This window comes from Beta vulgaris, chromosome 1 (assembly GCF_026745355.1).
Source record: "Beta vulgaris subsp. vulgaris cultivar EL10 chromosome 1, EL10.2, whole genome shotgun sequence".
Taxonomy (NCBI): domain Eukaryota; kingdom Viridiplantae; phylum Streptophyta; class Magnoliopsida; order Caryophyllales; family Amaranthaceae; genus Beta; species Beta vulgaris.
In genome coordinates, this window is record NC_079202.1 from 26,063,599 (window position 1) to 26,135,687 (window position 72,089).

Below are 72,089 nucleotides of genomic sequence, written 5' to 3' on the forward strand. Positions count from 1 at the left end.
TTTGGGTGTTGCTTTTTGTCGGACGAGACAATTGATACATTTGTTTGGCTCTTTGAGGTTTTCAAGAAATGTATGGTTGGAGTTTGTCCTATGTCAATATTTACAGACCAGGATCAGGCCATGAGCAATGCTTTGTCTCAGGTAATTTTGTTTAAATTTTTGAGTCCTTTTATCGTATATGTTAAAGTGGTCACATAATGCACTAAACTGGTAACTTATAAAGGTATAATGAGTACTTAATAGAAAACTGACATTTATGACTTAATTATTATGTAATGTTTAGGGATTATGTTATGTTGGTCACTACATGATATAAAATGGTTACTTAATGGATTTATCTGGGTACGGATATCTTAAATGTGTTTATAACAGAATTGTGGTATGTAGGTGTTTCCTAACACGAGGACGAGGCTATGCCAGTGGCATCTTTATCAGGATGCAGTTAGTCACTTTGGGACTTTCAAGAGTGATGACACATTTTCCGATGCTTTTAAGAAATGTCTTCGTGGTTGTTATGATAGCGTTGAGTTTGAGGCAAGTTGGGATTATATGATGAAGAAGTATGGCCTAGAAGGAGACAAGTGGTTTGCTCGTTTGTATCAGTTGAAGGATAAGTGGTCCACAACATTGAGTAAGGACTTCTTCTCAGCTGGAATTTTGTCTTCCCAACGTAGTGAAAGTACTAATAATGCTATAGGCTTTCAAGCTTCCAAGACAACAAGCTTGTATGATTATTTTGGTATGTTTCAAAACACTATTTCACGATGGAGATAAACTGAAACCAATGATGAATTTGTTGATTCTAAATCTGTCCCTAAGTCTTATTTTCCTATGACGGGTATGTTGAGACATGCTATAGTCAAATTTACACAGCTACAATGTTTAAGGATTTTGAGCAAGAATTTGGGTATTCTTTGGGTACTATTTGTGAGTTGTTGACTATGGACGACACAATATTTGTTTATAAAGTGTGGCCTGAGAAGCATCCACAACGGACACACCAAGTCACTTTTGATTGTGTCAACAGGTTTGTTAGTTGTTCTTGTAGGAATTATGAGGAGGTGGGGATGTTATGTTATCATTGCCTAAGGATACTTCACATGCACTCGGTTAGTGAGATACCTTCATCTTATATTTTAAGGCGGTGGACAAAGTTTGCCAAAACAAAAGTTTGGGACCGTTTGAAGCAACAACAGGTGAACATGTCATCACTAAAGAAAGATTGCATTCGTTAGCGATTTCAAATGTCTAGGGTGTATAACAATCTCATCATAAGAAGTCATGATAATGAAGAGGCAAGGAAGATAATGGAGAAGGGTTATATGCGTGATCTTGCTGATGTGCTGACTGTTTTTGCTAATATTAACTTAGGTGATTCAGAATCAGGTGTTGGAGAATCAACTGCATCAAATTCCTCTACCATTACTGTTTTTGATCCTCCTTGGGTTAAAAGGAAAGGAAGAAGTGTGAGGTCGAAAAGTGGAATTGAGAAGAGCAAGAAGGGCAGAGGTCGTGGGAAATGTGTTTCAAATGTTGCAAAGGAGTTTGGTTCTTACACTCCACCTGTAAGATTATTTTGACTTTCTTACAGTGAGATAGAAGGGTGACTAATAAGCTTTAAGTGGTCACTAATAAGGTTAAATTACTGACCAGTAGGATTATAATGCAGGTTAGTTAATAATAAGTTTTTATAATGACTCATTTAAGTTTTCTTCATTACAATTGAATAATATTTTTCTTTTTTCTTCATCACTTATGATTTTTAAAGAGTTGCACAGTTGGTAACTAAATAGAATAAACTGCTGACTATATGACTATAATAGGTCACTAATTAAGATAAACTACTGAATAATAGGCTTGTATTGGTGACAAAAAAGAATATTGGTTTTAGGCTTATGACTAATATCTTAATTAAGAATACCCACAATAATACAATACTGCTTTCTAGTGTATTATACTTAAATGTTATGTTTTCCAAATATTTAAAATTAGTTATGCATACTAATAGGATTAGACTGGTCACAATTAAGAATAAAGTGGTAACTGATAGGATTAGACTGAATACAATTAAGAATATTGGTTTTGCTACATCACCTTGGTAAATTTGGCTTATCTTCTTAGACTCCATGTCATAGACCCCCATGCCATGCCCCAAACGAGCAATTTCAACATCAGCATTATATATGCAATTTCGTTTCCAATTTGTCGATGATGAAGTAGGTATAGATATATTACAACCAAGTCCCAAAAATATTAAATTAAAGTTACCCAAATCTTTAACTTCCATCCACTTTTTAGACTCGTAGTTTTGCCTGAATACCTTAAAACACTCGCTATAATAATTGTGAATATACACAGACCCAATTTGAAATAATTGTCGATGATGAAGTATGTTATGTTTTCCAAATATTTAAAATTACTTATGCATACTAATAGGATTAGACTGGTCACAATTAAGAATAAACTGGTAACTGATAGGATTAGACTGAATACAATTAAGAATATTGGTTTTGTTTTAATTATTTACCCACAATAGAATACTGATGAGATAAACTTGAGATGTTAGTATGCTATATGAACCGTTAAGCCAAAAAAACAAACATTTCAAAACACTTCTCCATACATGGTTACTAATTAGCATAATATGGTGACTAAAAGGTTTATAGTGGTCACAAAATAGAACTTTGCCTATTGCCCTTAGTTTTCATATTTACATTTCAAAATATAACCTAACATACCCTATGAAAGTTGTTAACATATCAACATTTGTGCAAAAAACCATATGATCAGAATTCATAATATAGCTTTATAGGAGGCATTCTTTGTTTTTCTAGGAGAGATTATTCTTATAGGAGAGTCTTTTGGTAGTACTTCAGTGGTTGCCTCTTGTTTTTGTGCTTCTTGGTGTCTCTTTGATCGTCTCGTAAAGACTTGTTGAGGAACAAGTTTGCTTTGATCTTCTTGTTGTTTTGGTTTTTTGGGTTGCTTTTTTTGGTTCATTTCGGGTATACCCAAGTCAAATGATGGCATATCTAGAACTGTTTGCCTTGTTGTTGTTAGGAGCTTCTCAATGTCATCAATTTGTTGAAGAACTTTAGGGTTCTCTAACAGTTGAGTCAATGTGGGTGATCCATCCTGTGGAACATCCTCGTTCCTTTGTTTAAGCTCCTCCAACCTTCGCATGTGCATGCTATAGCAAACCTCTAGGTTGCGTCCCAATTTCAGACGAGCTTGATCAATAGGCTGTCAAAATTACAAGGATCGTCATTGCAAATAATTAAAATAGTAAAATATTAATACAAGTAATCTAGTAGAACTAATGTATAATAACAAAAATATTGTGACAGTACCTTGTAACTAGCCTAGTGACAAATGTAATGAAACTGGTAACGAAAATAATTAAAATGGTAACAACAACATGTACTGCATTTTCCTTCTTGTCATAATAAGAAAATCTTTGTCATAACAAGTTTGCAATAAAGTTTATTCTCCCTCTAAAACAGATTTCCTGATTCCCACTGTCTTTCTAAACTTAAGAATTTTATAACTCGGTTGCATGGGGATATTACCCTAGTAACAAATGTAATTAAACTGCTAAATAAAGTAATTAAAATGGTAACAAAAAAATGTACTGCATTTTAAGAGCAAATTACATCGTTTGTAGTTTTTTCAATTTCTTCATCAGTCATCGTGCCTTTGGGAAGCTTGATTATTATTACCCTCTCTGCAGAATTTGTAATCACCATTGGTTGTGGCTTTGACCCCGTCATTGTAGGATTTTGATCATGATGCAATGGAGGACCTTCATTCATTTTTTCATGATGAGTTTCAAACCTGTTTCCATTGAGTAAGATTGGGAACAGTAGATTATATACCTAATGTTAAGTTATTCTATGATGACATAAAAAAACTCTATACCACACATAAAACAACATAAAAAACATAATAGTATCATACCTATTTTTATTAAGGCATATTGGGAACACTATTGTTTCCCACTCAACCATACCAAATCTTCCTCCTTTGCTGTTCTTTGCTGCAACCTCTTCTAGCACACGCTCACGGACTATTTCATATGTCCAATGCTGAATTAGTGGAAGTGATGTTGGGGTTTGCATTCCCTTCCAAAGTAAACGATGGAAGTAAATAAGTTGTAGTATGATGATGCACCCACCTACATACTTTGATCCTTTTTTGTTGCAACTTGTTACAGCTCTATCCAATCTCTCCAACACATAGCTGCACCAATTCATTCTTGGGATTTGCACGGGATCCAAAAGTGCTTTTGTTATATCCATGTCTATGTTGTTGTGTGGTGTAGGCGTGAGAAATGTCGAGAGGGCATACATAGCATAATAGCTTTGGAATCTTCGACCTCCATTTGGTAGTTTCAAAATCTCTTCAACCAGTTTGGATACTTTTATTTGTGCATTGCCTGTACATCCTAATTCTTCATGCCAATGTTTTTGTGCCCAAAGATCTGGATTGTCTCTTTTGGCAAGAGAGTTTTGGACAATAGGATCACCTTCTTTTGGCCGTTGAAAGATGTCATAAACATCATCTTCAGTTATATTGCATCCCCTAGTGGCATCAACTATAAACCAGTGGCTGCTCCCGTTATACTGTTGGACCAGCCAGTCCACCATCCCTTGATAATACGCATTCATGTTTAGCATAAGCAATCCTCCAAATCCCATAAATTCCACATGCACTCTTTGATCTGTAGTGAGTTGCTCATTCAATTTGAACAGTCCACTAGGGGAACAATATGTCGAAATCAAAACTTTCTTAGCCCTGTAAACGAATTTGGAACAACAACAAACATCACAACCATATTGATCATCAGACATTAAACTGGTCACTAATTGAGATAAACTGGTGACAAAATGAACAATATTGAGCACAAAACGAGTTAATGTAGTGATAACCCTGTTTTTGTTTTGAAACTGATTTTTTCTAAAAAGTTAATGTTTTAGTGTTGAATAATGGACATAAAAACATAATTTAAACATAAAAGTTAAATGAGCCATAAGTGGTGACTAATAGAATTAAACTAGTTACTAAATGATATAAAATATCAACCAATATCGTATTATAAAACATTAATTAAATATTTTTGCAAAGGAACAATAAATATGAATTACATAATTTTAAAATGAATGAAATGTAAACCTGGTTTTACGGGTTTTTTTTTTAGAATCATCTTGGTCAATCTTTTTCAGATGTTGTTTTCCTTTGTTCTTTGCTTTTGTACGAGGTGATTGTTGTGAAGCGTCCATCTCATTCTCCGGAGAAGTCTTCATTCCCCTTGTTATGGGTTTCCTTCCAGGTGATTGTAGTGAATCCTTTTTAGTACTCTTTTTTTACCAATTTCATTCTTTTTCCTTGAGGCATCTCTTTTTGAACTTTTTCTTCCTTTATAGGAGGTTGTTTATGTCTTTTTCCTCCCTTTTCTTAATGTTCTTGTGTTGGATTTTCCTCATTTGGCCCCTTGTTTGACTCACCTTCAGCTTGTTCCTTTTCAATTATGGGAGGAGATGTTCTTTCCTCACTTTTTTTTGGTATTTTAGGTGGTTGACGCCTTTTATCCTTTGCTGCAGCTTTTCTATCATTAGCTGCCTTTTTCTTCATCTCAGCTAAAGTTTGTGCCACAGTTTTGTATGGTTTTGCTTTTTTGTGTCTTGATTGTGTGTATCTATAAAAAGTGGTCATAACTTTCATTAGTCACTAAATGACATCAACTGGCTACAAATACAAGTTTAATGGTAACTAAATGAAACAACGTATAATTTACAATCATTTGTCCATTTTTGCATTTATGTGTCCACCAATACAACAAGCACATAATGCATTTATAATAAACAAGTTTACATTTATAATAAACAAGTTTACTGCTAACATCTTAACTAATAAACCAAATTTCATATAATTACTATGAAAATTATGAGCAATCTTATTTATCAAATCACACCCACCCCCTCAAAGAATAAATATAAAAAAACCCACAAAAGAAATTTGAGAAAGATCAGAAATTTATATACTATAAAATAGTGTAAGAGTGCAGCGAAGATCCAATAAAACAACAGAATTACAGAACTAATTCCAATTAGCATAATAAGGAAATTGTGGCAGGGCAGTGGGAGGGGGTGGGGAGTGCAGGCAGTGGGAGGGGGAGGGAGTGCAGGTGGGTGAGTGAGGGTGTGTAAGGGAGGGGGGAGACAGTTAGGGATGGCAGGTGGGTATAATTTGGCGGGTTTCGCACCGCATCCGCCCCAGTTAGGGCGGGTATGGATATGACTTTGGTGGGTAGTGGGTGGGTATGGATACGAAAAGTCAAATCCGCCATGGGTGGTGGGTAGGTGGTGGATATGAGGTCACATCCGCCCCAAATCCACCCGCCCTTCCCCATATCCGCCCGCCCCGCCCCATATCCATCCGCCCCGTATAATATTTACTAATTTACCCTTTATAAAATAAAGAATTATGTTCATAAATCTAAAAAATTGTAAAAAATAATTAAGAAATATGAATACTAAGAATGTGTACTTTTTTTTGTTTGAAATGGGTGTTTCTAATAATTAATTTATATAATAGGTTATATATAGAAAATAAATCAGGTGGGCCGGTGGAAAATCCACCTAGGTGATGGGCGGGTATAAGTGGGTAATGGATATCCACTTGGGTGGTGGAGCGGATGTGGGTATAACCTTATACCCACGTGGGCGGAGGTGGATATGGAAACTTGTACCCGCCATGGTTGGCGGGTAGGTGGTGGGTATGGAAAATTTAGGTGGAGGTGGGTGTGGATTTAGGGGTATCCGCATCCGCCCCGCCCATTTGCCATCCCTAGAGGCAGTGAGTGCATGTAGTGGGAGGGAGTGCAGGCGGGTGAGTGAGGGTCTGTGAGGGAGGGGGAGGCAGTGAGTGCAGGGAGTGGGAGGCAGTGGGCGAGAGGGGGTAGTGGGTGAGGGCAATGGCAATGGGGCAGGGGGGAGGAGGATTGTGTAGTGGGGGGGGGGGGCTGTGGCAGGGTAGTGCAGTGGGAGGGTGTGTAATGGGGGGAATGTGGCAGGGCAGTGGTAGGGGGTGGGGAGTGCAGGTGGGTGATGATTTATACTCTGAAATATCTATTAGATTTAGATATAGAGATGGTTATAGATTAAGATATAGAGATGGTTATAGATTTAGGATATAGTTGACCTGGGTATAATACACTAGAAGCCATGTATCATGCATCTTTGAACTCTTACCATCTTCTGTCAAATTTGTAGAGGCATCTGGGTAAGGTACATCTCCCCTTCCTCCTCTTACTTGTGTGTATTTACTGTAAGAGTATCCATTAATCCCCTGTTTGACTTAGTTTCTTCACTAGTTTCTGTTTTTAATATTTACTGCTACTAAATATTTTGTCAACATATTTTCAATGCTTCTACTACTAATTTATTTTCCCTAAGGTGTACAAATGAGATCCTTCTTATCTATTAGATTTAAATGTAGAGATGGTTATAGATTAAGATGTAAAGATGGTTATAGATTTAGGATTGATGTTGGGCTAAGTGATTGTGAAGTCCTTCTTATCTTAAAATAAATGGTAACTAAATGACATAAACTGGCTACAAATACAAGTTTAATGGCAACTAAATGAAACAATGTATAATTTACAATCATTTGTCCATTTTTGCATTTATGTGTCCACCAATACAACAAGCACATAATGCATTTATAATGAATGTCTATCAACAATCATAGTGAGATTCACATCAAAAAATCATAATCATCAGATCACTGGAAAGAATATCCCCAACTCTAAACCTAAATTCCACAATGAAAAACAAACATTTACTATGCAAAATCTGAAATCAAAATGCAAAATGTGAATGCATGAGTTCATATAATCAAGCAAAATCATCAGATCAATGGAAAGAATATCCACAACTCTAAACCTAAATTTAATAATGAGAAACAAACATTTAATATGTAAAATCTGAAATCAAAATGCAAAATGTGAATGCATGAGTTCTTAGAATCAAGCAAAATCGTACAAAAATTAATATCAAGCACAATCGCAGTTTATTAATTGAAATTTACACTGAAATTTAGTAAAATACCTTCATCTGTTGGCAGCTTTGGCGATTTCTTCTTTCGTCTTGCCATATTTCGCTATTATATACCAGATAAGTGTATGAAAACACCTAAAAATATCGCAGTTCAAAAGAATTTATTCAATTAGTAGAAAAAGAAATCAGGAATTGAAGAAAGTGAAAGTATTGGGTCAGACCGTCTGACCAATACTTACTGTCAGACGGGTTGAGCCCAAACATCTTCCTGAATTCCTCTTCACCTTCGGGAGTTTGACAGACCAAAACCAGTAATCTCCTCGCCTCATATACATCGCCAAATACTCTTTCCATTTCCAAATCTCTCATTCACTCTTACTAAAAATCTGGATCACAAAATAGCAAACCAAAACCATGTCTTCCACAACCACCAACACATCTGATTCTGAAGTCATCGCCCAAAAAATCATCTTCTTCAACGTCCTCAAAGATGGTCATGTTCATGTCTTATTGCCTCCTACCACAAAAGTCCCTCCTTCCTGCAACTCTTAGAAAATGATTTAGCCATAATCTTGAAAAGACGGCTGCCCTCATTACAAGAGTCGAAGAAGTTTGCAGGGAGTTCGATCTGAATGTTATAATCGGCAAGGGTAAATTTTGTGAAAGAGATGTGTGCAGCGAAGCAGAGGTGAGGGGAGGAGAGAGAAAATGATGTTAATTTCAGTCTTCATTCTTTTCCTATTTTCCATTTTCAGTTGGACTTTGTTTTGTTTCAGTTGGACTTTGTTTTGTTTCAGTTGGACTTTGTTTCGTAATATATATACCAACTGAAACAAATAATGGACCAACTGAAACAAATAATGGGCCAACTGAAAGAAATAATGGGCCAACTGAAAGAAATAATGGACTAACTGAAAAAAAATGAAGACTACCTGAAAAAAAATGAAGACTACCTGAAAAAAAATGAAGACTACCTGAAAAAAAATGAAGACTACCTGAAACTCAAGTGAAGTGGTCCGACGGGCTGTTTGTGTCGGACGAGTCCGACACAATACGAACTCTTGAAGAAAATATGACTATAAAATACATACCTAAGTTGATGGAATGATCTTTTGTATGCAAATTGATGGTTTTCCACCGAAATTTAGTAGAATCACGTGTTTTCGATTGTTTTTTCGGTTGAAAATTGGAAGAATTTCGAGAGAGAAATGAGGTTGAAGAAGAAACTGTCAGGTGAAAAAACTGTCAGGTAGAGGTTTTAATTTTTTTGGGTTTCAGTTTTTTGGGATTGGGTTTGCGGGTTTTGGGGGCGTTGGGTTTTACTTTTTTGGGATTTGGTTTTGTGAGGTGGGTATTTCTATTATGGGCCTATTGGGCTCCGCCTAATTTTATTATAAGAATTAGACAGTCTCTTACAAGACGAGCGGTACACATAAAAGGTACTCTTTTACATTCATTTTAAATTTCATAAAAAGTGTGGCAAAGAAATTGTAGTTTTTTTTTTTTTGAAACATCAGAAAGATTATTTGAAACTTCTAATTTTCCTCTTATTCGCTTATCTACAAAAAAAAAACATAAAAAAATAGCAGGAACTGTTCTTCAAACCCTCTTCTGGTTCTCTACACTCTCCTGCTTCCTGCTTCCTGCTTCCTGCTTCCTCTCAGCTGTTAGCTTCGGTCGCCAGCGGTAACTTAATCCGCCATTTTTATCCTTTCCGAAGGAGAGAGAGAGGGTGGAGTAGAAGGAGTCAATGGCCGATACATCGACGCGAATTTATCCAGGTCTAACGCCGGAAGATGAGAGGCTGAAGATCAGAGACATATCTTTAGCTGCAGAATCGCAAAGCAAAGAGGGCGATACTTTCTTTCTCATTACTCAAAGGTTCGTCCTTCCTCCACCTTCAATTCGTTTTTCTCGTTATTTTCTTTAATATATGACATCTTTTGCTTTTTCATTTTTCTAAAAAAATGAATATTGTTTCATGAAATAGTTATGTTGTATGATAAATGACAAATGTTGTACATGAAGGTTCCAAATGTTGTATAGAAGATGACAAATGTTGTAGTTAGTACAGGAATTTACAAATGTTATATGATAAGTTAATGTGGATTGTTCTTTGATTGGAACATAATTTGTTCATCCTCGGGTTGAAGTAGGCAACATTCTTTGGCTTATAGCTTTGCTTAATAGGTAGTTCCTGCAGAAGGAGGAGCGTGGCTGGTAAAACTTCATGTGAGAGTGTTGTTTATCTAAGGGTAGGAATTAGTAGATCAGATATGATTGCAGTTTACAATTAGAGTAGATTTCAGATTGGAGTAAAGTAGATAATCTTCCCATGTTATTCAGAACTGTATTTCTATTGGGATAAATCAAATTTGCAGTTTTTTTTTCTGGTCGGATGTGCTATAGCAGGTGAAATAACTCGATGTTTGTCATACGGTGGTGAGGAACCGAGGATGAATTATCATAGATGCCTTTCTGTTTCATTAATACTTTATTGTCTGCAAAGGCTCAGCTAGTGCTGCGTGATGATTCTGCTGATGGGAAATCAAGTGAAAAGATGATGTATAACTGACAAGTACGAGAGAGTCTTTTGCTTTCCTTCCTCTCTTTACATTGCTGGCATTACGGAGTAGCGGGAAGTTGTTAAAAGGGAAGGAAGCCTAACACAAGTAAGATTTATAAAACAAACGATGACCTACTTTTCAGGGTGTCTTCTGTGTCTATGCAGGGAAATGTGCTTTCGGTTCCTTCTGACCTCTTGTGGAGTTTCTTATATTGTCAAATTGTTTGGATGGCTGGAACAGAATTTGTGTTTAGGCAGTTCAGTTTCCCTTGTGCTTTCTTACAATCTAGGAATCCTGTTTATTTGCTCTTAGTGTTCAAGATATTCATTGTGGCAAATGAGCTTAAGAGTTTGATGAGTGATTGGCATTGTTGTAAACGGCGTCATACAATTTGCCATGTAGTGCACACTACCAAATTCAGGATCATAATTTCACTACCCTTACGTGAATACGATTTGATTTTGGTTCGTATTAGTAGTATGATTTAAAAACTAGTTGGTAAGTTGGGGTTTTGTGATTATCAATTTATGTTAATCCGTAAAACAAGAAAGTTGTGTAAATTAATTAGACAAAAAAGAGACTAATTAAACTAGTAATTTTTAAATATTAACCCATAAAGAGGAAGAAGTTGTTGTTTAATAGACTAAGTATTAAAGAAAGAGGGTTGCCATGTAGTGCACACATTCCAAACATCTGAAAAGTAAATAGAGTCTCTTGACTTTTTCTTCAAATGGAAAAGCTCTGTAACAATTATGTCCCCCTCAAAAAATTACGGGGAAGTAACAACAAATTATTTTTAATAAGGAGAGAGAAAGTGCTTCTAGCTTATGCGAATCCCCTTAACCCCCACCTCGATACCCCTCTAGCTTCTTTAGTAGGCATCCAATGCCGCATCTGTCTACACCACACTCAATGAACCGGGTAACAAACTAACAATGGACTCCATCTTTCGGTCTGAAATTAATTGGAAAGCAAATACCTCATGGTAATTTCATTAGTGTCTCATCAATTGTCTTTCCAATCTCAAATTTAGGGTCTGTCACCTAATTCCTAGATATGAAACTTCTTTCACCCAAACACAGTTTCCCTTCAACCATGGACATAAACTTGTCGTGTTAGCGTTTAGTTCGCTAATTTGGTCGTTCTAGCTCGTGAACCACGTTGATTTGGAATGTAAACAAAATCGTGAATTGGAACGAGCAAATGAAATCAAAATTCGCGGGTTTGGTAGCGAATTATGTGACATTGGTTGCAAAGGCAATAAGAATTATATGTAAGTGTGCATCGTGTAATGCACTGAGATCTTCTAGGCAGATTAGGGAAAAAGATTATGGAGTTAAATGGAATTTGATTGATGATATTATGGACAATAGTAAAAATAAAGATAGTAATTACAAGTTTTCGACCGACTTGTTCTCTCCCATTGAACTCTTAAAAGCTTACCCAATTTCTTATGAATATTCAACATGGTTTCTTTCTCCCTAATCTATTCTATTTATACAGTTTCTTCCCTTCTAATCCTTCAGCTTATTCCTCAAGCTAACCCATAACAAAATAATGTGTATTACCAAAAGTGCCCCTCCCCCCTAGGCCAATCTATTACAAACTCGACCACCCAAACTTCCAGCTTGTCCTCAAGGTGGATAGAAATTAGCACTTGATTCTCAACAACAATGGTTTGTGTTAGAAGAGATTTGCTGAACCATCAGTGGCTTATCCATAGAAGAAAATTGTAGAAATTTGTCTTGAATGAGAATTGAGTGCTGGGTGAAGTGAATAATTGTCGGATGGGGATTATAATCTGTTGGGTGAAAAGAGTAGGAAAAATTTGGTGGGAAAGGTTAGATGTGGCTATTGAAGGTTTGCATGGGTGGGATTCTAAGTTGGAGGTTAGAGAAATGTGGGTCAAATAAAAAGATAAAGGGATTGGGTTTAGATTGGGAAGTGTGTGGATTAGATGAATCAGGAGTGTTATGTGCCAATAAGTGGATGGGTTGAATGACATTTGAGTTTGGTTGTTGTGTCGGTTAAGGTTCAGATTCATTGGGTTTCAAAATTGATGGGTATTTAGGACTAGAATGAATGAGCCCATTAAACTATCTGCCCACATGCAATGAAGAGCAGAAAGGTTTAGAATAAAAGGGCCCACTTCCATGACTTACATCATTTATTGGAGTGTCGGGGGTTTGAGGCACATGCCTGTCCTTCTGATGATAAAGTATCTGATGGGCACCTCTTTTCTTATATCATTACTTAGCATATTTACTAATCTTTGGATGACTTTATATGTAATAGGCGTCAATAAATAATAATCTATGAGACTTAGCTATCAAGAGGGAGTATGATCTTGGAGAGGAGTGTGTGTTTCTACTCATGAGGGTCTTTCTTACAGATGCTTGCTTTGGGATCAGGAAGCTTGCATGTCATTATTAGCTACTTTGGTGGGGGCTTTCTTAGACTTTTCTTTGGAGATTCAGTACAATTGTGGAAAATTAAACCTGCAAATCTTGCTTTTTTCGCATTTTTTTGTCTCGAACATTTCAAACTTTTTAGAGAGTCCATTGAGAGATTTTGTGCTTGTTTGGGCTGTGTAGGATCATTTTAGAATACAATTTGTAGAAACAGTATTCAGAATATTGCTACACCGGTTTGACAATATTGATAGCAACTTAGACTCATTATTGTCTTTACTCAGTCTAGACAATTTGAAGGTTCTCGTCAAATATCTAAGCTTCATCCGACTATGGTTCGCTTTAGGAGGGGTTTTGGATTACGTTTCAGCTTCGCACGCTTAAGAAGCGTATTGAATTATAAAATTGAGCTAGGTCTCACTCGCCTATCACAAAAGTTTATTTGATATGCTCACTTGCAAAACCGAATGGCATGGATGATATCCTGAATTTTTATCAATCACCATATCTAAATGAAAGCATCACATAATAGGCTTTTGTTGTCTTAGAATTTTTTCTTCAAGTATAAAAACAATGCCAAACCTAATCGCAAAAGATGGGTTTGACTGCCTGAACTAAATCATTTTTGGCCTCCTTCCAACCATTATGAATTGGTTCCTTGAGGAGTTGCCTAAAATCTGAAAATTAAGCATCTAAGAAATTTTAGACTTCTAAGAAAAAAGTATGTAACTTCCTAAGTCCCATACATATTAAGTCACAAGGGTCATCTAAAGATCAAGTACAAGATGAAAATATGATATGTTAAATGAAAATATATCTTTACTCCTTTATCTTAGAAAACCGAGTATTATGATATGGGAATGCCTAAAGTCATACTTCTTGAAAGACAAGCTTTCATAAATAAATTCTCCTTGCCAAAACAAACTCTCACACAATTTTTCGGAAGCTTCAATTCACATTAGATCTATTTGAGGGAGCTTGCTTGGGTGCAAAGAATATATAGGATTGGTTTAGATCAATTTTTCGGGAATGAAGTAAATACTCACCCTCAGTGGAGTATACTGCACTTTCATGATGGTGCTTCAGGCCTTCAGCTACAACTACAGTAATTCCACTTCAGTGTTTTGCAGACACCTGTTCTTTATGTGTGCTTCATAGTGATTTCTTCTCAGAAAGAATAGTTCACCAAAGTAAGTGCATAGCTAAGAAAAGTAAATTCATGTAGCTATTGCCATTAGCCAAAGCTCGTTCTGGCCACTCCTGCTTAAACTTAAAACAAAATGTAACCTAAACCAGAAGTCCAGAACGGCTTAATACAAATACATGAAACAGGTTTAAAGTTGTACCCGAAACAGTAAAAAAGAAGCAAAATATCCTTGTGGAAGATGTCTGAATCATGTGGAGAATGCTCGTATTTTGACCCATACTCCCACATCATTCTCCTGCTCGCTTCGAATATTGGTAATAATACCTACTACATCAAAGCACACAACAAATGTTTTTGCATTGATTTCAATAGGAATTTGGAATGTTTGAATAGAATTTGGTTGTCTTCTTACCTAATCTTTGTGGTTATATGTTTGACTTTGTTATGACAGATGGTGGCAAAATTGGCTTGATTATGTTAATCAAGATCAAATTGGGAATGATGGACCTTCTCTGCAGAGTTTAGACTCTGCAGATGTGTGTGTATTGAGGAGGCCATCAAGTATTGATAATAAAAGTCTGATATATGAACTTGAATCAAGTGATAGCAGTACAACTGAGCTTCATGACACTTTAGTGGAAGGACGTGATTATGTCTTGTTGCCAGAAGAAGTTTGGAATCAGCTTCAGTCTTGGTAAGTTTGTTGATAATCCATAGTAACCACCATTCCTATAGATGTTCTTGTAAGCTGAAAAGCTTCTTGATGTCATACCTGTCCCGTCTGCTGGTGCACTAACATTCTTGCTGTGGACTTGCTTCTTCAGCAGTTGTTTTTTCGACAGGTTATTCAGCAGTTGTTGCTATAGTTGAGTAGGGTGTAGTATCTAAACTAGGCCCCACATGTTTTCTGATGTATCAAATGAGATGAAGTTATTGTCACATCCAAAATTTCATTATGATTTAACTATTGAACAATGGGGCTCGGCTAAAGCTGCATTGGCATGCAGCTCTGTGATATTCTACCGGGTTTCAGCCTGTGTGGTGGGAAATTATAAATGACGGTAATGGTCATGCGATTTTTAGTAATTATGATGTAATTCCCATGCCAATGTGGATAATGACGCTTTTCCACCACTACGTATGCGTTTTTCGTCATAAACTTCCATTACCATTTAATATCATAGTTGTATACAGTTTCTGGAGAAAGATGTTTATAAAAGTGCATGTTGATCCATTGAGTTTTTTTTTTTTCATTGTTAGTGTGCTATTTTCCTGAAGTTTTAGAAGGTGTTTGTTTGGGTGTAAAACCTTTTCCTAGAAAAGAGGTTTTCCCATTTTCCTTTGTTTTCTAAAGGTTGGAATCCCGTTTTCCAATTGGTCGAAAATAATTTTTCCAATGTTGGAAAACCTTCCTTCTCAAAGGAAGGGAATACACATTTTCCTCCCTATTTTCACCTTCCATCCATCCTCCCCCATCTGGTTCCATTCCATTCTTCCTTTTCTCCCTAACATTTCATTCAAGGAACAGTGGATGTATGCTACAGTTGTGTTTTCCCTTGGAAACTGATTTGCCTAAAAAATTTTTTCAAGGAAAAGTATTTTCCATTGAAAATGTTGTCTCTCCAATCAAACAAAGCCTTAGTGTGAATTGCCGAGCATTAAATTTATTCCTTATTTGGAGATAGGATTAGCTTGTGTGGTCTTTATTTTTTGGATTTCCTTACAAATTGCGTTCCCTAGCTTAGCACAGGTTCATTGTTGGTGGATGTGACATCAAGTGGAGCTTTGTCTCTTCAAGGGGAATGTCATTTCGTAGGCGAGGGGTGTAGAAATGTCAGATGCCTATGACGAGTGCTTAAAGGCGTGTGCCTCCTGTACTTTCCTATTGGTTAAGCTTTTGGCTAGGAAACAAATTAGGATATCTCTTACACATGAAGCTCTTTCCATTCGTTGTTCATTTGCTATATTTGGCCAAGGAAAAGCGGTTGCCCATAACTTGTTAAAACAAACTGCCCAACACATTAGTCTCGAAGATGTTTCCCTCCTTCCTTAGAAAACCCTTTAATTGGACCTCCTTAACACTTTTAAAGCTAGCCTGACTATAATCTTGCTTGAGCTCCTTGCTTAAGAAATAAGGTCACATAAGAAACTAAAACGAGTCTAAAACAAAACTCAAATAAGCTTAAAGAAACCGGATGAACTAAGCTAGCTTCTAATTTTGTTGAATTAACTCTTTTCAGAGGATTATGGAATTAGTACTAATTTGAATCATATCATATGAGGCGGTTGCATGAGGTTGCTTTTGGTGAGGAGCTTGGAGCATCACTTAGACAACTTCTACCTTCTAGAGTAAAAGCATAAAGGGGAACAACAAATGAAATCAAAATACTATGAGAGACTATATTTTCTTAGAATTGAATCTTACCTCAGCCTCATGACTCAAATTCGAGCAAAAACCCTTATGTATTGCATGAATTACCTTAACATCATTCCTAAATCCTAAATTATAATTAGCAAATCTAGTTATTAAGTGGAGACTTGTGGTCAACGCCTCGTCGGTTATGATAGAGATTGTTAGCGAGCCAACTCCAATGATGTATGGAGCCTTTGCGATGACCACTTATGAAGAGTTTTAGGTATAATCTTTCTTGCTCTCCTCGATCTTGGTCCCTTTCTCTTTCTTTGTGTCTTCGATCTTTCTCCTTTGTTTTTTTTGGACGTGCTTGGTTGAGAGAGGTTTGGCAATGGGGCGGGTCAACCTGGACCCAGACACAGACCCGTTTATTTTTTACAGATCCGGATCCGTTCGGTCTAGCGGGTCCACGGGTCCTAACTGGGTCCTAAAAGGTTCTTTCTTAGTTTTAAGTTTTCGTCACATTTTTTATATGTAATTAAAAATTTTCACCCTTATATATATAGTGCCTGCATCCATTATCTAAACAAAATTTTAGAAATTAACTCATAAAATCTTAAAATGTTACAACTTACAAGTCTTAGATTGAGTTACAACACTAATGAGTTCACAAAATCACAACCCATAAAACCTTTGAGTTTAGGTAATTTTTTTTTTTTTAATATGTAAATGGGTCGATAGGTCGGCTTTGGGTCTAGCATATGCGGACCCGACCCGACACATGCTATCTGGGACCCAAACCCGACTCGGACCCATTGGGTCTAAAATTTTTGGACCCAGACCCTTATAAATGGTTCGGGTCCAGGTTCCATTGCCATCTCTAGGTTTGGGGGAGAAAGAAAGCTTTGGGGTAAAGTGAGAGGTTTGAGGTGAAAAGAGAGGTCTGATGAGTCCAAAACTCTAATGAGGTGTTTGGTTGAGTGATTATTGAAAGAGAGGTTTAGGCCCAAAAAGTTGCTTTTTTGAAAAAACTACTAGTAGGAGCATTTTGGAAGAGAGGTTTATGAATTTACCGGTGTGATGACATATCCTAGTGTTGAACAAATTTACTATCCTTTACTAAAAGCTTCCATGTATACAATATTCCGATATATGATATTTATCTAACACTTTACACAAACGGCTAATACAACCAGCTTGTCAAACTAGCTAATAAAACCAACTCAAAGCTAACAACTCATCGCTAAAGCCTTTGTCTTCTTCGTCTGCTGTTAATGTCACGTAGGCATGGCTTTACCATTTAATATGATTACATGGGCTCCCTCTTAGTGCAAATTAGCACTCCATGCATCTAGTTTCGGTCCTACTTGCTAAAGCCTAAGAATTCTAAATTTTTTCTTCATGACTCCAGCATAGCATTTATTAAATATCTAGTCTCATCTACTAGTACAATATCATCAGAAAACAATACACACCACCACACCTCATGTTGGATGGACCATGTTAATTCATCTATTACAGTTGCCAAGGGGATGTGACTTAATGCAGATTGCTCAGAATAAGAATACATATTAAGTACATATGATATTTCTTTTCTAGTTTAATATGTCAATTCCATTTCTGGTCCAAAAAAATTCAAACAATATTGGCTCATGCTTGTTTTGTGAAGTAATTCTTTAATAATATAAAGAATATTAAACTGATACCACTTACTAAAAACTTTATCAGGTGAATTTATAGTTGCTTTGAGTTGGTATATACCTGTGATACTTGGACTTGTGAACATAGATATGATTTGGATGCACTGAGTATCCATTTTGGAACGGCAAAGTTAAAAAAAGAAGGTCTTTGGTTAAAAGACGTGCAATTCACCTTCTAGGTATAAAAAGAGATTCCTGAAGTGTTGGAAGGTTTCACCCCTATTTTCTTTAGGAAGTTAGTTTATTGTATACCTTTAGTGTGGGATCTGTTACCCGGACTCGGCAAAATTTGCCATATACCGGTGTCGGTACGACACGACACCGACACCGGTACGAAATACGTGTCGGATCCGGCAAAGGTCACTCGGACACGGCGGCTCTAAACCCTAGATTCTCAAACCCTAGAGTTCGAAGAGGAGAAGAGAAGAAAAGAAGAAGAGGAGAAGAGGAAAAGGCGATAACTCACCTTGACTCGCCGACCGGAGCTTCAAACGCCGCCGGAGCTTCGAACTCGTCGGTAAGTTTGTCTTCAGTCTTCACTTCTCTTCCTTCTCTTCTTCTATCTCTCTTCGTGTTCTGTACTTCCGGCTCTTCATATCTTCATCTTTTCTTTTTCTTTTTCTTTTTCTTTTTGTCACAAGTCCACGTGACTTTCTTTTTTTCTTTTCTTTTCTTTTTTTTTCTTTTTTCTTTTCCTTCTCTCCTTTCCTACTCCTGCCCTACTTTCTTTTCTTAAAACATTATTTCTTCTTCTTAGTCATAGGCTAAGTTGTTCTATTAAATTAATATATTATAAATAGACAATTCTAAAATATAAATTAGCTGATTAATTATTAAATTTTATATTATAAAATATTATTTTCGCGTACCCATACCCGTGTCCAAATTTCGGATAGAGTCCCATGTCCTGATTTTTTGGAAATGCCGTACCCGACACTCGGATCCGTACCCATATCCGACACTCCTAGCCGAGTCCAGGTAACATAGTGGGAAACTATTGGTCCTTATGTGATGGCAAGCGCTGACAGTAACTTGCATGCTTGGCATCATTGTATGTATAATGTATGTGTGTAGATATATGTATACACACACAACGGGCCGGGCCGCGGCAAAAAATTTACCCATTGGTCGGGTCGGGCCGGGCCTAAATTCGGGCCGAATTTTTGTGTCCAAACCCCGCTATTTCGGGCCAAAATATAGCGGGTTTTTCGGGCCAAAAAAGACTAAAAAGTCGTTTTTGGCTTGCCCAAAGCCAAAAAAAATTCGGGCTGGGGCGGGCTTGCCCGCGGGCCAAAAAATTCTGCCCAAGACCCACAAATGGGCCGGGCCAAAATGATCAGCTCTAGACACACATATATGTAATTCATTTATTTTCTTTAGTGTTGCCATCCATCTTTCGTTCCATTTGCCTTCCACTTTACATTTTACATTGGAGAAGAGGGGAAGTAGAGAAGACCCATTTTCTAATGGCTTAGAAATTCTAGTACACAGCCTATTAGAATGGGTCCTTCTCAAGCTTTTTACACGACAATATGGTTGATAATATTGTGTCTGTAATTGAAGTCGAAGAGTATTGATGTCATTCAATGAATCCCTTGTTGTAGGTATGGAGGGGGACCAAAGTTGGCGAGAAAAGTAATTAATTCTGGTCTCAGTCAAATGGAATTAGCTGTAGAAGTGTATCCATTGCACCTTGAGCTAATTCTTACACCAAAAGGTGATCGTTCTACCATAAGAATAAGCAAAAAGGTATCATGTGATATACTTATATTAAGTAGGTTTCATTGACTTCTATTGTTATTAATCCTTGTGTAAGACATGACCTACCTCTGGTCCAAATTGAAGTGAGAAAAAGGTCTGGTGCAATACATTGAATGTTCTGTTCTCAATGGCATTTGCAGGAAACCATCAGGGAGCTTCACAGACGAGTTTGTGAGATTTTTGAACTTGACACTGAGCAAGTAACACTTTTTTTCTTCTTTCTGCTGACAATTTCTGAATTTGATTACCCTCATGCTCCCTATATGATGTAGCTTTAAGAGAATATGTATTATCCCCCTAACTATAAGTTCAAGAGAATTATTGTTTTTTTTTTTTCCAACCTTTCTAGTATACTGATTTTTATGCTGTCTCAGATACGCATTTATGATTTTTATGGGCGGAAGAAACATGCATTGCCGACTGACATGGACAAAACACTTGATGATGCTAACATTCAGATGGATCAGGAAGTGGGTTTCCTTAACCTTCCATTGGATCTTACTACTATACTCTTTCACTGCAGTCTTGAAAATTCTGCATACTGATTGTACATGTATTTGCTAATTAGTATTTTGATTATTCTTCTTAAGGCTGTCATTTCACGGGTAAATACTTATTCCTGTAAATTTGTACCATGTCTAACAGTATTCTTGTTTTGTTGTGGGTAGACACTTATTCTTGAAAAATAACTACTTCCTCCGTTTCATACTACTCGCTACACTTTCCATTGCGGGAAGTTTCACATTACTTGCTACACTTCCTTTTTAGGCAATAGACTCTCTCTATCTCTCTCCTCTAACATGGGTCCCTTTTCTTTTTACTCTCCACCTCTCTCTTCTCCAAAAATTGCCTAGGAGTCCGTGAATTGAGAAGTGTAGCGAGTAATATGAAACGAAGGAAGTATATAAATTGCTTAAAATCCACATGAATATACGGCTGTCGAACATCACATCTTTTTCTTAAAGTAAGGAAGGATCATATTCAAAAGATGCCAAGGGGTGTCACCTCCTATACCAAAGGAGGGCCAAGGACAAAATATCTCATGGCCTCAAGCTATTGTCAAGTAGTATACCTACAAAATCAAGAAGTGTCAAGAGGCAATCACAAACTATAACCTGACTTCAGCTATACATAAGACTCAATATCTGAAACTTGAAATTTTGACAAGGGGTAGCAGTACCTTCAACCTGTTGATTCCTTCTTTCCATGGGTGCCACAAGTTGCAGACCGAACCATATTCCACGTTTCAGAAAGGCAAGCAATTCTAACCCTTTTCCAGGCAACAAGAACATCTTTTGTTGAGCAAGGCTGAACCCAGCTTAACCAAAACAAGGCTAACAGAATGTGCCAAAGAGGAAGAACCCATTGACAGGAGAGTGAAAGATGATAAACCTATTCTTCCTCACTAAGCAGATTCTGCAAAGACTTACAATGAAAAAGTTCCTTTGCTGCATAACATCTGCAGTTAGAATATTTTCTTTGACCACCGCCCAAGTAAAGAAAATAGCTTTGGAAGAAGCTGCCGGCTACCAAATATCTGGGAAGAACATGTCCAAATATCTTTCGAGGATTGTAATTTCCTTTTGTTACTATAATTTTCCATGCACTACAAACTACATTTCTGATGTTCAATAAGTCTGGTTTAAGCTTGGCTGTATCTCTTTATGTTATTGTGCTGTATTCTAGCAGTATTTCTGATTGCAAATATTGTTTGACTATGTTTGAGGAGCATAATTGTCGAAATTTCAGCTTTTCCTGTTTTTAATTAGGAAAATCGGAGTTTAATTTGTATTAATAATATGAGTTGGGCTCCTTACTTGTTACAGATTCTTGTGGAGGTACTCAATAATGTGACGGTTTCTGTAAACAGCAATGACTTTGTGGGGAAACAATCAAATTCTTTTCTTTTGGAGCCTTCAAAGTCAGGCTTATCAATTGCCGGAGGTTTGTCTGCGACAAAAGGTGTATCTAGAAACAACAATTCAGAGCTCCCACAAGGTCAGAATCAGGTATCCCCGCAGAGGGAATCAAACAATGTGCTAGAGACGAGTGGTGTTACCACAAGAAGTGCTACTGCAGGTCTCACTGGGCTGCTAAATCTTGGAAATACTTGCTTCATGAATAGCGCTATACAATGCCTTGTGCATACACCAGAGTTCACTAGATATTTTCGGGATGATTATCGCGGTGAAATAAACTGGCAGAATCCTATGGGCATGGTTGTAAGTTTTTTTTCCCTCATGATAAATCCTTGACTTGTCCTATCTGGTGCACTTTCTTTTCATATGGCATGCATGTAAGGATTGTTTTTTGGTGGATTACTAGCTTTATACCTGGGCCATGCACCGGCTTAGAAATTAAAGAACAGCGGTTTGGTTGTTAAGTTTCCTTATGATGGTAGGTTGTTAATTAGGAAACAGTAATATAGTTAAGTTATTAAATTCAATTGATTTTTCCTAAATGTGTTGGCTACTTGGGCCCGTTAGAATTCTTCATCGTTATTAGAAATCAATAACTTATGTAAATTTTAATTTAAGTTGATAAAGCCAGGTTTTGTTCTCTATCGTTTGAAAAGCTTCCTAATGTAATGTACATTTTTTGCAAATGAAGGGAAAATAAATTATTTTGTAGCATTTTCTGTTTAACATATCCATTTAGGGTGTATTCTCCTCAACTTATTAAATTATGTTTTAGCAAAAATAATTAAGTTTGACGATTTCAGCTTAGGAAAAATAAGATAAGTTGAGCAAAAGGTAAGCTAAGTTGAGCAAAAATAACTGAAGTTTAGCAACCAAAAATAAGTTAAGGTCAGCAAAGATAAAATAAGTTTAGTAGAAAGAAATTGAAGAGAACAAACCCTAGGTTGTATCAATATACGGTATATAGATCTTGTCTTCAAGCATAATTTGAGTTGTCGTCAATGGCGCTAGAATATAAAATAATTGAAATTCAAATTATGTACTATAGTCGGACTGAATACATTTTTCCTACTTGATATCATGCACCACTCTTGCATAACGATAGTAATTCCCTACTCAATGTTGAATAAAATACTTTCCAATCAAGAACAATTTATTTCTAGATTCACATACATTACTTTCAAATTTATTTTTATAATAGGGGATATAACATCGTACAACTAAGTACATATTACATGCTTTCAAAAAAAGCCTCTTTTATACTCCTTCATTTCTCCCCCTTTCCTTTTCGAGATGATTTACTTCTGCCTCTTCCCTTCATGAAATCCACCATTTGACTCCAAGCCCCACCAGTTCGTGGACGAATAATAGAGATTTTTTCCTTTCTCCTCCATACCTTTCAATCTCTTCTCATTAACTTTATTTGTCGATCGTATATTTCCTCCGTTCTTATAACTTATATAATTGCAGTGCTTTGAATTTTACACTATTCATATCATAACTTTTACTTTTTTTTGCTTGTATATGTAAAATGAATTTTATGAAGCAATTTGTTTTTAGATTAGTATCAATTATATTTCAAATATATCTGCTTTTCGAAATTTTTACTAAGCAATGATTAGAGATATTAATGGTCAAAGTCATGTATTGGCAAGCGTGAGAGTAAAAAATGTTGCAATTACAAAAGAACGGAGGAAGTATCATGTTTGCTTTTCCTTTGGGCCTGTTGTCAACTGAAACCCTTTTTGTTGACGATATACTACCTCCATTTCAGAGTACATGTAACATTTGTTTTTCCACTCTAACATGCTTCTTTGAACATCAATATCTCTAATTGCATATAAGTAAATATTATAAAAAGCTGATATTTGAAATCCTCGCATTGAGACGAATTTGACAAGATCCCACTTGACTATGTTTTTTTTACATAATGGTGAGAGAAAGATTGTCAAAGTTGGTTGATGAATAGTTCCCAAATAGGAAATGTTGCATGTATTGTGAAACAGAGGTAGTATGTCTTATTATTCTTGATTCTATTTGCTAGAAAATGGGGAAATACAATACGAATGAGTAAGATTTTTAACAAGGTGCTCTTCTGTATACGCACTTTAGAAGTGACAATATGAGTCTTTTTCATTAATAAATAAACTTAGCTCACATGTTATTGTAGTTTAATTCTTTCCTATACAAGTGTTATGCGGATATGGTTGACAGTCGCGTACTATCTTCTCTTGTTGCTGTTAATTTTGGACCAACCTACAATTTAATGAAGGATGCAGATAAAGATAGAGGAAAAAACAAGATGAAGGAGAGGAGACATGCGAGTTCGATGGTTAATGTAAAGAGCGAAGAATCTACCAATAGCAACTTTTGTGTTTTCCCATCTTTTATCCATGAAGTGCTATTGCTGTGGTTTATGTGGTGGATTGATCAAGTTCCAAGTATGTATTAGGTAGATGTTTGAGTCCAACATCCAAAAAAAGTTAGTTGAGAATTGTGTTCCTATAGATTAGAACTCTTTCTTTTTAGGAAGTTACAAAATAAATTTCATACTCCCTTAATTTACCCACTTCTTTGGACACAAAGTTTCAGGAGAAATAGGTATGTGGGTCAGAATAGAAGAGAAAGTATTAATTTATTGTAAAGAAGGTATGGGGGTCATAGAAGAAGAAACTTTATTGAAAAGATTATGATATAAAATTATTACAACCATTCCAAATACAGAAATAAAAAAAGTAGTTAAAGTAATAAATGACGACCCAAAAAGGAAAGTAGGTAAACTAATAAAAACCAATGGAAGTATATGGGAAGGTTAAGTATCAGAATACCAAAACTTCCTTTACTTAACCAGACAACCTATATAATTGAATAATCAACCTAATTGAATAGCCTCACCATTGCCAAATTGATCTCCATCTACTCTCCATTCTCACCATCACTTCATTACCATTAGTGAACTGTCACTCCCTTCCCTTTCCTACCCTCGCCACGACCCAAACTCACCGCCAAAAGCCGAACCACCAACCCATCTAGATCACAACCTTTCAATTTACCAACATCTAAACCGTAGCCACCATTGCTAACCATGACTTCTGAGAGTAAACAATAGCTACCACCAACATGAATACCCAAGCCATTGGACTATCACGTATTAGCTTTGTAGGGAAAAGGTTTATGGAGGTGGCGTTGGTGTGGGAGGAGATAATATTGTCGGCTTAGTAGTGGCTGAGAAAGGAGACTAGCCGCCTGGAACCATGATTTTAAAACCCCACACGTGAACGCAACTTTAGTGACAGCTGATTATATGGTGGAGGATAATTCTTTGTAAATTACCAAATCTGGTGAAAAGTTGATGGCGATAAGGGCGTAATGACAAGGATTTTGCAATACGAGGAAGAAAGGGGAAGATCATCGGAGGAGAATTGGATCTTTTTTCACGAACCCTAACTTTAAATTCTTAGATGATCTTAACTGCTAGGGCAACACTTTCTTTTTATGCAAGGTACTGTATAGGAGAACGAAGCCAAAGTAGGTGAGGGAGAGGAGAGGGGTGCTGGTGTCTAATGATGGTAGTTTGGTTTGATGTTAGATAGAAGGGGTTGGGCTTGATTGTTGCCCGACATGTGGGTAATTAGCGCTTCCGTAATTAGCTAGAAGTGTGAGCAAGTATTCATCGATTTCAATCAAAGATTTTATAGGTTTTTCATATACCCATGCAACCATACTTAGTTAATTTTATTTAGCCTCCATGGAGGCAACAATAGTGGAATTCCGAGTACGACTTTTTCTTGAATTGTGGCCACAAAGACTTTGGATTGATGGTCTCTCTCCTATGACTTAGTCACTAAGAACATGTTTTTAATGGAGGAAGTAGACAATGTGAAGAAGAGGCTTGGCTTGAAACTTGGTATTGGTATGAGTATATTTTAGTGGTGGATCTAGGATTCCACCGATAAAGTTCAAAATCGTCCAAAAACAAGTTTATGATTTCCCCACAATTTTTGTCCAAACAAATTGTAAACCCTTCATGGTTCAAACTCCACAATCTACATTAAGATACTAGTATCAATTGCAATTATCTATTGATGATGAGCATATTCTTAATATTCAACCTCAAAGGTATGATTGGAATTAATTTTATATATTGCAATTAAGTTTCACCAATAATACAATCCAACTATTTATACAATATGTTAAGAATTGTAAACATAAATCAAGAATCAACAAATTACCCACCCAAATACCTAATTAGTAATTGCAATTGATAGATACTCTTAGATAAATTATCAATGGCATTTGAACATCGAAATACTAAACTAGAATAAGGAGAAAGTTGAAAGCTGAAGCCAAAAAAGAAAAAAAAGATTGCTTGATCTTGGAGTCAAACCCTCGAGGTTTGGGTGGGAAAGTAAAGGTGCTGCGGACCAAAACCTTAACTACACTGCTCTGTTTGTATAAATTCGTACGTGGAGTTTTTTATCCATGTTTTCTTTTGTGCTTTTTATGGCAAACAGTAACAACTTTATGATTTTTATCATCCAGAAATTCACTGCCTTCAATGAACCTAGTTGAACATAGTAAGTCGACCGTTGGTGCATGCGCCTCTATTTTGTGTGTGTGCTGGATTGGGGGAGGGGGGTTTTCAAGCCCTTTTTGAATGTTCGAGTTGCCTCTTTAATTTGATCTATTGAGACATTTGTCCGTAATCCTCTTTTGTTTGTCAAATTTTACCACCAAGACCTTGTGATAATGTTCAGAGTATACTCTTTTTCAATATGTTAATTTTTGCCGTTTTTCCTTTCTGGTCTTGTTTCTTTGTTTCCTTCTATTTCTTAAATGTTAGAATGGTGCAAGGTAGGTTTATTTGCCATATGCTATATGTGTTTCCATGTTTCTTTTGATGAATCTCTAGCTATGAAGTATAACATCTCAGGGAGAGCTGGCTATTGCATTTGGTGAATTACTTAGAAAACTTTGGGCTCCCGGACGAACACCAATTTCTCCTAGGCCTTTTAAAGCTAAGCTTGCTCGCTTTGCTCCTCAGTTCAGTGGATATAACCAGCATGATTCACAGGTATAACAACATAGTCTCAAGATCTGTAATCCCTTAGAATTTTATATTCTTAATAGTGGAAGATTCCAGGAACTCTTGGCATTTCTGTTGGATGGATTACACGAAGACTTAAATCGTGTCAAAGATAAACCTTACATACTTTCTAGGGATGCAGACGGAAGACCTGATGAAGAAGTTGCCGATGAATATTGGGCAAATCATAAAGCTCGGAATGATTCTATCATTGTTGATGTTTGCCAGGTAAGCTTCAGCATTATGCCCAGACATTCTACTAATTGTTCATTTAATTACCTTTACATTAATGTAGTATCGAAGTGTCCATACCATGTCCAAGGGTCAAGGATCTGACGTGGTACTTGAGATAAAATTCAGAGAACATAGGCCATAAGAACTATGACACTATTCTTGATCCCCTTAAAGAGGCCCAATTATGTCTTTCAAGAAAAACAAGTTATAGAATTTAGTACAATAAACAATATGATGAAAATATAATATCTACTATCACCACTGGTTCATTGTATCTAAATGCAGCTTTTCATCAAAATTTCTAGAGTCGTCTGTTTCTGCAAGGAACATCTACTTGAACCCGTGAAATCTTAAGCATCATAGTGGCTTCAGTCTAAAACTCCAAATCTTAACCTTCTATTGGTGAAGTACATATTATGTCTACTTTTGATAATTTATGTCGAGGTATGACTTAGATGGTCTGCAATGTCTTCATAATGTTGAGTCTACTCTTTTGTCATACTATATACTCCCTCCGTTCTCACAAAATTTTCATGTTAGGGTTGGCAACTCGCATCAAAGGATTGAGTTGGGTAGGCGTTAGTGTAGATAGTCCGTAAAAGTAAGAAGAGAGAGGGGGAGGGAACGAGGGAGAGAGAGAGATTAACTACTTAGGGGTTGTTTGGTTAACATTATTTAACATAGGAAGTTAGAAATCCTAGGAATTGGAATTGTTTGGTGTTGTTTGGTTGACAAATTCATGGGAAGTAGTAATTCCTAGGAAGTTCCACTTCCCACAAAACGGAGGCAGTTACTTACCTAGGGGGACCTAGGTAAGTGGGAATTCCCGTGGGAATTTTCATTTCCCTTGAATCACCAAACAACATCTAGCAATTCCTAGGAAATACAATTATACGGGAAGATAATATTCCAAGGAATTTACACTTCCTTCATTCAACCAAACGAGCACTTAAAATAGAAACCTTACCCACCCAACCGATACTCACCCAACCAACTAACTCTAGCTCTACATGAATGACTTAGGTTTTTCTTTTTTCTCTGTCTTATAATCTCTAAGGGAGTTAATGACTGATTACTTTACCCCGCCTTCCCATCTGTGACTGAAATCTAGCGAGGAATGATCGCTTTAGACCTTTCCCATTTGGCTGCCAGTCATTGCCGGAAATAACCCGGCAATGGCTGTTGGTGGGGAAACCTAGGCTAAGTATCTGCTTGTTTATAATGAACTTTTGTTTTCCTTTTCTTCTTTCTTCGGTTTTTGTTAGAAGTTTTAGGAGGCCACCCGGGACGCATTCCAACTTTTCATAAAAAAACATATAATCAATAAGGGATATAATCGACTAGAGCAAGTAAACAAAAGTTTGATGGAGATGCTGCCATTGACCCAAAGCTTGCTATTAATTGTGGAAAATTTTTGTGAAACTCAATCCCTGTCGTTCAGCCATCAATAAATGGACCAAACACGACCTATTAGTTTTCACTTTTTGAGAATTCCCTAATAAGTTGTCTTTTTTTTTTTTTAAAAAAAGCAACTACCCTATTATCGAGTTTATCTTTGAGCAGCACTACCAAATGGCGAAAATCGTTAATAAATTTGATCACTTTCACAGCTTATGTTCTCAAATCCTCCATTTCCTTAAATCGTAGCATCAAATCTAATACAAAGTGTTCAAATTGTGCATTTAGCAACTGGTACTCATGGTTTGAAAATGTGGCTTCAAGTGCTGCCGCAGAACAATGATGGTGTACGAGCAGAATGGATACATTCATCGTGGACTGTGTTGCAGCTGTGACAAATTGGATTTTAGTCTTATTTAGATGTTTTTAAATGATTGAAACGCAATTAATAATCGTGGATAAAGAATCTACACTGACATAACACAAAAAACTGAAATACCACTTATTTATGAAATCCCTAGCAGTCTCTTATATGTCGTATTTAAATGATTGGCCCTTATCCCACACCTAAAATAACAGAAAGAAAGAAAATTCTCACTTGCCTAATAGCTAGCCCTCTGACGTGGCCCTACCAAGCTGTACACTAATTTTATTTGAGATAGGAGACTAATGTCCTCTCATTAAAACATGTACCAAGCAGTGGCGGATTCAGGGGATTGACCCATGTGGATCCAGAACCGTCTGAACTAAATCAAATATAAATTGATAACAATCCAATATATTATGCCCAAACTCCAAATTACACCAATAATTTGTAAGTTAACCAATTATTACATTTTAAAAATATATAAATAAAGATAAGTTATCATTTATCAGTGAAGTGTTAAAATTAACCCGATCAAAACTATAATAAAACTTAAATATTTGGGAACTAGAACTATTCCATAATTACATAAGCAATCATTTTCATTTTTGATATAGTTAGCAATTATGTAGGACTTCTGTAAGCATTGAAAAAACAGAGATGCAAAAGGACAATAAAATTATCTATATCCAAGCTGATATTGATTGTTTATAAACTTCAAGTGGGAGGGAAAAAAATCAGATTTGAAGCTTAGAGTGACAGTAAGACAATAGCTTGAATTTTTTTAAAAAAACAAAGGAAAAACCGACATGAATAATCCCAAATTTAACCCATATTCTCTAAATCAACCCAAGAGAACTCCCAAGTACTTTAGGGGATCTTCTCAAGAGTGATCCAACTCTTTCTTTTCTCGCCTTCACTAATGCATTTTGGGTCCATTTTATGAAAATAAAGAGTTCAAATTAATCACCCAAACTTGAACTTTCTCAAACTTATTCAAAGCTATGAATTCTTTTAGAATTCGAGTGAGAACTAGAATTATTTATGTAATTTGATTTAAAAGGCACAAAATGCTCCATAAAACTTAAAACTAAAGGAAAAGAAAAAAGATATCAGAAGTTGTATAGTAACAAATCAAAACAAAGAATGGAAAGCAAACCATGGAGGAGATGCCACAAACAAAAAGAAAGAGGCAAGGAGGCAAAATGCGTGATTGTGATGAGAATGAAGGTGCATTGAGTAGATGCCTGAATAGTGTTGGAAAAACATAATATGCAGAATAGAGGAGTGCTACAGCCTACAAAGGATGCGAGGATGCAAAACAAGTTGAAGATAGTAGCTTGTTAAACCTTGTGTCGAGCTTCGCACCTCGTGGCATAATGCGTGATTGGAGGAGTTGAGCTTGTGTGGTCTCCTCGGTAATAGCCATCCGCTCTTCTTGTGGCAAAACCATATATTTTACGTTGTTCGAACTTCGAACTATAGAGCCACACTTAGCCATTCCTGGACTTAGGAAACAAAGCATAACAACCTTCTTCAATTGTCCGACATAGTACAAATGGGAGGCAGGAGTGAAACGAGATTTATCATCTGTTTGTTCCTGCTCATAGACTTTCTCTGCAAGGACGATGACTATACCCCCATACTAATCTTTCCAAACTGTTTTTACCAAAGTTGTGAACAATTGGCAACCTACAACTAAACTCCATGCGGCGTCATCGCCCACTAACATTTAAGATCACATATGCGAAGATTGGTTTGCTCCCCATGACAAAACGTCATTCATTGCAAGGTGACGGAGAATAGGATGAAGAGTTGGGAGGGTAATAATTTTGCTCTTACAACGACTATGCCAAATGAGTCCATTATTTTGTGCCAAAAGAGCGTCTCATTGTAGACTTTGGATTTGCTAAAACTCCCATCAACCCCATAATCCCAACCAACAGTATGGCTCGCTTCCAATTAAGACAATCTCTGCTTATTATCATTATGATGGAAAGTGATAAATGGGCCGTCGACATCCTCTCCCTTTTCCAATTTGGAAAAAAATTCAAGTGTGTAATGCTTGAAGTTTAAGCCTACAAATTGATTCACAGTTTTTGCAAGATATAGGAGGCTAGGAGCTATTAAACATAAAAAGTCTTAGATATATGTGTAATGACCCCCGTGGGGAAGGTGATATCACATTGTTTGAGTAGCCTTATTGTGACTTTGAACATCTTCCTTTGCAGGGACAATACAAGTCAACTCTGGTTTGCCCTGTGTGCTCAAAAATTTCAGTCACATTTGATCCATTCATGTACCTTTCTTTGCCCCTCCAGTCGACCGCTACACGCCCTCTCACTGTAACCATCTTCAGCAGTGATGGAAGTTTGCTGCCTAATGTTTGCACTGTGACTATTCCAAAGCAAGGACGGTGCAGGGATTTGATTCAAGCACTAAGTGCTGCTTGTTCCTTACAGCCTAATGAGAAGCTTCTACTTGCAGAGGTTAGAAGTATACTGCTCATTAACTGTGACTCTGGTGCTCTCTTAAAGAACATATGTGATTATTAATCCCTAAATATATCTGCAGATACAGAATCATTTGATTCACCGGTTCTTTGAAGATCCTTTGACATCATTGTGCAGCATAAAAGATGAGGATCACCTTGCTGCATACAGGATTCCCCAGCCAGCGAAGGGAATAATATTTCTCCAGCTAATACACCGTCTTGAAGACAAGTATGTCGCACCTCATCTTTCTTCTGTCCTATCTTTCTTCTGCCTTGTCATTTGTACTATTAAATTATAATTATACTATTACTTACTAGATGCATGGATAGCATTTGCAAAGCTGTACTTTGGGTTTCACTTGAATTTAAATGGGATTTGCAATATAGTAAGAAGTACCAACTTTCTCTAGATAGTTAAGCAAATCAATGGTCAAGAAGTTTCTGTTTAGAGTAAACCAAGAGGTACTGTCCATCCCATCTCTAATTTTTTTGCTCTTTTTAGTATGGTTCTGATTAGATTAAGCAGTTAGATCCCTGGCAATTGCTATCATAGACTCGTTCAGACAGGGGATCAAAAGGCTTTTTACACTGTTTTGATACGATTTAGCAGTTAGATCCTTGGCAATTGCTGTTGTAGACTCACATATTTTCTCTTTTCCTTCTCCCCTCTTTGAATCAAATGGCCATAGTCCAAACCACTCATTCTCATATGAGATAGTCTACATTAGTACTACTTTAATTTCAATTTACTTTTTCCTGTCTTATGCTGCTGTTGTGTTGGTCAGGCAATTTCCTTGATAGGATGCAATATTTTTATGTATTGTCAATTGCAATCAGCTTGGTTGGATTGATTTTTCCAGTCTGGCTTTGTAGTTTCTTTAGGGTTCTAGGGTGGAAAGAACATCTAATATGCGAGAAATGCGAAAAAATTGGAAGGGCTTTATATTGGTTTTTTTAAGAAAATGTTGTCAAATGATTAATGTCTTCTCTCTGCTGTCTTTCTCTTGATTATCCTTGCTTGCCTGCTGTTGCTTTCATCATTTGCTTGCTTGGCTTACTTGGTCCTCCCAAAAATAATTGATTAGGCTTCCATTTGGTGCCACGTGTTGTGGTGCTCTATCAAATCTCGACATTTTTATGTGGTCCTCAATCATGTTCTTTCTGCACTTTTCCCACCTGAGCTGTGGCTCAGTGATGCAGAACAAGTTGTGTTGGAGACACATTTAAGAGCTGCTTGTTGGTAATACTCTATGTGGGCAGTTCAAATGAGTATATCATTGCATTCCAGCCTTGTTAGTACTAGGAATGACTGAGGATCAACTACTGAAAATATAGCAATTAAGTAACAGTCTAGAGCAATTACAGTATTTATATGGTTGTATTCAATAAGGTCAGTGTGATCTCCACCAAATTCAACCTAGATCACGTTCGAGAGGTGAGACTTCTCTCCCAAGGCACTTCTCTCTTACAATAATTATTAATGTATACAAAAAAATTTCACTCTACTACTATTTATATCTCACTCACATGCTGCTGTAACTAACTTCCTCCCCTTTACATATTGTAACTATATATGAGTCATCATTACATAGCATCTTTTTCATTCTTTTTCCAGCTGCATGTGTGTAGTACAGGCATAAATACGACCGAATCAATTCGGTTTACCCTTATTTGAACGGTTTCAACTATTTAGACCGTTTCAAACTGGTGGTTCTAAATAAGCCGAAATTTCGGGGTAATCGACCGTGGCAAGGCAATTTCTCTCGCATTTCCCGTATCAAGACGCTACTTTTAAGAATTTTTTTCCAGAGATTCCCACTTCTCCCCTATGAAGCATGGGTACGCCACTCAGGCGCCGTTTCCCGTACCGGTGACGGGTACGGGACGGATTCGCCTGGGATTCGTACCCAAAACACGATAAAGAGAAGACGCAATCAAACAACAATAATGACTTATGAGATCTATGGTGGTTTTAAGGGGAAATATACTATATAAGTTAATTTTATAATATATAGTGCAACTAACAGTATGATAGACCGTGATGCGGTCCATGATGAATATCTTTGCTCGTTCCCACAAAAACCGCAACCGTCCTTGCGACCAGATAATCTTTCATTCTTTTAGCCCAGCTACTTGGTCCAAGTTATGGAGTAGATAAGAGGCCCATCGACCAGATAATCTTTCATTCTTTTGTTGAAAAATTGTTCATGCTCTATATTAAACATGTCACTTCTGTATGCTTCTGATCAATTTGTTTTTGTTATATCAATACTCAGAGAGACAGCTAATGCTCAGAGCATGAAGGGATGGAAACCCTATGGAACCCCACTAGTTTCACCCATCTCATGTGATAATGTAACTACAAGAGGCGATGTCCAGTCAATGGTTCGGACCATGCTATCTCCATTGTTGAAGCTTAGAGAACTAGCTGATTTGGAAGCAAATGGCATTTCACCGGCAGTTGAACCATCTTCTGACACTCTTATAGAACAAGTAGATTCCTCTGAATCTTTACCGTGGAAAGAAAGCAACAATGCTCAATCTTGTGGATTAGTGAAATTGCCTCTGCAGTTGGTAGATGAAAATAATGTATGTATTGACCTATCTGTAGGAGAAGACAAACCTGTCAAAATTTCCTCATTTTCAAAATCTCTGTTAGTGTTTATCAATTGGTCAAAGGAACTCCTGGAGAAATATGACACATCTTACTTGGAAAATCTGCCTGAAGTTTGCAAGAATGGACCTCCAACTAAGAAAGCTCGCACAGAACCTTTGTCCTTGTACAGCTGCCTTGAAGCTTTTCTGCTGGAAGAGCCTTTGGTCTCTGAACCAGATATGTGGTTAGTTTTTCCTCCTTATATTCCATTCCTCTTGGCACCTCTTTTAGTATATGTCAGTACACAGTATATGGATCAAGCTGTAGTTTACTTTACAAACAGGGCTAATTAAAATGTTTATGGAAAATATTGCCAATGAGAGTTCTTTACATCTTAAGTATCAATATCTAGAGGGAGGAGCTGAACATATAATGCCAATCAAAATACTTTCGATTTCCTGTTTTTAAAAAATATCATTTTAAGATATGCAATTACAAATATTTTTGGAAAGATCAATATTAAACAGGGATGTTACTTGAAACAGAAGATAATAGGTCTATACTTTATAATGTAAGGTTACAGTATCTTTCTATATTATTTTCATTGAAATATAGAATTAAAAATATTGATTAATAGGAAATGCTATTTGTATCCGTAAGGGGTTAAGAATAAGAAAAGGCTTGAAGCTGTATGATTCAGGATAAATAAATTCGATAACACCTATTGCCGTGTGATGTCTTAACTTCCAACAAATATTGTATTTTGGTTTGTCTATCAAATGCTTATACTTATCTCTTTGGAGTGCATGTAGCAAAACCTTCATAAATGACTAAAGATTTCTAAAACAACAGTTATCAAGAAATGGAGAAACTATTGCTTTAAATGTAAGCCTTGAGATAATGGAATAATATGGTTTGGACTTATATTTTAACCATATTGTGAGTTTTGGGCTGTTATGGAATGATATATATTTTCAAAATCACTTTTTTAGTCGCAACTTCTAGAATAGTCCTTCCATTCCATTGGTTCTCTCAGTGCATTTTCCCTACATTTTCTATTAGCAAAATCCTCTTTTGTTGTGTTATGCAACGATTTTGACAGGAATATTGGATCTATCCTACTCCCTCTGTCCCATAATATAGTGTTCACATTCCTTTTTGGGTGTCTCAAAATGTTGTGCTTGTTTTCTTTTTTATTAATTTGCTTCGACTAGATTATGCTCAATTTCTACACAAACTTTCCAAAATACCCCTACTTTTCTTTCAAAATACGTGTCCTTATTTATTGTTTTACACCATTCCAAAAAGCATTCATTGCTTTTTTTTTTTTAAAGAAAAAAAAAAATAAAGAGCTAATTCCAAGACAAAAGTAGCAAATAAACACTTTCTTAAATTTTTTTTTTGAGAAATCTTACTACTCTTTCTATTGTTCTTAATTCCCGTGAAAATTGAGAAGTGAGCACTATATTATGAGACGGAGGACCTACACAGATTCCTTAGTAATTCCAACTATGCAATGTGTCTTCTCAAAATGCTCGAGTGCCTAGAAAAATTTGCTTTACCGGCTATTTGGTTTACGTGGCTTATTTTGATTGGTGCAATTTTCTTTCTTTGCTTTCAATTTTAATTTCAACTCCTCATCTCTACATCGTCTTTTATTTCTCTCTCCTTCCATCTCCTTCCTGCTAAATTCAACCACCACTTCTCTTTCGAGCAATCGGGCACAATCCCACCCCCACCCTTTTGCCTCCGATTGTGGCCACTTTAGTGTAAGGGGAATCTACATCTTCAAAAGTCGATCATAGGTTCTAAATCAAAACTTGGCTTGCCGGCAAGTTTAACCAAGCTTTCTTCTGTTAGCTTTAAGGAACTATAAGATGCAAAATATATGTAACACATCATGTGATGATTAGGTGAACACATTTAAGCTTACAAATGGCAGTAAATTCAACTCTCAATTCTGTAATTATTTTTCCAGAATTGATGGTTTTATTGTTGATTTGTGTGGGTCTTTGATGAAGTTATGAAGAACAAAACTAGTTACTCATTTTGAGCTATTTTGACTCATTTGCAAAAAATAATTTTCCAATATTGGGTATTAATTTGCTTTGGGTTGACACATGAAGAAGAACAAGTGGTGGGAAGAACCAGTGATTGGAGTTGCAACCCCTGAACAGATGTTTTCTTCGCCCAAATTTATTGAAATGCTTCTTGTGCAAGGGGGAGGTAGTGGTAGTTAGCGATGGCAAGGCTTAGGTGTTGCTTGGGTAAGGACGTGAGTTAGAAGCAGCATCTAGCTTTGGCAAGGCTTGAGAGAGAGAGAGAGAGAGAGAGAGAGAGAGAGAGAGAGAGAGAGAGAGAGAGAAAAGCTGCCTGTTAAATCGGTCACAAGTCATGTTGGAGCATTTTGGGAAGATACTTTGGATAGTTATGATTATTGGGATTAATCCGTAGTTGGAATTATTAAAAGTTAACCGACCGTAGATGGAAATATGAGAATCAACTTTTCCTTTAGTTCATCCAAAACTTCATCGCAAATAAAATTTGTTAAAACTGACTTTCAAATAGAGACAGATAGAGGAAACTATTGGATGTAGGAACTAATTGCTATTGTTCTTAGAAGGATTTGCAAGAAAATACACCAAAGTCACGCTCTTATATGCTGTAACATTAAAGACGACGAACACGAGGATTATCAACAAATTGGTAAGTTCCCACATTTCCAGTCATAAGGGTCCGCGATGTTTATTAGTGAGGCAATAGTAATAGTGGAAGATGATTAAAATGAATATTTCTTTCTGGATGGCCATTTGCTTTCCATTACCAATCTTAAAGCTAGTCTTTGGAAGTTAACGTAAAGCAACTCAGACACATGTTGTACCTCAGAATAGTAGTGGCAAAAGGAACTAGAGTGTACAAAAATGTTTTTTCTACCTTAACTTTCCCCAGAAACCATATTTTAAACCGTCACCACGTCATGTGTAATTGAGGGAAGCAAATTATGTGAGTTCTGACATAAGCTTCCAAGGGCTTGTACAGGAGCATGTATGTGTTAAGAGTTTTTCGTTATCTTTGTTAAGAATGCATCATTTTTTCATCTCTTTGTGGGGCCTTTTTTTTTGTCATTTGTGATGTATTAGTCAGCTAAAAATAGGTTCATGAATTATATCAAGCCAGTTGTTTTCTTTGCAGGAAATGTCCCCAGTGTAAAGAGCGGCGACAAGCAAGCAAGAAGCTAGATCTATGGAGGCTTCCAAAAGTTTTAGTCATTCATCTAAAGCGGTTCTCTTATAACAGGTCGATCAAGCACAAATTAGATACATTTGTCAACTTTCCTATATATGATCTTGACCTTACAAAGTATATAGCCAACAAGAACAATTCTGATCCTCAATTGTATGAACTGTATGCTTTAATAAACCACTATGGAGGCATGGGTAGCGGGCACTACACTTCAGACATCAAGGTGAGTCACAGTTCATTCTATAGTAATGTGCTGGCTAGTGTTTTATGTTTCTTTTAGCAACCTGCATATGGAAATTATCTACAGTGAGAGCCGGAGGATTGATTGGTGGGTTATAATTCTAGGCTCCTCAATCTACTTTCTCCCTCTGGTATCTTCTTTCTATATATTTATGACCACACTTGTCGCTCTGTTGTATTTGTTCTTCAAAACCCATTCTTGCTTTTCACAATCTTAACTTGTTGAAACAATAATGCATATTGCTTGCTTGGACTTTTTTGCTGGACTTAACCTTTATTCTGAACTGTCACACTCATCTTTCTATCTGTTATAAGTGTGTTCCTGATTTTAGGATTTGTTTCTTTACAGCTTCTAGATGAGAACAGGTGGTACAGCTTTGATGATAACCATATATCGGCCATGGGCGAAGAAGAGGTGAAGACTAATGCTGCTTATGTGCTATTTTACCGGAGGAAAAAATATGATGATTCTGAAAGCAAATGTATACCTTGATGCACGATTTAAACTTATTACATGATTTATTTATTTTGTTGGGGGTTGGTGGAGGAGGTTCGACAGGGGTATGGGTGAAGGTTTTGTGTATAGGATATGATGAACAGTAATTTTGTAACTCTAGCATATGTAGAATTACTTTGATGGAGTGTTCAATGCGTTACATGTGGTTCAGATTGCTTCAGATTATACGAAGATTAGGTCAGCCTTTAGATGAGTAGTGATAAAACGTTGATCATGAGACTCACCTACTTACAGGAGTAAATGCGTAATTTAACAACTAAAAAAAGGAGTAAAGTGGTAATTTAACAATTAAATGAAGTCAATATATTATTAGGGAATTGACTAAAGGAATGGAAGGGAAAAAATTGATACACAAACAGGGGTTGAGTTAACAAAAATACGAGATTCAAACATATAGGCAGAGGTTGATTTATGAATAAATAGGTTTCAAATACATAAACATGGATTCATATCAATAATTGTTCTTTTTTGGGGGGGGGGGGGAGCTGCATGGCACGTGCAAAAAATGTAATTTCACAAACACGGCTGAGTTAACAAAAATATGGGTTTAAAACAGATAAACACGGGTTGATTTAACAATAACAAGAGTTTTCAAATATACAAACATATGTTTTTAATTTATTTTTTGGGACATGCAAATCAATGTAATTTTTTGCTTTATGACAGTGATCACATGTTTACTTTTTCACAAACAGGGCGGCTGAGTTAACAAAAACATGGGTTTCAAACACACAAACACGTATTGATTTAACAATAACAAGGGTTTTCAAATATACAAACATGTGTTTTTAATTTTATTTTTTGAGGTAAAGTTGTCAGTGTCACAATTTGACTTAATATTATTTTAATGCTCCCCACAATACTTTATTAATATAATATGTATTTTCCTGACAAAGGTGTTACACGAACCTTTTTTTTGTTTAATAATATATAGCTATGAGCCTATGAGTGGTTGATGATGAGCTTTATTGCTCCCCACCTTTAGATGGGGCAGTAGTTTTTATATAAAGCTGATCCCATTAAGCTATTCTTCTATCTTTCAACCAAGGACCCTTGGTCCAATGGCACTTCCTATCTCCCATTAGTGGAAGTAGTATTTTATTATTGTTCGGGGGGGGGGGGGGAGAGGGGAGGCTTGTTGGGCCTCTGGGTGAGTAACCTTGTGCGAGGGAAGGAAATTCTTCTTAACAAAGGGTTTTCGAAAGGAAACCCAAGCAAAAAATCGTTTGTCTTTCAATTTGAGATGGATCAGCATAATAATTGGTGACTTCTAGTACATGTATCAAAACCATTATAATTGTTGACTTCTCAGTCAGAGCCAGTAAACCCTGTGCGAGGGAAGGAAATTCTTCTTAACAAAGGGGTTTCGAAAGGGGCCTCAAGAAAAAATAAATGTTTGTCTTTCAATTTGAGATGGATCAGCATAATAATTGGTGTACATGTATCAGAGCCATTATAATTGTTAACTTCTCAATCAGAGTCATTGTTCCAAGGTCATTGATTTATTATTAGAAAAAATTGACAATAACAGTCCCAAATATGGGTATTCTGCCATTTTCAGTCACAACTAAGGATTATTTGTGACTTGTGCCTCATTTTTTACAAAATTGGCCCAAATTGCCTAGTTACCTAATTTAACAGGTTAATTTTTTATATTTTAATTTCTTAAACTGATTTCTGTCTTCCTCCTCTCTCTTTCCTCTCTCCCCTGCTACCCTTTTGCCTCCCCCTCATGTGCCACCCTCCCTCCTCTACTACCCCCGAAATCTCCTCCACCTCTTCTCCTTCCTTAGTCGTGCCAGACCCACACATGAATTGTTCATCCTCTCTCGCTCGACATCCTGCTCTGCCGCCTGTAAGTACAATACTATTGTGGGTTCTCTCGTTGCTTAACGAAGGTACCTAAAATTACCCTTTATTTCTATGTGACGTTTAAATTTTTGTAATTGTAAATAATTTGTTGGATCTATTTTGTATCTGAAGTAATTGGAATGATAGGTTGTTTTTGGCATTTTCTTTTGAGAGATGCTTATGATGATATGATGCTTGATGGAGTTCATTCTTTAGTTGCTGGAATGATGAAAGGTGTGTGTTTGTAGGATGTTCAGTGGTTTGGTTGTTTCGCCATATAAGAATGGAGATTTTTGACAGGGAATCAGGAGTGAGGGTGGGGTGGCTCGGTTAATGCTGGGATGGGGTAGGTCAGTCGGTGCCAAAGGGTGTTACGGACCATTTTTGTAGGTGGGGTTGGTTAAGATGGTTCTAGTACCTTTAGTGGTGGTGATGGGTGGTGGCAAAAAATAAAGAAAAAAAACGTGTTTTTCTAGTAGTAGTCATTACCCTATTTGGACCGACTCTGAAAAATGATGCATAGAGTCCCAACCATTGAAGGAAGAAGAAGAACAAAAGGAATATTTGTTTTATACAAGGGCCTTTGTGAATGGTAGATCGTGTAATCTTATCATTGATAGTGGGTCGTGTGCAAATGTAGCTTCTTCTAATATGGTGAACATCCTCAAATTACCTACTAGAGATCATGCTAAGCCTTATGCTTTGAATTGGCTTAATGATCATGCGCCAATTAAGGTAAAGAAACAAGCACTTGTAGCTTTTTCCATTGGAGACTACAAGGATGAGTTGTGGTGCGATGTTATTCCCATGGATGCTTGTTCTATCTTGTTGGGAAGACCATGACAATGGGCTAGGAATGTTAACCATGTTGTAAAACGCTACATATATTCAGTTATCGTTGGAAAGAAACGATATAGGTTGAAACCACTTCCTCCTAAAGTGGCGCCAATTGGGGATATAAGTAAGCCAAATATCTTTTTAATAGGAGCTAAGTTTGAGAGGGATATTAATGATGGTGGCGTAGAGTATGTGTTGTACCTAAGGGAGGCAGCAACACCCAAGGATCCTCCACAAGATCCTACCTTAACTATCCTTCTCAAGGAGTATGAAGATGTGTTTCCGGATGACCTTCCACTGGGGCTTCCACCTATTAGAGGCATTGAGCATGCCATTGATTTGGTTCCAGGAGCCACTGTCCCAAATAAGATGCAATCCTGATGAATTTAAGGAGCTCAAAGGCAAATACAAGGGCTAATTGGTCGAGGTTATGTTCGAGAAAGCAAAAGTCCTTGTGCTGTCCCAGCTTTGTTAGTGCCTAAAAAGGATGGTACTTGGCGTATGTGTGTGGATAGTAGGGCTGTAAATAACATCACCATTAAGTATAGGTTCCCTATGCCTAGACTAGATGACATGTTGGACGAGTTACATGGCGCCAAAATCTTCTCCAAGATTGATTTGAGGAGTGAATACCACCAAATGAGGGTGCGAGAAGGGGATGGGTGAAAGACTGCTTTTAGAACAAAGCAAGGGCTATATGAGTGGATGGTTATACCCTTTGGGTTATGCAATGCACCAAGTTCTTTCACGAGGTTAATGAATGAGGTATTACGTCCCTTTATTAACTCATTTGTTATTGTTTATTTAGATGACATCTTGATTTATAGTTGAACAAAGGAGTTGCACTTTGAGCATTTAAAACAAGTCTTTGAAGCTTTGCGTGCACAACAACTATATGGCAAGATGAAAAAGTGTACATTCTTGGTTCCTAGTCTTGTCTTCTTGGGGTATATTGTCTCAAGTGAAGGGGTACGAGTTGATCCTTCTAAGGTAGAAACCATTTCTTCTTGGCCAGAACCAAAGAATGCACATGATGTGAGAAGTTTTTATGGGCTGGCAAGTTTTTATATGCGTTTTATTTGCAATTTTAGCACCATAGCAACCCCTCTTATGGAACTTACAAAGAAGCGTGAATTTGTTTGGACTCACAATGCAAAGAGGGCCTTTGAAGAATTGAAAGCTAGCCTATGTAATGCACCAATTCTTGCTTTACCAGAATTTTCTAAACTCTTTGAGGTTGAAACAGATGCTAGTGGCTTGGGAATAGGTGCTGTGCTTCTACAAGAAAAACGTCCTATTTTTTAGTGAGAAGTTGAATGGAGCTAAACTTAACTAATCCACTTATGACAAGGACTTTTATGCTATCATTCGTGCCCTTGAGCATTGGTCTCATTATCTTCATCCTAAGCCGTTTGTACTTCATTCGGATCATGAAAGTCTAAAACATATACATGGGCAACAAAAACTTAATGTGAGACATGGTAAGTGGGTGGAATTTTCGCAATTCTTCACATTTGGTTCTAAGTATAAAGAAGGCAAGGAGAATGTTGTGGCAGATGTATTGTCGAGGAGAGAGTACTTGTTGGCAGTCATGGAAGCTCGTTTCTTAGGGTTTGAAATTCTCAAACAACATTATGGTGATGATGATGATTTCAAGAATATGATTGCTACCCCCCAAGGCTCTTATGTTTTTCAAGATGGGTTCTTATCCAAGGAGAATCGCCTATGTGTGCCTAAGTGTAGTGTGCGTGAGTACTAGTGAGTGAAATGCATGCTGGAGGTATTGCGGGTCATTTTGCGGTGCATAAGACATATGACTTGTTGTGTGAGCATTTCTACTGGCCTAAGATGCTTAAGGATGTTCATCATGTGATTGAGAGATGTGTCACATGCCAAAAGGCCAAGAGTACTTGTCACAAGGGTTTGTACACTCCGTTGCTTGTGCCTAGTGTACCTTGGGATAATGTAAGCACGCACTTCATTGTTGGATTGCCACGTACAACAAGAGGTAAGGATTCAGTCATGGTTGTGGTTGATCGTTTTAGTAAGATGGCTAATTTTATACCTTGCCATAAGACGGATGATGCTAGCAATGTGGCTGATTTGTATTGCAAAGAGGTGGTACGTCTTCATGGCATTTGTAATAGCCTATTTTTAAGTGCGTTTAATTAAATATTAATTATAATTATTAAGTTAATTATGTTTCGAAAATTCTTATTTTATTTGAGTTGGAGTATGAATTATTTTGTCGTGCTGTAATGTATTATTTATTTAATTATATGAGATTATTTTTGTTATTATTATATATATTTTGCATTTTAAGTTTAAGTTGAGCGGTATTTGGCCCAAATAGAAAACCAAAATCGAGTTCCCATCCTTTAATATTGTCGGTTTGTTTTGCTCCAAATTTCCCTTGTCGGTTGTTTTTGATAACCCAAAGATAAGTAAACCCAATGAAACCCAACATGAAACCCCCGAAATCCCGTGAAACCCAAAATCCCAAACCCATCTCTCTGTTTCTCTCTCTCTCGCCTACTGCTGCATCACCCTTCCTGCCTCGCCGTCGTTTTAAGTCCGCCGGAGCCGCGACGAACAATAGCAACCTTATTGTCGTTGCTGCTATCCCGTTTGCTCTCTTCACAGTTCGCGTCTCCGTTGTTCGCCTGTTGATTTGCTGTTGCGGTTGCGTCGTCAGCCACCGTCGAGTCACGCCGCCACCTCCCCAGCGGTGCTGCCGCTCAGTCTTCAAGTCGGTTCGTGGTGGTTGCGCCGCCGCTGCTGGTTGCCGTTGCTCTGCCCTATATTTTCCCTCTCCTTTCATTGTTGTTGCTGCTGTAGTTGTGTATCTCCCTGCCCCGTCGATTTGTTGGTGCTGCCATCTACAGTGGTAGCGGCGTGTCGGTGGTCGGCGAAGTACCAAAGGTACTACACCGTGTTCTCCTTTCTTGATATTAATTCTGTTTTTTTTTCTTTAATTCTAATTGAAGATTAGTTAATTGATTATGAGTTGTTGATGTTTGATGTAGTTGATAATATTGAATTATTGTTGATATGATGATGAATTATTGTGAGATGGTTATGAATCAATATATCAAAATTGATTTGTGTTTGTGCTAGTTGATTTCATAAATGGGGTTCTAATGTCTTTTCGTGAATTGTTGGTGGTAAATTGAGATTGAGGAAGCTCTTTTACTTAAGTAATAAATTAAATTGGTGTAATGTTGATTTCTGAGAGGATTTGTAATTATAAGTTCCTAAATCAGTTTACTTAGAAAGGTTGGTTTAGTTTGACTGTTTGAGTGACTGAAGTTTTACTCTCGCTACGTTGGATAGTAAGTAATCTATTGAATTGTTTATTTTACTAGAGTTTGTAATTCAAATTCGTAGGATCGTTTACAGTAAGAGTGACAAGATATGATTACTGATATTACTTGGATTGGTTTATTTGATTCGTTAATTAGTGAGAAAGGATAATTGATATTACTTAATAGTATTAAAGTGAAATCATGAATTGAGTTATGAAGCGAAGAGTTATTTGAAGAGCCATGATTGTTCTTAGAAGGTTATTAGCATAAGGGTGAACATGTCAGTTTAGTTGTCTGCTAATCAATGAGTTGTAATTAGATTATTCATGAGGGATGATTTCTTTATTTAAGAAAAGTGATTTGAGTTAGTTTTATATAATGAACTAGATGAGAAATACTTGTTAATGGTTAAAGAATTGGAATGTTGTGAGCTACAAGAGTTAATCTATACTGCTTGGTTCTAATGATAATAGAAAGTTGTTAATCCTTAAATAATATTCATGATATCAATTAGAATAGTACGTTGTTCGAGTTCATTGTTAATTATGATATAGAAGTTCTGGTTTTGGCTTAAATGGTCTTTATTAGCGTTTAAAGGCGACTTGAGTACCAGATTGATATAGTAATGAAATTATGTTATTGATTTTGTTTATACGATACATGAAATTTGCTTCTACGTTGTTGATGGAAGTTCACTGAATTGTGGAAGGTGGCATACCTAATGTATAATTAGAATTCTAATTGTACGTTATCATTTTGTTAAAGTATATACTATATTAATAAGTCGATTGATGTGGTAAGTTTGTGATAAGTGATCTACTTATACTAGAATAATGTTTTAGAATTGGTTGGGTGTAATTCTATAAATAAAAGATTAGTTATATGAAAATCTGATTAGAGTTATCAATGATACTATGGGGAAGAATAGTTTGAGTAGACTGTTTAAATGGGTCAACCTAAGTAATAACCTCACATGAAGTCAAAGAAAGGATTAACTAATTACTATAATAATATGAAGAGTATGAAAGTTAGATTTCTTAACTATGGAGTAGATCGGTGAAGATGTGTATGTTAAAGTATTTTAGTTGGATAGCTATAAATAGAATAATATAATAAAGTGATGTTGATTGATTAGAATTCGGAGGACTAAGTTGGTTTATGAGATCACTTAAGTAAGTGCAAGTTTGTGCATTACTTTAAAGTAATTTGAGTTACATAATTAAATGGCTTCTAATTCGAAGGGAGCTTGACTCGCTATGCTAAGTAAGAATATGATCCATTAATTGTTGACATTTATAATGGTATTGGAATCGAACTTACGAGATAACATGGCCCATGATTGATTAGGTCTAATCGACCTTTGTTTCATGAATCTCGAATTGTGGAATTTACGCTAACTCTCCTTAGTTAATTCTAAGAGAGAGACTTATTGTAATTGTTGATGGTGTTTGATAACGGTTATTATCATTATTGAGATGAATCTACATAGATATCAGTGAAGTGAAAAGAGAAGTAGTATGGACTATCTACATGCAAAAGTATGTGATGTGTGGAATCGGGTTAGTAACTCTCGCTAGTTAAATCTAGCTGAGAGACCTATTGTCACTATGGTTGGGTATTTTATAGAATATGATTAGTTACTTGTGTGGTAAGTATGTTTTGTAATTGTAATTGAGTTGAATCGAAATGCATAACTATATTGGCCTCGAAATACTCAAGCGATTATAACTATCTAAGAAGAAGCCTTACTTGTTGTTCAATGATTGTCAAGGATTACTATAACTATGAAATAGTTCTAAGAATGACGATTGAGTTATGAACGATAATCGAAAGGAATCTGAAAGGGGAAGTAGCCTCGTCTGAGTCGACGGATGAGGTGACATGAACAATGCCCCATGGACTGTGAACCTTGGGTCCCCACAGGGAAAACTGCCCATTGCTCTGTGGGGCGATAATCGGGCGATATATCAGGTAATGTGAAACCTGTGGATGGCTGATGAAATCAGCGGAAAATGTACTCCGGACTAGTCGCGGTTATTGGCCAAAAGTAAAGTGAATGGTTGGGTGACGACCCCCACTGTCGGAGTGTAAGCTTTGTCTCCTCCGCCGCGTTCTCTTTCCCCCTGGTTAAAAGGAATGTTATCTCATAGTATGAAAGTTATATCGATAATGAATTCCCGATAAGGAATCGTATCGTGGTAAGTTGTTTCGATATTGGATTCCTGATAAGGAATCATATCAGGTAAGTAGTGAATGTTTATTCAGTATATGAATATGAATATCGATAGTGGTTTCCTGATAAGGAGGCATATCATGGTAAGTGATACTAACGTTACATTTCTGATAAGGAATCATATCTTGTTATGTGGATTCCTGATAAGGAATCGTATCTCGTTATTGAATTCCCGATAAGGAATCGTTATGATAGGGAAAGTTATTATGTTATTTGTTGCCTCATAAAGGTTGGTGTAGGACAGTTTAAAGGATTGATTAATAGAGTATGAAAGCACAAGTTTGGATTCAGATAAGAAATCGATTAAAGGAAATAAAGTATATAGTTTATATCAAAGTTGGTGACCTCAAACTCCTATTGTGGAATCATGGTAAGTTGAAAAGTCGACTAGATAAGAATATAGAAACATGTCAGTGTTGAGATTCACCTTATCGTGTTTGTTACCATGTGATTGATGATATAATATGAAACGTGGAATTGGAAATGTAATATGTATGTTCAATAAGAATATTGCTGCTAAGCACGCTATGATTGGTATGATTGTTGAACTTATGTTGACTGCTGAGTCGTTTTAAGTAAAAGCCACCAAAGCATGTGTTACTCTTGTTTATGGGTTAGTACTCAGCTTTGCTGATGTGTGTACATTGTTTTGTCATTTCTGTGGCCTGTCACTTGGTGGGTGGCAGTATCTTAAATGTTTCAGGTTGAAGCCGTGTTGCTCTGCCCTATATTTTCCCTCTCCTTTCATTGTTGTTGCTGCTGTAGTTGTGTATCTCCCTGCCCCGTCGATTTGTTGGTGCTGCCATCTACAGTGGTAGCGGCGTGTCGGTGGTCGGCGAAGTACCAAAGGTACTACACCGTGTTCTCCTTTCTTGATATTAATTCTGTTTTTTTTTCTTTAATTCTAATTGAAGATTAGTTAATTGATTATGAGTTGTTGATGTTTGATGTAGTTGATAATATTGAATTATTGTTGATATGATGATGAATTATTGTGAGATGGTTATGAATCAATATATCAAAATTGATTTGTGTTTGTGCTAGTTGATTTCATAAATGGGGTTCTAATGTCTTTTCGTGAATTGTTGGTGGTAAATTGAGATTGAGGAAGCTCTTTTACTTAAGTAATAAATTAAATTGGTGTAATGTTGATTTCTGAGAGGATTTGTAATTATAAGTTCCTAAATCAGTTTACTTAGAAAGGTTGGTTTAGTTTGACTGTTTGAGTGACTGAAGTTTTACTCTCGCACGTTGGATAGTAAGTAATCTATTGAATTGTTTATTTTACTAGAGTTTGTAATTCAAATTCGTAGGATCGTTTACAGTAAGAGTGACAAGATATGATTACTGATATTACTTGGATTGGTTTATTTGATTCGTTAATTAGTGAGAAAGGATAATTGATATTACTTAATAGTATTAAAGTGAAATCATGAATTGAGTTATGAAGCGAAGAGTTATTTGAAGAGCCATGATTGTTCTTAGAAGGTTATTAGCATAAGGGTGAACATGTCAGTTTAGTTGTCTGCTAATCAATGAGTTGTAATTAGATTATTCATGAGGGATGATTTCTTTATTTAAGAAAAGTGATTTGAGTTAGTTTTATATAATGAACTAGATGAGAAATACTTGTTAATGGTTAAAGAATTGGAATGTTGTGAGCTACCAAGAGTTAATCTATACTGCTTGGTTCTAATGATAATAGAAAGTTGTTAATCCTTAAATAATATTCATGATATCAATCTTGTAACAGCCCGAATTCTCCCGACCAGCTTAGAAATGATTAAGCACAGCGAAAGAAACTCTGGTCGAGATAACCCGAACTATTACCATCACACTCATCGAACTACATCGGAGAGTGTGGAACTCAATTCCCAACTCTATTCAAATAAATTAACTATTATAATTATGCTCTGATTCTCAGACTCTATTCTCATGGATTTCTACAGAAAATCCGGCAGAATTTCCTTTGAAAATAGGACAACGCTAAAGCGAAAAATAATATGAACCTGTTACAATTTTAATAAATAAAATATTTTCAAATCCCAAAGCTCAACAATCTCAACGCTTTCGCGGAGCAACAACCAGCAGAGAATCAGGAGCACTTAGCTAGCGATTCTTAAATAAAGAAAATATATATAGAAATTAAACGATTAACTATTACAAGTGGAGCGTCCTCACTTCAATAACAAATATAATACTGCACCATCTCTTATCCGCTTCAGCTTGCAAAAGAATAACTCACGGCTTCAACCTGAAACATTTAAGATACTGCCACCCACCAAGTGACAGGCCACAGAAATGACAAAACAACGTACACACATCAGCAAAGCTGAGTACTAACCCATAAACAAGAGTAACACATGCTTTGGTGGCTTTTACTTAAAACGACTCAGCAGTCAACATAAGTTCAACAATCATACCAATCATAGCGTGCTTAGCAGCAATATTCTTATTGAACATACATATTACATTTCCAATTCCACGTTTCATATTATATCATCAATCACATGGTAACAAACACATAAGGTGAATCTCAACACTGACATGTTTCTATATTCTTATTAGTCGACTTTTCAACTTACATGATTCCACAATAGGAGTTTGAGGTCACCAACTTTGATATAAACTATATACTTTATTTCCTTTAATCGATTTCTTATCGAATCCAAACTTTGCTTTCATACTCTATTAATCAATCCTTTAAACTGTCCTACACAACCTTTATGAGGCAACAAATAACATAATAACTTTCCCTATCATAACGATTCCTTATCGGGAATTCAATAACGAGATACGATTCCTTATCAGGAATCCACATAACAAGATATGATTCCTTATCAGGAATCTAACGTTAGTATCACTTACCATGATATGCCTCCTTATCAGGAAACCAATCGATATTCATATTCATATACTGAATAAACATTCACTACTTACCTGATATGATTCCTTATCGGAATCCAATATCGAAACAACTTACCACGATACGATTCCTTATCGGGAATCCATTATCGATATAACTTTCATACTATGAGATAACATTCCTTTTAACCAGGGGGAAAGAGAACGCGGCGGAGGAGACAAAGCTTACACTCCGACAGTGGGGGTCGTCACCCAACCATTCACTTTACTTTTGGCCAATAACCGCGACTAGTCCGGAGTACATTTTCCGCTGATTTCATCAGCCATCCACAGGTTTCACATTACCTGATATATCGCCCGATTATCGCCCCACAGAGCAATGGGCAGTTTCCCTGTGGGGCCCCCAAGGTTCACAGTCCATGGGGACTGTTCATGTCACCTCATCCGTCGACTCAGACGAGGCTACTTTCCCCTTTCAGATTCCTTTCGATTATCGTTCATAACTCAATCGTCATTCTTAGAACTATTTCATAGTTATAGTAATCCTTGACAATCATTGAACAACAAGAAGGCTTCTTCTTAGAAGTTATAATCGCTTGAGTATTTCGAGGCCAATATAGTTATGCATTTCGATTCAACTCAATTACAATTACAAAACATACTTACCACACAAGTAACAATCATATTCGTATAAAATACCCAACCATAGTGACAATAGGTCTCTCAGCTAGATTTAACTAGCGAGAGTTACTAACCCGATTCCACACATACATACTTTGCATGTAGATAGTTCATACTATTCTCTTTTCACTTCACTGATATCTATGTAGATTCATCTCAATAATGATAATAACCGTTATCAAACACCATCAACAATTACAATAAGTCTTCTCTTAGAATTAACTAAGGAGAGTTAGCGTAGATTCCACAATCGAGATTCATGAAACAAAGGTCGATTAGACCTAATCAATCATGGGCCATGTTATCTCGTAAGTTCGATTCCAATACCATTATAATGTCAACATTAATGGATCATATTCTTACTTAGCTAGCGAGTCAAGCTCTCCTTCAATTAGAAGCCATTTAATTATGTAATCAAATACTTTAAAGTAATGCACAAACTTGCACTTACTTAAGTGATCTCATAAACCAACTTAGTCCTCCGAATTCTAATCAATCAACATCACTTTATTATATTATTCTATTTATAGCTATCCAACTAAAATACTTTAACATACACATCTTCACCGATCTACTCCATAGTTAAGAAATCTAACTTTCATACTCTTCATATTATTATAGTATATTAGTTAATCCTTTCTTTGACTTCATGTGAGGTTATTAATTAGGTTAACCCATTTAAACAGTCTACTCAAACTATTCTTCCCCATAGTATCATTGATAACTCTAATCAGATTTTCATATAACTAATCTTTTATTTATAGAATTACACCCAACCAATTCTAAACATTATTCTAGTATAAGTAGACACTTATCACAAACTTACCACATCAATCCTTATTAATATAGTATATACTTTAACAAAATGATAACGTACAATTAGAATTCTAATTATACATTAGGTATGCCACCTTCCACAATTCAGTGAACTTCCATCAACAACGTAGAAGCAATTTCATGTATCGTATAAACAAAATCAATAACATAATTTCATTACTATATCAATCTGGTACTCAAGTCGCCTTTAAACGCTAATAAAGACCATTTAAGCCAAAACCAGAACTTCTATATCATAATTAACAATGAACTCGAACAACGTACTATTCTAATTGATATCATGAATATTATTTAAGGATTAACAACTTTCTATTATCATTAGAACCAAGCAATATAGATTAACTCTTGTAGCTCACAACATTCCAATTCTTTAACCATTAACAAGTATTTCTCATCTAGTTCATTATATAAAACTAACTCAAATCACTTTTCTTAAATAAAGAAATCATCCCTCATGAATAATCTAATTACAACTCATTGATTAGCAGACAACTAAACTGACATGTTCACCCTTATGCTAATAACCTTCTAAGAACAATCATGGCTCTTCAAATAACTCTTCGCTTCATAACTCAATTCATGATTTCACTTTAATACTATTAAGTAATATCAATTATCCTTTCTCACTAATTAACGAATCAAATAAACCAATCCAAGTAATATCAGTAATCATATCTTGTCACTCTTACTGTAAACGATCCTACGAATTTAAATTACAAACTCTAGTAAAATAAACAATTCAATAGATTACTTACTATCCAACGTGGCGAGAGTAAAACTTCAGTCACTCAAACAGTCAAACTAAACCAACCTTCTAAGTAAACTGATTTAGGAACTTATAATTACAAATCCTCTCAGAAATCAACATTACACCAATTTAATTTATTACTTAAGTAAAAGAGCTTCCTCAATCTCAATTTACCACCAACAATTCACGAAAAGACATTAGAACCCCATTTATGAAATCAACTAGCACAAACACAAATCAATTTTGATATATTGATTCATAACCAATTCACAATAATTCATCATCATATCAACAATAATTCAATATTATCAACTACATCAAACATCAACAACTCATAATCAATTAACTAATCTTCAATTAGAATTAAAGAAAAAAAAACAGAATTAATATCAAGAAAGGAGAACACGGTGTAGTACCTTTGGTACTTCGCCGACCACCGACACGCCGCTACCACTGTAGATGGCAGCACCAACAAATCGACGGGGCAGGGAGATACACAACTACAGCAGCAACAACAATGAAAGGAGAGGGAAAATATAGGGCAGAGCAACGGCAACCAGCAGCGGCGGCGCAACCACCACGAACCGACTTGAAGACTGAGCGGCAGCACCGCTGGGGAGGTGGCGGCGTGACTCGACGGTGGCTGACGACGCAACCGCAACAGCAAATCAACAGGCGAACAACGGAGACGCGAACTGTGAAGAGAGCAAACGGGTAGCAGCACGACAATAAGGTTGCGATTGTTCGTCGCGGCTCCGGCGGACTTAAAACGACGGCGAGGCAGGAAGGGTGATGCAGCAGTAGGCGAGAGAGAGAGAGAAACAGAGAGATGGGTTTGGGATTTTGGGTTTCACGGGATTTCGGGGGTTTCATGTTGGGTTTCATTGGGTTTACTTATCTTTGGGTTATCAAAAACAACCGACAAGGGAAATTTGGAGCAAAACAAACCGACAATATTAAAGGATGGGAACTCGATTTTGGTTTTCTATTTGGGCCAAATACCGCTCAACTTAAACTTAAAAATGCAAAATATATATAATAATAGCAAAAATAATCTCATATAATTAAATAAATAATACATTACAGCACGACAAAATAATTCATACTCCAACTCAAATAAAATAAGAATTTTCGAAACATAATTAACTTAATAATTATAATTAATATTTAATTAAACGCACTTAAAAATAGGCTATTACATACTACCACCCTTATTTAAAGTTTCGTCCTCGAAACTTGTAAACATTTATTTTCAGAAAACCAAAATCTCAAACTCGCAAGACGTTAGGCCAGCCTCCATTCTACCATCATCTTTTGTTTCTCTACTTCTACTCGACTCGCGAAATCAAGGAGCAAAGAAAATCTCTACTTCGACTTGAATCGCAAAATCAAGGAGCAAAGAGCAAAAGGGGCAAACTTGTTGGCATTGGATTTCAATCATCTCATTTGCAGAGATCTCGTTTGAAAATCATTGACTTAATCAAATCGTATAAGTTTTCTCGAAATACACACTTTTAGGTAAATAATATGAGAGACAATCAAATCATACCAAGATAACGTTATACACATTAGCAACTATACCCATAAGTAACACCTATTCATATGAATAGATTCATATAGCACACGCGTAAGCGCAAACTCTCATACGGCTTGATTCATTTGTACCGAACCCTTTAATTAATTCATTAAACCTATTTTCAACCTCTACGCCATGATATGGAGATCACAACGTATCCAAAAACTAATCAAGCTCTGATACCACTTGTAACAGCCCGAATTCTCCCGACCAGCTTAGAAATGATTAAGCACAGCGAAAGAAACTCTGGTCGAGATAACCCGAACTATTACCATCACACTCATCGAACTACATCGGAGAGTGTGGAACTCAATTCCCAACTCTATTCAAATAAATTAACTATTATAATATGCTCTGATTCTCAGACTCTATTCTCATGATTTCTACAGAAAATCCGGCAGAATTTCCTTTGAAAATAGGACAACGCTAAAGCGAAAAATAATATGAACCTGTTACAATTTTAATAAATAAAATATTTTCAAATCCCAAAGCTCAACAATCTCAACGCTTTCGCGGAGCAACAACCAGCAGAGAATCAGGAGCACTTAGCTAGCGATTCTTAAATAAAGAAAATATATTATAGAAATTAAACGATTAACTATTACAAGTGGAGCGTCCTCACTTCAATAACAAATATAATACTGCACATCTCTTATCCGCTTCAGCTTGCAAAAGAATAACTCACGGCTTCAACCTGAAACATTTAAGATACTGCCACCCACCAAGTGACAGGCCACAGAAATGACAAAACAACGTACACACATCAGCAAAGCTGAGTACTAACCCATAAACAAGAGTAACACATGCTTTGGTGGCTTTTACTTAAAACGACTCAGCAGTCAACATAAGTTCAACAATCATACCAATCATAGCGTGCTTAGCAGCAATATTCTTATTGAACATACATATAATTTCCATTCCACGTTTCATATTATACATCAATCACATGGTAACAAACACGATAAGGTGAATCTCAACACTGACATGTTTCTATATTCTTATCTAGTCGACTTTTCAACTTACCATGATTCCACAATAGGAGTTTGAGGTCACCAACTTTGATATAAACTATATACTTTATTTCCTTTAATCGATTTCTTATCTGAATCCAAACTTGTGCTTTCATACTCTATTAATCAATCCTTTAAACTGTCCTACACAAACCTTTATGAGGCAACAAATAACATAATAACTTTCCCTATCATAACGATTCCTTATCGGGAATTCAATAACGAGATACGATTCCTTATCAGGAATCCACATAACAAGATATGATTCCTTATCAGGAAACGTTAGTATCACTTACCATAATATGCCTCCTTATCAGGAAACCAATATCGATATTCATATTCATATACTGAATAAACATTCACTACTTACCTGATATGATTCCTTATCGGAATCCAATATCGAAACAACTTACCACGATACGATTCCTTATCGGGAATCCATTATCGATATAACTTTCATACTATGAGATAACATTCCTTTTAACCAGGGGGAAAGAGAACGCGGCGGAGGAGACAAAGCTTACACTCCGACAGTGGGGGTCGTCACCCAACCATTCACTTTACTTTTGGCCAATAACCGCGACTAGTCCGGAGTACATTTTCCGCTGATTTCATCAGCCATCCACAGGTTTCACATTACCTGATATATCGCCCGATTATCGCCCCACAGAGCAATGGGCAGTTTTCCCTGTGGGGCCCCCAAGGTTCACGGGGCACTGTTCATGTCACCTCATCCGTCGACTCAGACGAGGCTACTTTCCCCTTTCAGATTCCTTTCGATTATCGTTCATAACTCAATCGTCATTCTTAGAACTATTTCATAGTTATAGTAATCCTTGACAATCATTGAACAACAAGAAGGCTTCTTCTTAGAAGTTATAATCGCTTGAGTATTTCGAGGCCAATATAGTTATGCATTTCGATTCAACTCAATTACAATTACAAAACATACTTACCACACAAGTAACAATCATATTCTATAAATACCCAACCATAGTGACAATAGGCCTCCCAGCTAGATTTAACTAGCGTGAGTTACTAACCTGATTCCACACATCACACACTTTTGCATATAGATAGTTCATATTCTTTTTCACTTCACTGATATCTATGTAGACTCATCTCAATAATGATAATAACCGTTATCAAACACCATCAACAATTACAATAAGTCTCTCTCTTAGAATTAACTAAGGAGAGTTAGCGTAGATTCCACAACTCGAGATTCATGAAACAAAGGTCGATTAGACCTAATCAATATGGGCATGTTATCTCGTAAGTTCGATTCCAATACCATATAAATCAACATTATGGATCATATTCTTACTTAGATAGCGAGTCAACTCCCTTCTAATTAGAAGCATTTATTATGTAACTCAAACTACTTTAAAGTAATGCACAAACTTGCACTTACTTAAGTAATCTCATAAACCAACTTAGTCCTCCGAATTCTAATCAATCAACATCACTTTATTATATTATTCTATTTATAGCTATCCAACTAAAATACTTTATCAACACATCTTCACCGATCTACTCCATAGTTAAGAATCTAACTTTCATACTCTTCATATTATTATAGTATTAGTTAATCCTTTCTTTGACTTCATGTGAGGTTATTAATTAGGTTACCAATTTAAACAGTCTACTCAAACTATTCTTCCCCATAGTATCATTGATAACTCTATTAGATTTTCATATAACTAATCTTTTATTTATAGAATTACACCCAACCAATTCTAAAACATTTAGCTATAAGTAGAACACTTATCACAAACTTACCACATCAATCAACTTATTAATAAGTATATACTTTAACAAAATGATAACGTACAATTAGAATTCTAATTATAATTAGGTATCCACCTTCCACAATTCAGTGAACTTCCATCAACAACGTAGAACAAATTTCATGTATCGCTATAAACAAAATCAATAACATAATTTCATTACTATATCAATCTGGTACTCAAGTCGCCTTTAAACGCTAATAAAGACCATTTAAGCCAAAACCAGAACTTCTATATCATAATTAACAATGAACTCGAACAACGTACTATTCTAATTGATATCATGAATATTATTTAAGGATTAACAACTTTCTATTATCATTAGAACAAGCAAGTATAGATTAACTCTTGTAGCTCACAACATTCCAATTCTTTAACCATTAACAAGTATTTCTCATCTAGTTCATTATATAAAACAACTCAAATCACTTTTCTTAATAAAGAAATCATCCTCATAATAACTAATTACAACTCATTGATTAGCAGACAACTAAACTGACATTTCACCCTTATGCTAATAACCTTCTAAGAACAATCATGGCTCTTCAAATAACTCTTCGCTTCATAACTCAATTCATGATTTCACTTTAATACTATTAAGTAATATCAATTATCCTTTCTCACTAATTAACGAATCAAATAAACCAATCCAAGTAAATCAGTAATCATATCTTGTCACTCTTACTGTAAACGACCTACGAATTTAAATTACAAACTCTAGTAAAATAAACAATTCAATAGATTACTTACTATCCAACGTGGCGAGAGTAAAACTTCAGTCACTCAAACAGTCAAACTAAACCAACCTTCTAAGAAACTGATTTAGGAACTTATAATTACAAATCCTCTCAGAAATCAACATTACACCAATTTAATTTATTACTTAAGTAAAAGAGCTTCCTCAATCTCAATTTACCACCAACAATTCACGAAAAGACATTAGAACCCCATTTATGAAATCAACTAGCACAAACACAAATCAATTTTGATATATTGATTCATAACCATTCACAATAATTCATCATCATATCAACAATAATTCAATATTATCAACTACATCAAACATCAACAACTCATAATCAATTAACTAATCTTCAATTAGAATTAAAAAAAAAAAACAGAATTAATATCAAGAAAGGAGAACACGGTGTAGTACCTTTGGTACTTCGCCGACCACCGACACGCCGCTACCACTGTAGATGGCAGCACCAACAATCGACGGGGCAGGGAGATACACAACTACAGCAGCAACAACAATGAAAGGAGAGAGAAAATACAGGGCAGAGCAGCGGCAACCAGCAGCGGCGGCGCAACCACCACGAACCGACTTGAAGACTGAGCGGCAGCACCGCTGGGGAGGTGGCGGCGTGACTCGACGGTGGCTGACGACGCAACCGCAACAGCAAATCAACAGGCGAACAACGGAGACGCGAACTGTGAAGAGAGCAAACGGATAGCAGCAACGACAATAAGGTTGCTATTGTTCGTCGCGGCTCCGGCGGACTTAAAACGACGGCGAGGCAGGAAGGGTGATGCAGCAGTAGGCGAGAGAGAGAGAAACAGAGAGATGGGTTTGGGATTTTGGGTTTCACGGGATTTCGGGGGTTTCATGTTGGGTTTCATTGGGTTTACTTATCTTTGGGTTATCAAAAACAACCGACAAGAAGGGAAATTTGGAGCAAAACAAACCGACAATATTAAAGGATGGGAACTCGATTTTGGTTTTCTATTTGGGCCAAATACCGCTCAACTTAAACTTAAAATCCAAAATATATTAATAATAACAAAAATAATCTCATATAATTAAATAAATAATACATTACAGCACGACAAAATAATTCATACTCCAACTCAAATAAAATAAGAATTTTCGAAACATAATTAACTTAATAATTATAATTAATATTTAATTAAACGCACTTAAAAATAGGCTATTACAGCATTCCTAAAAGTATAGTGTCAGATAGGGATACTAAGTTTCTTAGCTATTTTTGAAAGACTCTTTGGATGCTTGTGGAAATCAAACTGCTATTTAGTACTTCACATCACCCCCAAACTGATGGACAAACCGATGTCACAAATAGGACATTGAGTACATTGCTACGAGGCTTGGTGAGTAAAACTACAAAGGATTGGGATGTATGTTTGGCTCATGCGGAGTTTGCCTATAATAGAGCACCTTCTTCTACAGCAGGTTCATCTCCATTTCTTATTGTTTATGGTGTTAACCCACATATTCATGTTGATCTTGTTGATTTGCCACAAGGAGATCTTGTTAACTTTGATGCTCAAGCTCGACAACAATCCTTCATGAAGACATGCAAAGAAGTTAAGTTGCAAATTAAGAGAATGAATGATCTTTATAAGCAACGAGCTAATAAGCACCGCAAATTACAAGAGTTTCAAGTAGGTGATTTGGTATGGCTAAACCTACGCAAGGAGAGGTTTCCTGAGAAATGCAAAAACAAGTTTATGCCAAGAGCTGATGGTCCATTTCGTGTGCTAGGACGTATTGGTGATAATGCTTATAAGTTAAAGCTTCCTGATTCCTATGGAGGTGTGAGTTCTACCTTAAATGTGGGTGATTTATCTCTTTATGTACTTGATGATAATTTGAGGAAAAATTCTTTTAAAGAAGGGGAGAACGATACGGATCATGAGGCGCCAAGTGTTACTAGAAGTGGTAAGGCATTTAGCAACAAGACAGTGTTGGCCACTGTTGGCAACACAGTGCCAAACACAGTGCTACCACTGTCCAGACAACTAAAGAGGAGTTCGACATGGAAGACTTAGGCGTATTGGAGCTTGGATTGTCATTTGGACGAGGGCCAAGTTATTCTTGTGTTGCTTGGATTGGTATAGAGTAGTTGTGTGACATGTAATTACTCTAATAGTTTCCTTTTATATTTTTATGTTATTTTCATAAGAGGTCGGTTTGTTTATTACAAAGAAGAGTAGGAGTTAGTTAGGTTGGTTGGATTAGTGCAAGGCTTGTACTATATAAGTATGTGTGTTTCATAATAATGTAGGTACGTTGTTGATTATTGAATAAGAAATCTTTGAGAGTATTGCTAAGCATACTTGAGAGAAATTTTAGAGACTAGCTTGACTAGTGGATCAAAGTTCGTTGTTGCCTTTGTCCAAACTTGATGTCGTTGCCTTCAAGATTCTATCCATCTTCACCTTCAAACAAAATCCATCATCGTTTCTTTTAATCAAGAAAAGCTCTATAACCATCTGGAATGTCAAGTTCCACATCACTAGGTTAATCTAAAAAGGTAAACACATTATAAAACCATACAATCAGATATAATTGAATTTGAAAATAAGCTATTTTTCTAGTAGAAATGTATGTTTTATATTAGAGGATGAGGAGAAAGGCAAATAGTTGTGTGCAATATATCATACACACTAGAAACACAATCAATTGAAAATGTGATATTAGCATATAATAATTGCATGAATAAGACCATATAAAGAAAGCCTTTTATAAACATCATCAGTAAATTCATGCTCCAATAATTACATCTTTCCGAAACCAAGATAAATCAAACATTGTAAAAATTTTAAATGCAAAACTTGCTCCACATGCCAAGAAATTTGAATAAATAACACTTTTCATTCACAAGTAAACAAGTCATGAATTGATTTATGGTAGTTGCACTTGCTAAAGTTGAAAACTTTAGATTAAACTGATTGCTGCACATAATCCAATATTGAAAATCCCATCAGCAAAATTAGTAAAACAGGGATAAATTAAATCATCTATCACAAAATTTCTAACATCTAATTAATCCGTAGCATATGACTAACAAAAATACCAATCAAATTAAAAGCCCAAATCACCATTTGAAAACTTTGTGAATACGAAATTGCAACATTAACACATTAAAACAATGGAATGCCTCGATATATTCATGCTATTCAAAAAATTAACAGAAACCTAATAACGACTAATCTAATACGAAGTTGGCTCTGACACTAATTGTAGATATAATCCAAACTAAAGGCTTCATACTATATTAATTAGTATAACGAATTGCAAAAGCATAACCTAATACAATCCATCAAACAAATGAGTGGTGGGTTTTGAACCCTCCAACTCTATAGAGTGTTCTTCAATATTCGACGGGTAATGGATGGTCAAAGACAATAGGCAACAATACGAATTGTGGATCATAAGCATATATATATATATATATATATATATTAATATATATATATATATATATATATATTATATATATATATATATATATATATATTATATATATATATATATATATATTTCTGGTTTAGCCCATCATAAAATAAGAAGGAAACATTTACATGAATAATCACAATTTTCACCTGTCTTGTCAAAATAGTCTCAACTTTTGATTATTCCAGAATAATACCAACTTTTGAAAGAATCTTCTTAACATAAGCCAAACTAATTTTTTTTTATAGCTTACACTAATCCATTTCAGGTCTAAAATATATTGAAAATTAATAGTTCGAATTATTTTGAGAATGTAACCCCTAAAGTTGGAATTATTCTAAAATAATTCAATTATGAGATTATTTTAAGAACCTGTTGAAAGTTGGGATCATTCATGTTAATTTTTCCTATATTATAAGTGAATTGCGGTTAAATGTTTATATTTCGTTATCTAATAATTTGTCGGGAAGATGGATAGAAGTGAAGGATAGTAGTGAGAAAAGAGCATAACATTATGGGAGTTACTAAAATTAAATACTTCCTCCATTGTTTTTAATTGCAACGTTTTCATTATTTTTAAGCTTCATATTAGTTGCAACGTTTCCTTATTTGGTAATATGTTTTCTCTATCTCTTTGTTATCATATGACCTGCACTTTTTATCAATCTCTATCTCTCTCCTCTTCACATGGATTCCTTAAAAATATGCCAATAGGATGTGTTGCAACAATTATAGAACGGATGAAGTAATACGCATGCAAGCTCTATACACGCAACGGAGGCTGGAGGGTGTACAATGTACTATATACTTACCTCTTGTACTTGGAAAATTTGTTGCCAATGTATATAGCATGTGGTCATCAAAAAAGTTTTGTCATCCATCATTCCGTTGGGTTTCTATGATAATGCAATATTATAGTGCCCCAAAACTTGGCGAGATACTATGAAAATAACTCTAGTAAGAAAGTCCTTAGGCCAACAATATTCTCGATAGTGTTGTTCTTGGTTACACTAATGCTTCCATAGCAATTTTGAATTCTTATATAGGTGATATTAATAAAATTATATTTATAGGGATAAAGGGTATTGGATTTTGCGTTGAGGAACCAAGAATTGTTAAACAAAACAATGTTATGTCATACTGAGCTCATGAAAATTATACTTAATTGAAATTCGTTCCTTTTCTTTCAAAAATTTCTTTTTATTGTTCTTGCTTTTTTCAATTTTTTTATTGTTTATTTTTGTTTGAACTAAAGAGTGGCGAAAACAAAACTTGAAAGAGAAGGAAAAGAAAAGTAAAAAAGAAAGCTAAAATCAAGAATGAAAATGAAAAAGGAAAGAAAATTGTTTCTGAATTTTTGGAATATATTAATTTTTTTTTTCTTTTTCTTAAAAACCAAGGAAACAAAAAAATAAGAAAAATGAAAGCAGGGCTCAACACATATTGACAAGTATTGGACCATTCACCAAGCATAACCACAATCACAAGCAACAAATCAATCAAAAAAAGCAATAAGGGTCTTCTAACACTAACCCGTAATACAAACTACCCAAACAATGAAAATAAAAAAAACTTTATTGAGAGGGCGCGAAAGGGGCGATCAGCTCTTCTTCGCCGCCATGACAAGACCTCAAAAGAGAGCTTCATCTTCTAGTGTGAAATCACAGAGACCGATTGCGAGAGTAGCTAACAAAGGTCACATTGATGCTATAATTGAAGGTGAGAAGGAGGAAAAGGTAGTTTCAATGGAGTCAGAAGAAGACCCAAGAAGTCCGATTGAGTTTGAGCATCAAATTTTGACACCAACGTCTTCCTTGCTTGAACTACAACAACAATCTCAAGTGACGAATATCTTCAATGCTTGGATCAATGGATTATCGCAAGTTAAACTTGTAAGTTCTCAATTTCCCCCAATTTCAAATTCTGGCATGCAAACTATTGAATTGAATGATTCTAATTATGCGATTGATAATACAACTGAATTGATGCGAATTAAATTAGAAGATATAGAGGATGAAATTGTGTATTGGAAATTGTACCACCCCCAAATTACTCACTTTTAAATAAATAATTTAATAAATAATATTTGAGTAATTTAGGAGTATTACCGCCACGTGACTAACACGCTTTCGACAACCAACTACTAACTAACCAAAATAACTTGCAGCGGAAGACTTAACCAAAAATAATAACTTCTTTATTAATAAAAGTAAATTGTCTCAAAACTCAAAATAAATGAAACACTCTAATCTAGGTGAAGATCCCCTTCCTAGTATGCTCCCAAGTCCCATGCACATCCAAAATTCACCTGCAAATCTGCTTACCAAAAAGGTAAACAGGGCAAAGCCAAATAGGAAAAAGAAAATACGCATCAGTATAAAACTGAGTACGAAATGTACTAGATAAGTAACACATTTGTTAGTTTGTCACAATTTTTCATTTCGAAAACTCCATCACCAATAATTCAAGAATAACTCTTTAAGAATAAACTATTTTCAAACACTTAATAATAATTCAAGAATAACATTTTAAGAACAAACTCTTTCCAAACACTTGAATAGTAATTCAAGAACAACCTTTTAAGAACAAACTCTTTCCAAACACTTGAATAGTAATTCAAGAATAACCTTTTAAAAATAAACTCTTTCCAAACAACTTGGATTAAAAATAATCCTAAAAACAATTCCTCTTCTTATCTCCCCTTCTATTTTGCTAAGTGTGCACTCCCCCAAGCTAGTCATCCAATCACGGAGCTATATCAAGGGGTAACTATAATTGCCAACAAGTGGATTTTGAATCTCTTGATATTAATCAAGCGGAAATAATAATAATATGACTTGTAATTCATGAATAAACCTCCTTTCCTCATAAACAACTTTTTGAATATTCAAAGTTCATAAAAACCAATCAACCTTTCTTGTAAAAAATTTAATTTTCAAAAAGGATAACGAAACTTCTATATAAAATGATTGATAAAACATTATTTCTTTTCACTTCAAGAGTGAATAATAAAATATTATAATCATTTCAAACCAAATTTCTAAACCAATCCAACCATTAAATCAATAAACAACTTTATCACATAAAACCACATTTTAGAAGATCTAGCTACATAACGTACCTTGATCTTGCACAAAAGTATACTAGTATCTCCACTTAGTCTTAATCTTGAACGATCTCCTAAAAAACCAATAATAAAAATCTATTAAGTAACTTATCACATGAACTTAATCATGAATGTAAACATGAATAACCTATCATGAGCATAATATTTTTGAGTAAGAAACATGAAAAATCTTTTTTTTTCTTAACCCAAAGAAATTAGAACTTGAATAAGAAATATAAAACTAGAATAATAAAGAAGAGAAAGAAGAACTTGAAGTATGAATTCTCCAAAGTTTTTGTGTGGAAAAGATGGCTAAAGGTGGGGTATTTATAGGAGTAGAAATAGTACTTAATTTTCAAAATTAAAGAGTTTGTAACCTTCACCATAAATTAGGAGATTAAACCAAATTTGTAACCTTCATCATAAATTTGGAAAACAAATCCCCCATTTACTTCACAATCCCGTCAAAAATAATGGCCTAAAATTTTTTTTTTTTGGTTTTTTGAATAATTTGACTAGGATTTAAAACCAAAAGTTTAACAAATCCAATTTTGGCGCCATCTTCCGCCAAAATAATTTAAAACGAGTGAAATTGCTAAAATACCCTTTGCTTAAAATATTTATTTTAAAAAATAAATATATTAATTAATAAATAAATACTTGAAAATATGGGGTATTACAGTCTACCCCCTTAAAAGAAGTTTCGACCTCGAAACTCAAGACAAAAAGTCATAATCACTTTCCAAAAATGGATTAAAATTTAAAATTGCAGTTTCTAACTCAAATGCTCATGTCTAAAATGCATATAATGACTCAAAAATATGCTAAAAGTAATAACTATAGTAAAAGCGCGAAACTCTATCGCATTCTACCCCCTAAAAGGAGTTACGACCCCGTAACTCGACAACTAACCTCGGAAAAACAATGCCGGATATTCTTGCGCATATCCGCTTTAACTTCCCATGTTGCTTCCTCAATATGATGGTTTAACCATAATACTTTGACTAATCCTACATCCTTAGTCTGAGTACTTCTAACTTTACATCAAGGATTCTTACAGGTCTTTCCTTGTAAGTCAAACTATCATCTAATTCAATGGTCTCAGTTAGCACATGAGACACACCCTGAATATACTTCCTTAACTGAGATATATGGAAAACATCAGGGACTCGACTTAAATCATTTGGCAAATCCAACTTATATGCCACTTTCTGATCTTCTTTAACACCTCATATGGCCCGATATACTTTGGGCTTAACTTTCCCTTCTTCCCAAATCGCATCACCCCTTTTATTGGAGATATTCTCAATAATACCTTTTCCCCAACCTGAAACTCTTCATCCATTCGCTTCAAATCAGCATAACTCTTCTGCCAATCTTGAGCTGCTTTGATCTTTTCTGGAATCATTTTCACCTTCTTCACCGTCTCTTCGAGGAGCTCGGGTCCAAGCACCACGGTTTCACTAATATCATTCCAGTAGACTGAACTTCTACACTTCCAATCATATATATCCTCAAACGGAGCCATACCAATACTTGCATGGTGACTGTTGTTGTAGGAAGATTCTATCAAATCCAAAAAATCCTCCCACGAACCCTGATACTCCATAACACAAGATCACAATATAACTTCTAAAGTCTGAATTATCATTATGTTTGCGCATCTGTAGCTGAATGAAAAGTTGTACTCATTAACAAATTAGTACCCAAAGCCTTCTACAAACTCTGCCAAAAGTTGGACAAGAATCGTGAATCACGATCGGAAACAATGTCCTTAGGCACACTATGATATTTCACCACCCACTTCACATATGCTCTAGCCAATTGATCTATCGACCAAGTATTCTTCATAGGTATGAAAGTTGTGGATTTAGTTAAACAATCTACCACTACCCAAATTGTATCATTTCCAGCCTTAGTTCTTAGTAATGCAGACACAAAATCCATTGATATAGAATCCCATTTTCAACGCAGAATATCCAGGGACTGAACCTTCCCTTGCAGCCTCTTGTGCTCAAACTTGACCTTTTGGCATATGAGACACTTAGCCACGAACTCTGCTACCTCTCGCTTCATGTTTGGCCACCAAACATTTGCTTCATGCCCTTATACGACTTATCATCACCTGGTGTACTAAATAAGGTGAGCTATGAGCTTCTTCCATTAATTTCCGCTTCAACTCTTCTTTATTACTTGGTATACACCACCTCCCTTTGAACCGAATACTTCCATCACCGGCTATCTGGAAATCCGATGCCTGACCATCCTGGATCTTCTCTCGAATCTTTTCTAACTTTTCATCCTTTGGTTGACCCTCCCTAATCTCATCATAGATTGAGGGTTGAACTGACAAAGAACCCAACAATTCTTCAACACCTCATTCTTCTAGTACCTCCAATGACAGTTTCTAAAACTCGACACATAACTGATTGGGTAATACCATTACATTAACTGAATTACTCGACTTTCAACTCAATGCATCAACAACAACATTAGCTTTCCCTTCATGATACTGGATCTCCAGATCATAATCTTTGATCAATTCCAACCACCTCCTCTGCCTCATGTTCAACTCCTTCTGAGTGAAAATATACTTTAAGCTCTTATGATTCGTGTACAATTTACACGTTGCCCCATACAAGTAGTGTCGCCATATCTTCAAAGCAAACACAATTGCAGCTAATTCAAAATCATGGGTTGGGTAATTCACCTCATATTCCAGTTCTGCATCAATACACATCCTAACCCAAATTTCGAAGCATCACTATAAACATCATAATGCTGACTTTCATCAGGTAGAGCCGAAACAGGTGTTGTAGTCAACCTTTCCTTCAATGCCGAAAAAGCTTCCTCACACTCTAGAGTCCAAACAAACTTACATTCTTTCTTCATCAGGCTAGTCATTGGTCTCGAGATCTTCGAGAAATCCTTTACAAATCTTCTATGGTAACCATCTAACCCAAGGAAACTCCTTATATCATACACCGTATTTGGTATTGGCCACTCACGTACCGCTTGAAACTTAGCAGGATCCACTGAAACTCCTTCCTAAGGGATAACATGTCCTAAAAATGCAACCTCATCCAACCAAAACTCACACTTAGAGAGCTTGGCGTACAACTTATGCTCTCTTAGGGTGGACAAAACATCCCTCAAATGCAGCTCATGACTGCTCCTATCCTTCGAATATATCAAAATATCATCTATAAACACAACCACATATTTATCCAAGTATGGCCTGAAAATCCTATGCATCAAATCCATGAACAATGCAGGTGCGTTGGTCAGACCAAACAGCATCACTGTGAACTCATAATGACCATAACGCGTCCTAAACGCAGTCTTAGGAATATCACTCTCAACAATCCTCGATTGGTGATAACCTGACCTAAAATCTATCTTCGAGAAAATCCCCGCTTCTTTCAACTGATCAAAAAATCATCTATTCTCGGAAGCGGATACTTATTCTTGATCATCACATTGTTCAACTCCCGATAATCAATGCACAACCTCAAACTACCATCCTTCTTTTTCACGAACAATACAGGTGTACCCCAAGGAGACGAACTAGGTCTTATATACCCTTTTCCAATAACTACTCCAACTGAACTTTTAACTCTTTCATCTCAGTTGGAGCCATTCTATACGAAGCCTTTGAAATAGGTCCGGTTCCTATCATCAAGTCTACGGTGAACTCAAGATCCCTAACCGATGCCACACCCGGTATCTCTTCAGGAAATACAAATACGACCACGATCTCCTTATTCTCATATTCCTTTTCAATCCTCTGAACTCCACATAAGAATAACGGACATCCTTTCTTCACATAAGATTGAATTCTCATCACAAACACTATCTTTATTCCCTTCTCTTTCTCAAGCTTCCTATAAGTCACCCTTTATTTCTTAGGGCCGACTAAGGACACCTTCTGGGCCTCACAATCAATTTGAGCCTTGAATCTTCCCAACCAATCCATCCCCAAAACTACATAGAGGTCTGACAAGTCAAACTCAACTAAGTCGGATGGAAAGTTCTCCCTAACTATCACTAAAGGTACTTGACTATGCAACCTAGTACAATTAAACATCTCCCCCGATGGCAATGCAATTTCTAATAAAATAGACATTGGACTGCTTAACTGGAGCTTTTCTACTAAAGTGCTAGACATAAATGAATGAGATGCTCCTGAATCAATTAACACTTTGACAAACAAGGAATTAATGAAAAAGGTTCCAACTACTACCTCATAAACATTATGAGACTCATGGCGGTTCATGACGAAAACTCTGCCTTTAGACTGATTCCCCATCCCTGGTTTAACAACATCATTGGAGGAAGCTAACTTCAGTTGATCATTTTGAGGGCCTTAATACTCGGGTCAGGTTTGACTACAGGTTCTCCACCATCTTTTCTAAAGCACTCATACTTTGGGTGTCCCAATTTTTGACAATAATGGCATGTCAGCAAGTTGCCTTAACAATCCTTTCCAGGGTATTTCTTATCACACCTTTTGCAGAAAAAAAAAAGTTCTCTCAACTTTCTTCCCATTACCTTGGTTCCCATTAGGCTTTCGACTAGGGTACTCAGTTTGGGTAAATCCACCATTGGGCTTAGGCTTCTTATCTCCACTTTGTTGGTTCCCATTGTTGTTATACTTCCTCTTTTCTCTATAGGAGGTCCCTTCAAGCTCTCTTCCTTTAATCCCATATAAGTGAGCAACTTTACCATAAATTTCATCAAGAGTCTCAAAAGTTACACCTCCCAGCTTACTTTGGAGAGTTAAGGTTAAACCTTGCTCAAACCTTTGGGCCTTCAAAGTTTCAGATGGTATTATCTCAGGTGCGAAACTCATTAACTCCAAAAATTTGCTATAATACGCATTAACAGACATAGTCCCCATCCTCAGATTGGTGAACTCCATAGCCTTTTGCTTCCTTAAGTATGCAGGATAAAACTTAGTCCTTAAGGCATCTTTGAACTCGTTCCACCCAAAGTTCGGACCCTCTAATAGATCATCTTACCTTGTTTCCACCATAAGTCTGCCTCATCTCCCAAATAATAAACAACATTATTAACTCTAAGGTTTTCAGGGCACACTATGGCATCAAAAAGTTTACCAAATTCTCGGATCCATTTTTCTAAGCTAGCTGGGTCCTCTTTCCTCATGGTATGTCGGAGGTTTGACTATTGTTACCCTCTTAAAGACCTCACGAAACTTTTCACTCTACTTGATTTCTTGATTATCTATTACCTGAGTGATGTTTTCAAATATCCTTGCTAGCCTTAGCTTCTAACCATAAAACTCATACTTGACTACTTCTTTCTGCCATTCACATAGAAATAAGAGTGTTTAAAGATAAATCTCAACTAACATTCATAGAACAATTGTGTAACTACCAAACAATTCAATAAACATGTAAGTGTAACTAGTTCAAAACATAGCAATCACATACTTCATATATCATGGCCAAATATTAGGCCTTATACATAACAACTACTAGAATATTTGAGTGTATCAAAATATTCTTAAGACAATTAGGCCGCTTCATGGCCAAAACTATTTATGTATAGGTTACTGAAGACTTCAAACTCTGGTACGTAGTCTGTCTTAGTAACATTCTCCTGCTCATCAATGGCCATATAATAAGACTGGCCTGCGTCTTTTCGAGAGGTAAAAAAAAAAATAAACATTTGCTCGCCAATGCAGCATGACTCCTTGCTTATCCCATACATAGGGAATAACATAAACTTTTTCCACAACTTCCAACAATAATCATATAAAACCAAAAAGAATTGAAATATTACAATAACATCATAAAAGTAATACTAATATATGTTAACTAAAAAAAAATATGGTCCAAGATATGTACTAAATGTACCACTATGGCTTAAAATATTTATTTCAAAAATTTTAAAATGTACTTGATTTCAAGATCTAGAATAGCCAAGGTGATTCTAGGTCCCAGGTAAGGAAGTTACCTGCAGCGTCGGGGAAAGCCTTCCTAATCCTAGACAGAGCTTATCATCCCCAACATATCTACACCCTTCATCTTTCCAAATAAAAAAATATAAATATAAATATATACTTTTTTGTGGCCTTAGCAAGATGCATCTATACAAATCGTCAAAAAGAAAACAATTAAATTTAACAAAAACATTTTAGAATGCAAATGCGAAACTCTATATTTCCATCTTATGTCTATCCATCAATTTTAATATTCAACTTTTATCTTTTCAAGACCTGAAAAACTGATACCACTTTGTAACAGCCCCAAATTACTCACTTTTAAATAGATAATTTAATAAATAATATTTGAGTAATTTTAGGAGTATTACCGCCACGTGACTAACACGCTTTCAACAACCAACTACTAACTAACCAAAATAACTTGCAGCGGAAGACTTTAACCAAAAATAATAATACTTCTTTATTAATAAAAGTAAATATTGTCTCAAAACTCAAGATAAATGAAACACTCTAATCTAGGTGAAGATCCCCTTCCTAGTATGCTCCCATGCACATCTAAATTCACCTGCAAATATGCTTACCAAAAAGGTAAACAGGGCAAAGCCAAATAGGAAAAATAAAATACGTGTCAGTATAAAACTGAGTACGAAATGTACTAGATAAGTAACACATTTGTTAGTTCGTCACAATTTTTCATTTCGAAAACTCCATCACCAATAATTCAAGAATAACTCTTTAAGAATAAACTATTTTCAAACACTTAATAATAATTCCAAGAATAACATTTTAAGAACAAACTCTTTCCAAACATTTGAATAGTAATTCAAGAACAACCTTTTAAGAACAAACTCTTTCCAAACACTTGAATAGTAATTCAAGAATAACCTTTTAAAAATAAACTCTTTCCAAATAACTTGGATTAAAAATAATCCTGAAAACAATTCCTCTTCTTATCTCCCCTTCTATTTTGCTAAGTGTGCACACCCCCCAAGCTAGTCATCCCATCACGGAGCTATATCAAGGGGTAACTATAATTGCCAACAATTGGACTTTAAATCTCTTGATATTAATCAAGCGAAATAATAATAATATGACTTGTAAGTCATGAATAAACCTCATTTTCTCATAAACAACTTTTTGAACATTCAAAGTTCATAAAAACCAATCAACCTTTTCTTGTAAAAATAATTTAATTTTCCAAAAAGGATAACGAAACTTCTATATAAAATGATTGATAAAACCATTCTTTCTTTTCACTTCCAAGAGTGAATAATAAAATATTATAATCATTTCAAACCAAATTTCTAAACCAATCCAACCATTACATAACGTACCTTGATCTTGCACAAAAAGTATACTAGTATCTCCACTTAGTCTTAATCTTGAACGATCTCCTAACAAACCAATAATAAAAATCTAATAAGTAACTTATAACATGAACTTAATCATGAATGTAAACATGAATAACCTATCATGAGCATAATATTTTGAGTAAGAAACATGGAAAATCTTTTTCTTTTCTTAACCCAAAGAGAATTAGAACTTGAATAAGAAATATAAAACTAGAATATATAAGAAGAGAAAGAAGAACCTTGAAGTATGAATTCTCCAAAGTTTTTGTGTGGAAAAGATGGCTAAAGGTGTGGGTATTTATAGGAGTAGAATAGGTAGTACTTAATTTTCAAAATTAAAGAGTTTGTAACCTTCACCATAAATTAGGAGATTAAACCAAGATTTGTAACCTTCATCGTAAATTTGGAAAACAAAACTCCCCCATTTACTTCACAATCCCGTCAAACATGATGGCCTAAAAAAAAATTTTTTTTTTTGATTTTTTGAATAATTTTGACTAGGATTTAAAACCAAAAGTTTAACAAATCCAATTTTGGCGCCATCTTCTGCCAAAATAATTTAAAACAAGTGAAATTGCTAAAATAACCTTTGCTTAAAATATTTATTTTAGAAAATAAATATTTTAATTAATAAATAAATTCTTGAAAATATGATGTATTACAGAAATTTGCTATTGTTTGTTATATTTTGGGTGGTACTTCATAATGTCATGGAGGGGTTCATTAATCGCATTTGGGGTACAATAGGAGTAGACAAGGCAGCTTTGGCTGGGAAGGGGGTTTACCTTGTTCATTTCACAAGATTGCTCAGAAAGTCCTACATGAGGGTCCCTATTTTACTTGACTCGAAACCTATTATTTTGAAAGAATGGCATGAAGACATGAATCTAGTGAAAGATCATGTTCAACTGGTTCTTATTTGGGTAAAGTTGCAGGGGTTAGATGTGAAATATTGGGGTGAAAAGAGATTAAGTAAGATTGTTAAGGCTCTAGGTAGATTGGTTAAGGTTGATCAGACAATAAAAAATAGAGACAAACTCTTCTTTGCTAGAGTTATGATTGAAGTTAGCATGAATCGATTATTTCTTGAGAATTTTCAATTTAAGGGTGAAATTGCTGAGAAAAAAGTGGAGTATGAGTGGCTTCCAATCTCTTGTTCACTTTGTAAAGGCATGGGACATGATGAGAGGCAGTGTATGAAGAAAGTTGTAGCTACAAAGAAACATTGGGTTCTAAAGGTTCCTAACCAAAGTGCACCTCAAAAGAAGGCTGTAGATGACCAGGAGGATGGGTTTGTACAGGCTGAAAGTTTCAGTAATACAGAAAGCACTCAACTACGACCTATCATCAAGTTAATAGATTTCAAGCCTTAAATGACATGCCTAAAGGATCAAGAGGTATTTTTATCAGAATTGGAGGAGATAATCATGTTCAAGAGGTATTAGAGGGGGCTAAGGATCAAGGTGTAGCCATTCCCTCCTGAGCCTAAAGGAAAGCCTTCTTAGCTGGAATGTAAGGGGCTAAACAACAAACCCAAGCAAAATTATTTGGATCAGATTCTATAAAATCAAGATGTTTAGCCTCCTTGAAACAAAAGTGAGACCTTCTAAATTGGGTAATCTCTACCTAAGAATGTGCCTTT

The 72,089-nt window shown here is 35.8% G+C and overlaps 3 protein-coding genes and 2 long non-coding RNA genes across 9 annotated transcripts in view; 3 read left to right on the plus strand and 2 right to left on the minus strand.

Annotated features, from left to right (window-relative positions):
- LOC104899681 (protein FAR1-RELATED SEQUENCE 5-like) overlaps positions 1-1,580 on the plus strand; it is a 1,949-nt gene extending 369 nt beyond the window's left edge. Inside the window, exons 1-4 of the mRNA XM_048636352.1 lie at positions 1-141; positions 388-739; positions 874-1,027; positions 1,253-1,580. The exon at positions 1-141 is cut by the window's left edge and continues 369 nt beyond it. Of these exons, the coding sequence (XP_048492309.1) occupies positions 1-141; positions 388-739; positions 874-1,027; positions 1,253-1,580 (975 nt within the window). The remainder of the gene's footprint in view (positions 142-387; positions 740-873; positions 1,028-1,252) is intronic.
- Positions 1,581-9,356: 7,776 nt separating this feature from the next.
- Positions 9,357-38,247, plus strand: LOC104898726 (ubiquitin carboxyl-terminal hydrolase 5). 5 transcript variants are annotated; one of them, XM_048645074.2, is made up of 14 exons: positions 9,798-9,938; positions 10,567-10,729; positions 14,634-14,876; positions 19,840-19,984; positions 20,137-20,196; positions 20,371-20,466; positions 21,823-22,218; positions 26,849-26,989; positions 27,059-27,229; positions 31,229-31,486; positions 31,572-31,720; positions 33,768-34,331; positions 37,280-37,553; positions 37,920-38,247. In XM_048645074.2, exons 4-14 carry the CDS (start codon positions 19,895-19,897, stop codon positions 38,061-38,063), a joined length of 2,343 nt encoding a protein of 780 aa, XP_048501031.1. In that variant the 5' UTR covers positions 9,798-9,938; positions 10,567-10,729; positions 14,634-14,876; positions 19,840-19,894; the 3' UTR covers positions 38,064-38,247. The 5 variants fall into 5 exon arrangements, with proteins under 5 accessions (XP_048501036.1, XP_048501024.1, XP_010684133.1 ...); XM_048645079.2 differs by lacking the exons at positions 10,567-10,729; positions 37,920-38,247 and having other exon boundaries at positions 9,357-9,938; positions 33,768-34,080; positions 34,220-34,331; positions 37,280-37,470; XM_010685831.3 differs by lacking the exon at positions 10,567-10,729 and having other exon boundaries at positions 9,360-9,938.
- A 3,431-nt stretch (positions 38,248-41,678) lies between these two features.
- Positions 41,679-42,080, plus strand: LOC125493217 (uncharacterized mitochondrial protein AtMg00860-like). Its single transcript, XM_048636344.1, has one exon. It carries the CDS (start codon positions 41,679-41,681, stop codon positions 42,078-42,080), a length of 402 nt encoding a protein of 133 aa, XP_048492301.1.
- A 6,232-nt stretch (positions 42,081-48,312) lies between these two features.
- Positions 48,313-52,412, minus strand: LOC130590446 (uncharacterized). Its single transcript, XR_008968391.1, has 2 exons — positions 51,861-52,412; positions 48,313-48,584 (listed from the first exon to the last, which is right to left on the minus strand). It is a non-coding gene; the product is annotated as an uncharacterized LOC130590446 (long non-coding RNA).
- A 1,047-nt stretch (positions 52,413-53,459) lies between these two features.
- LOC130592140 (uncharacterized) lies at positions 53,460-57,035 on the minus strand. The gene is made up of 2 exons (XR_008970344.1): positions 56,977-57,035; positions 53,460-53,731 (listed from the first exon to the last, which is right to left on the minus strand). It is a non-coding gene; the product is annotated as an uncharacterized LOC130592140 (long non-coding RNA).
- Positions 57,036-72,089: the final 15,054 nt, after the last annotated feature.

What these genes read in the sequence shown, in the direction of transcription:
- LOC104898726 (XM_010685831.3), top strand. Translation starts at nt 9,808, where the DNA reads ATGGCCGATACATCGACGCGAATTTATCCAGGTCTAACGCCGGAAGAT. An exon ending in TTGAACTTGACACTGAGCAA is followed by an intron (nt 20,197 to 20,370) that starts GTAACACTTTTT and finishes ATGCTGTCTCAG; the next exon opens with ATACGCATTTATGATTTTTA. An exon ending in ACATTCAGATGGATCAGGAA is followed by an intron (nt 20,467 to 21,822) that starts GTGGGTTTCCTT and finishes TACTTGTTACAG; the next exon opens with ATTCTTGTGGAGGTACTCAA.
- LOC125493217 (XM_048636344.1), top strand. Translation starts at nt 41,679, where the DNA reads ATGAAAAAGTGTACATTCTTGGTTCCTAGTCTTGTCTTCTTGGGGTAT.